The 72,089-nt window shown below is 38.6% G+C and overlaps 1 protein-coding gene across 1 annotated transcript; it reads right to left on the bottom strand.

The window, feature by feature from the left end:
• Window positions 1-45,278: 45,278 nt before the first annotated feature.
• LOC149801074 (uncharacterized) lies at window positions 45,279-68,987 on the bottom strand. The gene is made up of 5 exons (XM_089955104.1): window positions 68,820-68,987; window positions 56,868-56,956; window positions 55,154-55,344; window positions 48,404-48,527; window positions 45,279-45,463 (listed from the first exon to the last, which is right to left on the bottom strand). Exons 1-5 carry the CDS (start codon window positions 68,914-68,916, stop codon window positions 45,338-45,340), a joined length of 627 nt encoding a protein of 208 aa, XP_089811230.1. The 5' UTR covers window positions 68,917-68,987; the 3' UTR covers window positions 45,279-45,337.
• Between the last annotated feature and the right edge of the window lie 3,102 nt (window positions 68,988-72,089).

Here is a 72,089-nt window from a genome sequence, read left to right as displayed (position 1 = left end):
GAGTTGCGGCAATAATACCTTTATATCTGTTTTAAATGGATTTTCACTGAAGGATGTCTTATGTTGCGTGTTTGGGCCCTAATACATCAAATCCTCAAACAATCTAAGAAATATCCACAAACTAAATTTTAGAAGCCCTAGTAATGAATTGTTCTAATAAATTCAAGTTCGATTCCCGACGAAAAATTCAAGATGGACGGCGATGACGTATACTGTACATTTATTTGTCTTTTCATTATTTAGTTCGTGCGGATTATGTTAATTGATCCAATTTTTGGATATTATACTTATTATTAATCTTAATTTTTTCCTCATTTAAGTCACTCATCATTAAATACTGTATTTGTATCACCATCAAAAGTGTTCTCTTTGTTAGAAATAGAAACAGTGTTTCTATTATTAGGAGTCCACAAAAAGAGTCATGTCAAACTGAATTTCTGGAAAATAACAAATTCCTATTCAAACTTTCATTTGACTAAAGATTAAATATCCATGAGGTTAAAAAGAACTCTCATAAATTATATAAAATGTGCATGAAATAATGAATTTCTATTCACGGGAAATTGCATATGCTATTAAATAATGTTTTTATTTGATGTGCCTGATGTCAACATCATATTCCTGTAACAACACACTCCACTATAATAGTCTTTGCTTGTTTTCATCTTGACCATTAAAATAAGAAGAATGTGCTCAGTAAACACAATAATCGAAGAAGGTTGCACACTGGATGAGCAATACCATTTTCGTTTTCTTCAATCAAAACTGCTTTAACACCAGCATCACTTGCATCAACAGACAGTTTAAATGATTGGCCGAAATTGGTGCTTTAAGAACTGGCGCGCTTTTAATTATAGCTTTTAACTTGTTAAACGCCTCCTGACATTTTTCAGTCCAAAGGAATTTGTTTTCCTTATTCAATAATTTTTTCAGGGGTTCAGCAGTTATATAAATATTTTAACACAATTTCCGATAGTATCCAGCCATACCGACAAATCGCATTAGTTGCGTTTTATTTAGAGGCACGTGCTATCCAGATATAAACTTGATCTAAGAATCTATTGGTTTAACTTCTCCATGTCGCACGATATGTCCTAGAAAAGTTACACTAGCATGGCAAAACTCACTTTTCGGATAAATTAATTGTCAAACATGCATCTGTGCGTCCGTCAGCAAATTTCCAAATTGTTGCTACATGTTCTTTCCAGGTGTTTCTGTACATAATGACATCATCGAGGTAAGCATCAACATTGTCTAGACCAGAGGTAATCATATTTATGAGACGTTAAAAAGTAATTGGCGACACTTTCATCATCAACGGCATTGCTTTATATTGAAAAATGCTTCCTTTGCTCTTTCGGTTAGTGGAATTTGCCAAAATCCTTTCAATAGTTCAAATGTTGTGACATACTTGGCATTTCCGATCCTATCAATACAGCCATCGATTCTTGGTAATGGAAATTAATCTGTTTTTGTCACACTCTTAATCTTCCAATGATCAGTGCACATACGTAAAGTTTTATCTGGTTTCTAAAACAAGTATGCATGGTGAAATCCAGTCACTTGTACTGGGCTCTAGAAAATCATTGTCCAGCAAATACTGAATTTTTTTTTTAAGTATTCATGTTTGAGAGGGTTCATCCTGTACGGGTGTTGTTTCACCGGTTTGGAATGTACCATTTCAACGTCATGGAAAGTTTTGTTTGTTATTCTCTGACCATCTGGAAATAAGTGCGCATATTCAGATAATAACTGTTTAAATGCAAATGTTAAAGTTTCTGGTCCAGATATTTCAAAATTTCTGAATTTAGAAGCTTCGTCACTCCAGTGTCAGTAGAATCCGATGATGTTCCTTCACTTACATCTTCAATGAGTGGGACAGGTACAACTAAATTAATTGCATATTTAACATCATTATCTCGTTCAATATACTCTTTTACCATGTTTATTTAGAAAATTTGTTTTTGTTTTCGCCACCCAGGAGTATTTATGATGTAATTTAAATAATTTAGTTTCCTGTCAACTGTGCAGGGGCCATAATACTTGGCCTGAAGAGGATTTTGTGGCATGTGCAAAAGAGCCAGGACTCTATCACCAGGTTGAAAACCTCTTTCCTGCAAGTTTTTATTATATTTTGAGTTCACTTTTGATTGAATGGAGTGCAGATTTGCTCTTGAGACCTCACAAGCCTTTGACAACTTGTACTTAAAATTGTAAACATATTCAAGAAGATTGATTTCAGGAGCTTCATTGAAAGGAAGTTTCTTTTTCAACATCTTCAATGGTTCACGTATTGTGTGTCCACAACCAAGTGAAAAAGGTACTGAAGCCTAGATATTCTTGAACCGATTCCCTAACAGCAAACAACAGTAGCTGAATGTGTTTATCCCAATGTTTACCAGTATCAAAACAATATGACCGAATCATATTTTTCAAACTCTGATGAAATCTTTCTAATGCCCCTTGGCTCTTAGGGTGAATGGCAGACGATTTGAATTGTTGAATGCCTAGTTCGTACATAACTTATGGGAAAACTCCATACATGTAATTTTAGCCTTGATCAGGCTGGACAGATTTGGGAAGGTCAAATTGTGTTAAAAAACTTTATCAAAGCTTTTACTATTGTTATAGATTTAATATTCCTTAAAGGAATTGCCTCTGGAAACCTTCTTGACGCACACATAATAGTCAACAGGTATTGTAAACCCGACTTAGTCTTACGTAAGAGACCAATACAACCTACCATAATTCTACTAAATGGTTCGCCAAAGGCAGGAATAGGTTGCAGATGAGTCTTAGATATCTTCTGATTGTGTTTTTCTACATTTTGACAAGTATGACAAGATCTACTGTAATTTTAAAGCATCACTTTTGATTTTCGGTCAATAAAAGTGAATCAAGTTCTTGTGATAAGCTTTATTAATACCTAAATGACCAGCCAAAATAGTTTCATGGGCCAGACTAAGTATTACCTGTCTGTAAGGTTTCAGAACTACAATTTGATAGTTCACTGACCACTCATCACCAGCATTTTTATCTCGGGAGGTCTACATTTTGTTAAACATAATTCCATTTTTAATGAACTGGCATACAGGAACTTCAGTGGCTTCCTTTTCACTAATGGCTCTTCGAAACAAACAGGAGATCTCATGATCTCTTTCCTATTCGACAAGGTTGTGGTTAACCCACTTGTAACTGACAAGCCTTGCTTGGATCAGAAAGTCGAATCAATTGAAAAAAGAATTCCCTGATTTAATCCCATCCTGTGCAGTTATAATATCTATGACAAAGAAAGCTCTTGAGAAGGATGTTGATGACGAACGTATTCCTTTAGTTGACACGTGTATTGATCAGGCTTTTGATGAGGTCACTTTCACTCCTTGTTTGCATCAATCAAAAGGTATTGGTCACAGTGATCCTCGTTTAAATACCTATTCACTATATTCTAATCAGGTTGACAAACGACTATCACTTGAATTATCCTTGTCAGTCTCCTGGTTAGTATGTCTGTCTTGTGACATTTGCGTGTTGCTTAGTCTCGTACTATTAACACGACAATGGTTTATCGACCTGATGGGTTGGTTATTTGCATTTTATGCGATAGGGAAACTTAAATTCTATATAATGTAATAAAAGGATTTTTAGGATGCGCCCCAACATCGGTGACTTGAGAAACGATAACGTTTTTCAACAAGACCTTAGGAGGTTATATGAAGAAGGCGCGCGATAAGATTTATTTGATTTAATAGGTATTAACTCCATCATCCGGGTCCTGATAGTGTACCTTATATTTACTTTATTATTTATTTTTCATAGTTTTACTGGCATATCTGTGAACGAAGGTGACACTTTGTTACAACATTTGAATAATGAGACAGCAGATAATAGAAAAAGCAATTTCTGTAAAATACAATGACCGTGTTGTACGTCAGAATAGCCTCGTTACAAGCTAACTGCCGGAGTTTCGCTAACACTTGTCATGCCTGTTTAAGCAGAGGTGGTTCACACTTATGTTCATTCGATTCGTGACCAGCAGGGTATTGGTTATTTCCCACCATCGGATTAGCCCAGTTAGAGAACAACGGTCTTTCTTTTAGCTAGACTCTTTACAGTAGGTTCCTCTGTATGCTACCCCCAAAGTGTTGATGTGCCATGACGAGCAACCGCAGAGAGAGAGAGAGAGAGAGAGAGAGAGAGCGATTTTGACTTTTGGTTTCATTCAATGAAATGTGTGTAATAATGCCATTGTTGTATCGGTTAAATTCGTCATTCTAACTAGAGAGATACATCTACCTTAACGCTTATCATGCCTGGTCATATTTACTTGCTTCACTACCAAGATCTATTATTTCTAAAAGCAACGTTAGTTTACATGACCAGAATTAATCATAGCCTTATAATTTTAAGTCATTTACTAGATCCGTGGTCTTCCCTATAAATAAATAAATATTTACTGGCGTTTTCTGACTCGCAATGCAACCAGTCAAATGTTTAACATAAAATAATATTAATTGTTAGATTTGTCATTAAAGTCCGACACAGACTGGTTTGCTCTCTGCGAGAACATGTGGCAAATTACACACGAATAAGGCAATATCGTTTACTGATAACCTTTAAAACATAACTGACATAATATATATCTGGTTGTTGTGATTCTTTCTATATTTCGTTTTAGCGTTCAACAAAATCTATTTTGATGATCTTCAGTATTCTTTATAGTAACGGAATTATCACACGATAGTAGCAAACAGAGCTTTACAATTACATCGTAAAGGCGACAAAAGACTAAAAAAGAAATGAAATCAATGGAATTTTAAAGGAAATAGATGCATTTAAATGGTATCCACATTTCATGACTTTATATCAGATTCCAAAGTTAAATTTCTTGACAGTGTTTTAATTTCACTGTAAACTTCAGCATACAATTTATCCTTTTCATCGTTGAATCCCAACCCCAACCCCTCTCACACTGTAAGAAAATAATAACCAAAATCTTTGATAATGAATGTTAAACAAGATACAAAGGTACCAGATTCCTAACTGATTATAGAACAATTTAAAGTGAATGTAAGTAAATCAAAAGTCTTATTTTCAGAAAGAGTATAAGAATTTATAAAACAAATTGTCTATAGAATGCGAGTATTTTATTTCGGATGGCATCCTGGTTCTTATCTGGCAACTTTCAAGTTTTAGAAAGCTACAAGTAAAACAATAATAACAGTGAAAACAAAACTAGCAGAGAATTTTCTATCTTCAAATTTGCACTGCAGTTTCAGATGTTCGCGACTCTACCCTACTCCACCAGTTGCTAGTTAAGTCAATAAAAAGACAAATGAATAATGAAATATCTGGGCCTACGATTTCCGCTCACAGACAGAATATCGTCTATACAGTGTATGAAAAATACTTCAGATGCTTGTTTTCATTCATTAGAGACATATCGATACTGGAACCTAAATCAGCAAACTCTGAAACTGATTTCTTTTCCTTTTTAGAGTGTGTACCACAAATACACGTGTAACAAACTGATTCATCAATGCTCGTATATTTACAACGCTGTAGACAACTGCAACTGTTTTAAGTAAGCTCCACAAGGCAGGTCTGAAGCAAACCTAGGCAATAATCGTGTCCAGCACCGGTTTGTCATGGTGTCAAATAAGTTAGTCATGTGTCATCTCTGTCGTGGATTTCGGGTATACTGGCATCATCATATGGGAAATATTTTCCGAAATTATTACAACGCCTTGCCATGCGACTCTGCATTGCATTCATCTGGTAAATCTCTCGACTCCGTTAAAAAAAAAAAATTGACCTCAACAGTATATCAGTTTGGTGTCATCAAAACAAAATGTCTATTAATGTCTCTTAAACGAAGTGATTGACAATAGGAACAAGGCAGCGCCTATAACCTAACATGGATCCACTTCCAAATAAATTGGTTTAGACGTGCCTATTGTCAAAATTAAAAACTTCTTGACATCTACATTGATCAACATCTCAGCTGAAATGCACACATCGATCACCTATTTGCAATGGTAGTCAAAATAAAAACTGTCTTATAATTACTGTCGAGATTTCTACCTGCCCAGTCACTTGAATGTTTTTTCTGGACATATATTATCACTAATAGACTAAGGCTGTATCATATGGGGAAAAAATCTAATTATAGTCTGTCCAGAATTGAAAAACGCCAGGAACGGGTAGCCCGATTAATATTGAAACATCCTATTATGACTACTGTACTTCGAATGTTTGGTCTTCAAGTCTGCCATAGCTACTCATTAGTAAACGTATTCTCCATTTTAAGGAATAAAAACATATGGCTTTAAACGATCTTTCTTAAGATTATTTCTCGAACCTAATTAAATTAGGATCATCAAATACTGAACGTAATCTCAGATCTACGACTAACAGCGATCTCCAGATTCCGTGGTCGAAAATCAATACAATAGGTCATTCACTTAGCACATAATGTATGAAATTCCTTCCAGAGGATACTTCAATCCAATTCGTCACAACAAATCAATGTAAAAGAACCAAGTATTGGAACTATTGTGTTATCCACTTAGCAATTAGTGCCTTTTCCCTAATGGAATATTGCATTGTCGAAGAGTATAGACGCTAACTGTAGAGTAACATTTTCATGCCGAAGTAAACATATTTAGATCTGTACAAGTTCTGCCTAGTGTGTGGAGCCAAAAAATCGCTAAAGCATCGTGTACGTTTTTACCATACTATACTGACCTATCCTTCTATCCTTTGAGTTACGTGCTCCTTAGTAACTAGTATTAGTATGTGACTTGACGGCTATGAGCGCAATTTCCATCGTTTCCATCTAGCAACCTTTATTTCACTGTGCTAACCATAGCATGGTGATTTTTGGGTGTCCTACCAGCAACCCCTGATAGATTTTTAATGATAATGTCCGTTTCCCGTGAAAACGCTTATAAAAACATTATTTGTATTGCTTGCTAAAAACAAATTGCTTGTAGTTTGGAATTTAGTATCGTACAGCCGTCAAGTCACACACTACTAAAAAAAGAAAAATTACAAACGCGTTTTAACAAGAGTATAACGACTTTATTAACATATGACCTTTCAAAGATAAAATTAAAATATCATTAATATTCCTTAAATATAATATTCTTTAAAGCTAGATAATATCCCTACCAACAGCATTATTTAGAATGAGTTAAAAATCAATTTTGATTGTTCGCCATGAGCTCAATTTCAGAATTTTCCATCCTGAATTATAAGATTTGATTGAAAACACTTTTAGTTTTATAATGACGCAATGCAAATGTATTTATACCGTCAGTACAAAATCTTTTGTCATCAAAGTTAACAAGACCTTGATGTAATATTTTATCTGTTCTGATTTGATGTTTGTCAGATCTTATTGCAGTCATCTATACAATATGGTTTATTTCTTCACCGAATGAAAGCTGCCTGAATAAATCATGGGTGAAATTCTTCTTAACTACCACCTTTTTAATACCTTTAGCCTTCATCATGCTCTTTTTAGTGTTTAAGGATAGTACAGAGTACATCTTGCTAGGTAATCCAACAAATTCAATAATAGGTTCGAAACAGAATTTATCTTTCATCTTACCGATTACTTTTTTGTTTGTTGGGTCATGAAATCCTGTTTCTTTAGCAACATCTGTTAAATCTAATTCTTCTGTTACTGTAAATATCCTGAGAGACGTCATTGTTTACACAATCAGACCTATCAATTTCATAAGCGAGAGAATCAGTATCAGTAAACAACATTCTTGCACTTGGCCACTTGTTCTTTACAAACCACTTTGAGATTTTACGTACTGATGCACCGATGTAGATTGGTTTATCGAGAACGAAATTTGTTTCATGCTTATAGACCATTTCAAGGTATTTATTCATGTGTGTCATCTTGATAAATCTTTCTGAAGCAACCTGCTTATAACGACGTTTAATGCGCGTGTGAATCAGCTGATTTTTTCAGGACGAGTCGGCTAGATCATTGAGGCATTCGGATCTATCACGAACACGTAAGTGGATTTGGCGTTGACCACACCAGATAAGCCCCATACCGTGACGCAAAGGTCTGGAGACTTGGTTCTTCCTTGTAGTTTGAGATAAGTCACTTCTGTAGAGATGTCGGACAGAATCAGGACTCCATTTCCAAAGAGGTGTTACTGCCACCAGTACTTTTAGAACAAAGCAAAGTTTGGAATATAATCCCTCAGAAGAGAGTGTTTAGAATAGGCTATACCGCCCCTTTCCGAAGTAGGTTGTCTATTTCCTGCCGTAATGTGTTGCCTTTGAGTGGATCAGAATGGACGTTGGTGAATAAGGAAACTCTGGACACAGATGTAGGATTGTGAAACGTGATGCAGAGTGCCTCGTGAACTACTTGCCTAGTCCAGGTATCGTTGTGGCAAGTTTTGTCCCATTCGACAGCGCAGGAAAGAAGTTCTCCTCCTACGGGGATGACTTTAAATGGCGGTCTTGAGACGGCGACATTTTTCAGGGGATCAGGCTGTCGACGGTAGTAACGCTGAGTCGAACAAAAGACTCCACTTTGTGTGTGTGTGGGGGGGGTGTGCTTTAGTTTGCGATGGCTGTGGCTGACGCTGAGTGGATCTCTGGTAGAACTGTTTTTCCGGACGTTTGTGTCCTATGGGTGGCTCATGGATCCCTTTCCTGATTTCCCGTATATCCCTGTAACGGCGCTGTGGTGGCGGATTAGGAAAATCTGTTTCTTTGGTGGCCTATTACGAACCTCTTCAACCTGGCCGTTAAACAAAAGGTTGGACAATAAAGATTGTGCGCGCAGTCTGACTTTGTAGTCGTCATTTAGGAATGTGGAGGTCGCGAGTACATAGCCTCGTTCAGCCAATTGTAGACTGGCAGCTGAGGTAAAGAAATTGACAAGGTGTGTTGTGCTTCCCAATTTAAAACACGGGTCATTCATGATACCGACACCCAAGCATGCCTGTAGAATATGTAGTGGGAGGAAAGATGTTATGTTCCGCTTGTTAGAAAATTATCATAGAGACAAAGTTACCACCACAATAATCCTCTTTTAGACACTCCTCTGATTTGGAGTGACCCCTCGGACAGCAGAACTCTAGAATTATGAACAACAACAACAATGTTACTTAACTTTACCCACTGTCAGTTCCATGGATGTGTTTCCCAACAACACTGTGCTGTTTCACGGCCAAATTACCTCAGGCCTTCTAATCGGATCACGGAGCCCTTTTGAGAAGTGGCTTTGGTGGAAATCATTCGTACTACACAAGTCCTAAATGTCCTTTCATATCAAACATTTTTTTTTTGCGGGCGATGTTCATGACCAGCAAGTGAAAACGTGCTTGGAAACCAATGTAACATATGAGAATAAAACATAACTCACAAACTAAGCAGACCACGTATAGAATTATAATTCCTCCAGGCTATTATTTTAGTGGTCAACATTTGGTGAGCACGTTTGCTACCAGGTTCAATGCACTCTTTGGTAAGGCTTTAAAGAGTGTCAGAAAAAAATGTCACCATTAAGTACCATAAAGCGGTTCCTCGCATGATGCTGAAATATTTGGAAAGCAAAGTGGTGTCCATTTTATTTTGTCTTGAATTGTTTGACATTTTGGGTGGGGACATGGAGATAAGGATGACAATGATCAAGAAAAAAGAATCACCAGTCTTTTTCGACGACGTTATTTGTACCAAGTTATTTGGTTCCCCAGTAGAACTGAACCAAGGACTCAATTTAAATTTTGTGTGCTCCGATGTAGTGGCGTACAACGTGGTGGGACACACCTCCATGCCGTTACTGCGTGTCATTCCTTTCAATGTGGATTCTGCAACGAACGCTATAAAATGAGATCAGGGACAAAATATTCCACCACCAATGGTTAAGTCACGGTGAAACTCAATTTTCGAAAACTATTCTCTAACGACTCGTAAATCATGTATCCAGCGTACGGAGGAATTATTCGACAGCGAGGACATAGTTTAAGAGATATGTTGTTATCGGCTTTTAATTCAGCGGCTCCTGTTTTGAAACCGATGGTGACACAAGGATTGCACGCCTTAAAAGATGCTGCATTGACGCACTGCAAAGAATTTCTCCAAAATCTCATCATCGACAATAACAAGTAGAGAAGCTTTCTTGAGAGCAGGCAAAAATGTCTTGCTTCAAAGACATTTTCGGCCGATGAGAAACTACTAAAAATGCCTTGGACACTGCCGAGTCAGGCATCGCTGCTTCCATGACTCCACAGCAAGGACAATTGCAGAAAGAGACGACGAAGATACAATTCCAGAGGACTTCACACTCCTAGAGCTAAAAATGCTAACTAAAGAAGAACCGTCCGAGATTTAGACGTTTTTGATTATTAAAAAATCACACAGACAACAAGAAAGAAAGAAAGAAAGAAAGAAAGAAAGAAAGAAAGAAAGAAAGAAAAAGATACACTGAGAGTCTTCCGCCTGTTCCAAGTCGGAACTGGATATGTTAGCCATGCCACCCACCATGACGACGATGCAAGAGTCCCAATGGGTATAATTTCATCCCGTCTTCTCTTTGAATGATCTATCTCCCATCGAATTTGAAATCAAAGGAAAGCTCGAAGATTGCATCTATAACAATATCAGTTAATTGTATTTGAAAGTCAAAAGTGATCAAAATGGACAAAAACGATCAAGAAGCCAGAAACGTTGCCAAAAACACTCATCTGGATGCATGCGTGGTATGGAAACCTGACACACGTTTAATGACACAGTCCTGACAGCAGATGACCATCCTCACAATGTGGGATTTAATGATCGTCGAAAGTAAATCCTGCAAGGACGTAGTTTAGAACTGTCGGATCCTTTGCATTTGGACATGTGATTGGAAGAAAAGTATTTGCTGAACGGAATGTATTCCGCCTGAGACTGAGACTGAGACTGAATCGTAGCAGTGCCGCTTTTCGCTTGATGGTCCATGCCAACGAATACAAAACCATCATCCAAGAAGCCAGGCTCTACGTACGTCATGTGGAAGTGTTCGCGGCCGTCTTTTTAGTACGTACGCATGGAGGCGAGATAGGGGTAACCCAAAAGCATACGCTTGCATATAGGGGAGGGGTCTACTGATGAAGTACGTACGCACGGGAAACGGTGTGGTGATGGTGGTTGAAACCTCGATAATAATTTGTCTAATACGTAACCTGTTCGTTTGAATTTTAGCGAACACTAGAGAAACTGTTTAAAGTTATGCAGCTTATTTTTTTGATGCAGCCAGACATTCAACGTCGGTGAACTGTTTTATTAAACAAGTTAATACTATTATTATGGTTTCTGCGTAGATTAAAAAGACCGTTCTATATGATTGGGGGTGCGTCAAGCGTACATACGCAGGTGGGGTGTAAAAATTACTCATATGTACAGTGAGGGGGGACGGGTCACGCTTTGCCAGATTTTTGCGTACGTATTAAATTTATGGACTGTTGCCTAAAGTGGGAGGAGCCCCGAGTGGCCGTGTGGTCTAAAGTGCTCTCCGTTGCGGATAACTGCCATCTCACCTCTGTCTGCGTAGGTTCGAGTCTCGGATTCAGTTGTTGTTGTTATAGGGTTTAACACCATTTTTCAGCGCAAGATAGGCTATACATGGCGGCCAGTATTAATGGTGGAGGAAGAACCCAGGAAAACCCAGGAAAGAACCACCGACCCACGAGAAGCTACCGGCAAGTTTTCTCACATATCCACATTGGCCGAGCCCGAGACTCCAACCCACGCAGACAGAGGGGAGATGGCAGTGATCAGTGACGGATAGCGCTTTAGACCACTCGGCCACTCGGGGCCCCCTCGGATTCAATCAATGTAGGTATGCGAGAAAGCTTGCCAGTAGCTTCTCGTGGGTTGATGGTTCTTTACGGGTTTTTTCCCGGGTTCTTCTTCCACCATTAATACTTGCCGCCATATATAAGCTATCATGTGCTGAAAAATGGCATTAAATATATACAACAACAACAATAACAACAACAACCTAAAGTGGGAAAAGACATCAGTCACACAGAACGACTGCCAAGTGTCCGATACGACGCATGAAACTGAAAGCTTTCACATTCCCTCTGAACAGCGATCCATGATCGAAGATTATCTGTTTCAAAGACAATTACCCAAGCGTTTGATCATTGGCGATAATTCAGCCTTCAACGGACCTCAATCAAAAACCAATCGAGTTTAAGCATTAAAACGTGACCAATATAGAATTCGGTCGCGATGGCAAGACATTATGTACCAGACCCTTTGTACCTAAATTTGATGACAAGAATTATTTGAGATCGTACTTATCCCTGTACGAAGCCACCGGACAGTTTGGGACCAAAACCAGCCACGGCACTGCGTGCGATGATTATGCAGGAGGTTATCTTTTGTGGGCTTTTGAGTTCACTCCAGACCAAGGCAGCGACGAGGGACATTTCCACACTATAAAATCGGGCCAGATTCGTGTGGAACTTCAGTCTGCAAATCCTCTACCCCCAGATAACACGGTGAACGTCATCTTGCATTCAGAATTCGACAATATGATAGAAATTAACAGTTTGAGAGAAGTCATTCTTGACTATTAGAAACTATTGAAGCCTATAATCCCTCATTTGAATAGTGGAGAGTCTTTGAAAATGGAATGGGAGGATACCGTGGAAGTAGAACCCCAAGACAAAGACGAAGAGGACACAGTGATGAAGTCCAGATGGCCAGAACAACAACAAGAATTAGTTTCCTGTTTTGCCAAACACCTGGCAGAAACAATTACGGAATTCATCAAGGAAGATTGCTATGAATGTCAAAACAATCATCCCAGTCAAATTCAAAACGATAAATGTCTGATGCTGTGTCAAGAAGACAAATTTGATGAGTATCTGGACAAAGCTTGGAGTCTCATCCCGGAAGAAGACGTCTTGCATCAGTGGTATAAAGACCTTCGTGATCATTCCTCTCCTCCATTGATTGCTCTAGAAATCCATCACATCGAAGCTTTCTTGGCTCAAAGTGTGGAGACGAAGCGAAGAAACGGTTACTTGTCAGAGATTTCCAAGCAAAAAGTTCGGATTGAATTGATGACCTATTACCTGTGAAAAAACAAGATATATCTACCTTCATTCGGGAGGCTCGGAATCAGACCAAAACAGAAAATGCAGACCCTTCATTACCGAGCAATTCAAGTGCCAAGGGCGTAAGCAAAGCAAGTTACATAAATGCGCCCCCACACGAGGTATTCTCACATGCCACCATTATTCACTACCTAAAGGACCTCATGGTGGGAATCACAGACATCTCTCAAAATTATCATGACATTTGCATTCCATTCTACGAATTACTATCTGATTTATTGTAAAAACACCTCTAAACCAAACGCTAATCTGACCTTTATAATCTACAAAAATACATTAACTATAACATCAAGAATGGATAAAACGAGGAAAAAGAATTTAATAATCTGGAAATGGTATAGCCAGGCATTAAGTATCAATAAACAACTAAATTAATTGCATATTTAACATCGTTATCTCGTTCAATATACTCCTTTATCATGTTTATTTGGAAAAGTTTTTTTTCGCCTCCCAGGATTATTTATGATGTAATTTAAATAATTTAGTTTCCTGTCAACTGTGCAGGGACCAAAATACTTGACCTTAAGAGGGTTATGTGGCGGGGGCAAAAGAGCCAGGACTCTATCACCAGGTTGAAAACCTCTTTCCTGCAAGTTTCTATTATATTTTGAGTTCACTTTTGATTGAATAGAGTGCATATTTGCCCTTGAGGCCTCACAAGCTTTTGACAACTTGTACTTAAAATTGGAAACATAATCAAGAAGATTGATTTCAGTATCTTCATTAAAAAGAAGTTTCTTTTTCCACAACTTCAATGGTCCACGTATTGTATGTCCACAACCAAATCAAAAGTTACTGAAGCCTAGAGATTCTTGAACCGATTCCCTAACAGCAAACAACAGTAATGGAATGCGTTCATCCCAATATTTACCCGTATCAAAACAATATGACCGAATCATATTTTTCAAACTCTGATGAAATCTTTATAATGCCCCTTGGCTCTCAGGGTGATAAGCAGAAAATTTGAATTGTTGAATGCCTAATTCGTATATAACTTACAGGAAAACTCCATACATGCAATGTGAGCCTTGATCAGGCTGGACAGATTTGGGAAAGTCAAATTGATTAAAAAAATAAAAACTTTATCAAAGCTTTTACTATTGTTATAGATTTAGTATTCCCTAAAGGAATTGCCTCTGGAAACCTTCTTGACGCACACATAATGGTCAACAGGTATTGTAAACCCGACTTAGTCTTACGTAAGAGACCAATACAACCTACCATAATTCTACTAAATGGTTCGCCAAAGAAAGGAATAGGTTCCAGATCAGTCTTTGGGTATCTTCTGATTGGGTTTGTCTACCATTTGACAAGTATGACAAGATCTACAGTATTTTCAAAACATCACTTTTGATTTTCGGTCAGTAGAAGTGAATCACGATCTTGTTTTAAGTCTTATTAATCATTAAATCACCAGCCAAAATAGTTTCATGGGCCAGACTAAGTATTACCTGTCTGTAAGGTTGTGGAACTACAATTTAATAGTTGGCTGACCACTCATTACAGCATTTATCTCGGGAGGTCTCCATTTTTTTATACATAATTACATTTTTAATGAAATAACAGACAGGAACTTCAGTGGCTTCCATTTCACTAATGCCCCTTCGAAACAAACAGGAGATCTCATGATCTCTTTCCAGTTCGACAAGGTTGTGGTTAATCCACTTGTAACTGACAAGCCTTGCTTGGATCAGAAAGTCGATTCAAATGAAAATGAATTCCCTGATTTATTCCCAGCTTGTGCAGTTATCAGAGCTATGACAAAGAAAGCTCTTGAGAAGAATGTTGATCAGGAACGTATTCCTTTAGCTGATACATGTATTGATAAGGTTTTTGATGAGGTCACTTTCACCCCTTGTTTGGATCAATAAAAAGTTATTTATCACAGTCATCCTCGTTTAACTACTCATTCACTTTATTCTAATCAGGTTGACAAACGACAATCACTTGCATTGCCCTTGTCAGTCTCTTAGTCAGTACGTCTGTCCTGTGACATTTGCGTGTAGATTAGTCTCGTACTATTAACACATGTCAAGGGTTCTCTTTATCTACCTGATGGGTTGGTTATTTGCATTCTATACGATAGCGAAACTTAATTTCTATATAATGTAATAAAATGATTTTCAGGATGCGCCACCTCGGTGACTTGAGAAACGAACACGTTGTTCAACAAGACCGTAGGAAGTTATGTGAAGAAAGCGCGCGATAAGGATTTATTTAACCTCATTAACTTCATCATCCGGGTCCTGAAAGTGTGCCTTATATTGACAATATTATTTATTTTGCAACGTTTTACTGACATATCTGTGATCGAAGGTGAGACTTTGGTACAACATTTGAATAATGAGACAGCAGATAACAGAAAAAAGCAATTTCTGTAAAATATACATTGTACGTCAGAATAGTCTCGTTACAAGCTAACTGTCGTAGTTTCGCTAACTCTGGTCATGCCTTCTTAAGCAGAGGTGGTTCACACTTACATTCATTCGACTCGTGACCAGCAGGGTATTGGTTATTTCCAACATCGGATCAGCCTGGTTAGGGAACAACGGCCTTTCTTTTAGCAAGACTCTTCACAATACGTTCCTCTGTATGCTACCTTCAAAGTGTTGATGTGCCATGACGAGCACACGCAGAGGGAGAGAGAGAGAGAGACACAGAGAGAGCAATTTTGAATGTTGGTTTCATTCATTGAAATGGTTGTATGAATGCCATTGTTGTATCGGTTAAATTCGTCATTGAACCTAACGAAATACATCTACCTTAACGCTTATCATGCCTGGTCATATTTACTTGCTTCACTATATCAAGATCTCTTATTTCTAAAAGCAACTTTAGTTTGCATGACTAGAATTAATCATAGCTTTATCATTGTAAGTCATTTACTAGATGTGTGGTCTTCTTTATAAATAAATATTTACTGGAGTTTTCTGACTTGCAATCCAACCAGTCAAATTTTAAAAAAAATATACTATTAATTGTTAGGGATGTCATTAAAGTCCGACACGGATTATTTTGCTCTCAGCGAGAACATGTGGCAAATTACACACAAATAAGGCAATATCGTTTACTGATAACCGTCAAAACATAACTGACTGGTTGTTGTGATTCTTTCTTTATTCCGTTTTAGCGTTCAACAAAATCTATATTGACGTTCTTCGGGATTCTTTATAGTAATGGAATTATCGCACATTAGTAGCAAACACAGCTTTACAATTACATCGTAAAGGCGACAAAATACTTTTAAAAAAATGAAGTCAATAAAAAGTTAAAGGAAATAAATGTATTTAAATGGTATCCATATTTCATGACTTTACATCAGATTCCAAAGTTAATTTGTTTGACAGTCTTTGATTTTAATTGCGGGTCAAAAGTATAATCTTCAGCAGACTTTTTATCCTCTTCACCGTTGAAACTCAACCCCAACCCCTCTTACATTCTAAGAAGAGAATGACCGAAATCTTTGGTAATGAATGTCAAGCAAGATGCATAGTTACCTGATTCCTAACTGATTATGGAACAATTTAAAGTGAATGTAAGCGAAGCAGAAGTGTTACTTTCAGACACGATTATAATAATTTATCAGACACATTGTCTATAGAATGCGAGTATATTATTTATTCGGATGGTATCCTGGTCCTAATCAGGCAACATGACAATTTTCGGAAAGCTACAAGGTAAATAATAATAACAGTGAAAACAAAAGTAGCAGAGAATTTTCAATCTTCAAATTTGCACTGCAGTTTCAGATTTTCGCGTCTCTACCCTACTCCACCAGTTGCGAGTTAAGTCAATAAAGAGACAAATGGAAAATTAAATATCTGGGCCTAGGATTTCCGCTCAAGGACAGACTATGGTGAATGCTGATTCCGATAATATGGTGATTTCAACCATTTATTACACAGTGATCAGTGTCTAACGTCATGAACCTATCAAATGAGTCGGCACAAGTGGGCTTAAGATTCATCATGCAAATTCAAATTGAGAGTCTAAATATATATTATTGAGCCATAATCTCAGTGATCTGCCGTTTCTGGCCTGTAGGTGAAACCACTAGGTCTTGCACAATGGTGTAATTTCTAAGGCCATACATTATGATGTTTCAGTTCATGGTCACAACACGAAATTTGTTTGTGAAAGAACATTTCTTAACACTTTTTATAGTCTCGTATCTATTACTTAAGTATATGGAGTGAATCCACCTCAGCTATCATGCAGATAAATACAGGTTTAGGAATAGCCTGACACGTGTTTATTTTAAATACACTACTGAGGATATCACAGGAAAACAAATTGTTTCATTTACATTTGATTCAAGAAATTTAAACTATCTATTCATTCGAATAATACTACTTTCGCTGTGCACTATTTTTGTTTCTAGTTTCTTCTCACTCGTACATATTTGATTCTTTTTCCTTTATATTTTCATCGCTATATCACAAATGAAATCCGCAGTTTTTCATATAAATCATTAACTTTGCTAAATTTTCCATTTTTGGGATGAAAAGACGTATATATTTCAAACAACTCACCACTTCACCAACTAGCGATCTTTATAAATCAATGCATCTCCATTTATTTTGCTTGCAGCATTAAAGGCTGATCAAACGTCTATTGAGTAGTGGAGCCTGGCTTTAGAGTAGGAAGACAAAGCAACCAAGTGCGATTCGGTCAGTTCCAGAAGGGTCACTTATTCCAGTCAGTTCAATTGCATCTATTTCCAATACGATGCAGCATAACTTTTGCTCATTGTTTTGTTGGTTTTTTTTTTTCTTCAAGGTAAGGCCCAAAAATGTAAGCCATTATTGATGAATGTGAACTTGTAATCAATGCGATCGATTTTTGTAACAAACTCAAAACACATGAAGGATATATATAAACAACTAAATAGCTGTAGTTTATCCAAAAACCTTACAAGCTAAAATATAGAAACAATGAAATGGATTTCGTACATGGACATATTTCACACTGCCTGCTCGCATGATCCAAAATCTCACATCCTATAATTTCCTCGACAACGGAATAAGATTATCACTTGATATAACCAACTTACTTAGGGAAAAGGTTGTTGATAATAGTTGCGTTACAGATAATTCATAATTAGGCTGCAAATATTGTCTTATAAAAATAATGTTTGAATTCCTGTTTCGAAGAAGATACGTAGTCTTTCTATCTATTTTAGTAAGGTAGTTCTTAATAAAAGATCACTCATTTATTTTATATATATATCCAGCATGTTCTCATACGGTCATTCCTGCAAATCAATAAAAAAATGTTTACTGTTGGATTTTTCAGCAGTCATCGTATAGATGTAACTGAAAACTTGTTAAAGCGACGTTAAAAACCTAAATCACACACAAACACACACATTCACAAATGGGCGACGGGACCGACTTTCGTATGACACATGATTGAATGACGTAAATTAAGAAGGGTCAAGACTAGAACTGAAAGCCTACATCCGTAATACCTTGTCAGTTGCCGATAGTCCAACTCCTGGTTTCTTGAACTTCTAGTTTAAGGATAAATTTGTATTTTCCCTTCTAGCGGACAAACGTATTTAGCTCCACCTACATCGATTGTGCTTGAGGAGTGCATTACGGGAGAAAACTGTCAGGTTTTGAATATATATTCTGTTTGCTGTTTGTGCAGATGCCCTGGCGTTCATTTTGCCTTCAATAAGACGCGTCAAACGATGGTCATCGTTACTGTATATGTGTTCTTAGGCGCAATGACAAACGGATAGGTATGACATTTGCTCGTGCCTAAAGAAAGTCAATTTCCACGTGAACATGCAGACAGAAAATTGATTAACACTGGGAGTCAATATTTTCCACCGCTTTCTATTACCTGAGTGGATAATAAGCAATTTAATGGACGCACAGAATACACAAATTGAAAATTGTATTGTCTCTCCTATGGAAGTGTGTCAATTGTTTGAGTGGCGTAAGTAATACAAGTATTTCTAAATGACCTCTATTCAAACTTTGATTCGTTATTCAAATTATGTTTTTAAGTCGAACATGATTGAAGATATGTTTTCACCTTTAATCTCATGTTATCATATTAGACAAATCATCGTGTCAACATCAGTTTAATAGAAACTAGTTGAACGCGGCGTAATGAAACATTGTATAAATTGAAGAATCAAAAATATATTTGAAACTTTTAAGGGCGAAATTTGATTTGAATATTGTAGAAGAAAGGATATTGGATACGAGGTCATATTTCAATGCAGATGTGGGCGCATATTCCTTACTGCATGTAGAATACTTGTCAATCTCACTCTTCTCTTTCATCTCAACAATGACAACAGTTTTAATGACATCTACAATATCAACATCATCTCAAGCAAAGATAAATCAAAGCAATAACTGCAAGAAGGAGTATAATGGCCACCTTCCCCTCTCCTCAATCATCCTATCCTTATTTCTTCCTTTAGGTGATTATTGTCAACATAGAGAAGTGGTACAGCCACGAGAATGACGCGGACATGAGGTACAATTACATACAGAAATCTAAAATTCTTACATTTACTCATCTATAAAGTATTTAGGATTATATTTTTTTCTTTTAATATATGTTTGCTTCTATGTTACACCTACCATACCAGATTCACCCGATAATGAATGGTTCCAACAAATGACAACCACAACCTCCAATAGTAAAGATAACGGTCGTCTCCTAGCGGGGAAGTGGTCTTACAGAGTACATCCCAACGGATTAAACAATGCAATCAATTAAGGAGGCATTAAGCAAATGTTTAAGTGTCTAGAATTTCCATCCTGTGTGTGAAAGCTTATGGTATTTTCTACAACTAAACGGGCCAATCGTACAGTCTCCAGCTCAATACAGTACAATTTTCGATTTTGAGAACTAGAAGAATGTTACATAAAATGTATTTCCAGTTATGTAATGACGTAATTAATATAGCAGCAGAGAGACTGAGCCCACCAAGTATTCGGCCAAACAGAACCCTCTATCGAAAACACTCTTGATAGAGGATCTTGTTTCACAAAATAAACCCTCTATTCAGAAAACTGTGATAAATAACTCTTCTCTGATGACTGGAGGAGTTATTTCATGGAAAATAACTCACTATAAAAATACTTCTTGACCAGGGGGACGGTCGACGAAATACTTGGGGGCTCAGTCTCTCTGCTGCTAGCTATGTAAATATTTTAGGATTTCTAGTTAAAAATTGTGTCCAACCCAACTCGATACCGTGTCCGAGGATCATGTAAATTTATCGTCACAAATCCGTATGGTTTTCGTTGAGCATGACTAAAGAAATTTCTGAATCTATTTATGTCCATGTCACCGCCGCACCAAGTCCGATGAATATTTTGTAACGTGTGTGCGTCAACTCCGTTAAACACTGCAAGAATGTTACAGTTATCTCCGATCACTTTCGGAATTTGTGTATACCGTTGAGTTACATAAATCACATCAACGTTTTTGTGCCTGCCGCGGGAAAATATCCTGGCAGGGTTTGATTGTTTGTCCAGCATGATATCATCGTACACGACTAAATTATTAATACTCCCATCAATATCATCGATACTATGTGCTTCATTGATATCAGTTATAAATTCAATAACATCTTCTTCACTTATCGATTTTGCACTTTCGTTAAAATCTCTTAATACCTGATAACATCGCTGATCGTCCACTGATGGAGCTATCAAATATAATTTATCCCACTTCATCCACTTCATTATTTAATTAAGTAACAACTGCGTCTTACCCGACCCAGATGGGCCTATAATAATCATTCGAATTGAATTTGGTAGCACTGAGTTATGTTTGATTGGCTCTCGTCGCTTTGACGCAGAAAAGTCAGTGATCTCCATTAGATATATCATAAAATAAATATGAATTTATATTGTGTAAAATGCCAAGCACATACCCCAACTGCGGATATGACAACAATTACAACAAAAAATAATCGACAAGCGCTTGCAGGCAAGTGTGAACGATGCGGTATGGCGAAGTTTAGATTTATTAAAAAAACAACGGAGGTGATATCGCAGCCAAGTTAGGAAAATTACCAGGAACACCGTGGGCTAAATACCCAGGAGAAAAACATATACCAGGATATAATTACTGTGGTCCAGGAACCCGACTTGATATCAGACTTGATGCTCAGGATCAACCAAACCCAGGTGAGTATCCGATAAACGCTATTGATAAGGCGTGTCATGCTCATGATGTAGCTTACCGAATCAAGGATTTACAACAGCGCCATCTCGCGGATGTGAAATTAATTCACGCGTTAAATGCCATCCCTGATAAATCTTTCAAGGAGAGGTTAGCATCCTGGTTAATAAAATCCGCAATGAAATCTAAGCTTGTATTAGGCGCTGGTAATTAATTATAATGGAGTCGATTTATTATTCCCCAAGCGGATACTGGAGAGGTAACGCGGCAATTAGTAAACTCGCTGAAGCAGCAAAAGTTACAAAAGTTACTGCTAAAAATTGGTTATCCCGACAGGCAATATGGCAAATTTATTTGCCGCGTCCTAAACAAATTCACTTCGCGCATTTCGATGTTAGTGTGCCAAATGAGGTTCATCAAGCTGATATCTTATTTCTGCCACATGATACTATCCGAAGACGCACATACAAGTACGCGTTAACCATAGTTGATGTTGCCAGTAGATACAAAGATGCTGAACCGTTAACGACTAAAACAGCATCTGAGGTTGCTTCTGCGTTTGAAAGATTTATCGCCGAGAACCCGGACCACAAGGTGGTCTGCGATGGCCAAATTTATTACAAGTTGATCCTGGCAAAGAATTTCAAGGTGCAGTATCATCGTTGATGAAGCAACATAACGTCACCATCAAACGAGGACACACTGAAATTCATCGTGATCAAGCAATTGTTGAGCGGTTCAATCGAACACTTGCTGAGCGGTTATTTGGATATCAATACGCGATGGAATTTATTCAAGATACGAGATCGCGCGAATGGGTTGCAAGATTACCAAGCGTGATAACTGCGCTAAATAATGAAATTACCCGAACCACCAACATGAAACCCGCCATCGCGATCACGAAAAAAAAATATACCCGTACGACGTGATTCTTCAGCACAGCCGATACTGGGTAATGTCACAGTTAGATATTTATATGAACCAGGTGAACTTGAAGGTGGTAAACGAAGAGCAACTGATCCCATCTGGAGTGTTACCACAGACAAGATATCCACCGTGACAAGATCCACTGGCAGACCAGCAATCTATAGATTAGATTCAACTGCTCCTCAACGCGGATTCACACGTGAACAACTTCAGGTAATTCCCGAGGACACACAATTACCACCCAAATCACTGAAGTGATTTCGATCACTTAACTAGCGCTGGCGCCTCTACGTCGATTACACTCAAGACAGGTCAACATGATATTATCACGTGTATGACCGCGACTGTTATCTTTTCTATCTACGGTAAATTGTCTTGAATTTTTATTCGAATACTGCCATAGCATTATACAATTACAACTCGCACAGTGATTATTCTGCTGTTGTTTCAACGCGTTAATAAATTCAACATCGAGATCAAAATCGCGATTATTTTCTTTTTGGTCACTCTGTTTGTAACCGGCTAATTTTTTTCTTATTACATCACCATCGCTGTTGTTTTCATTATTAATTTTATCAGCGTTTGATTCATCCAAGATAATTCTTCGCAGTTGAGACATTCTTCTGACTCTGGACACAGCCAACTAAACTAAGTTTGACCATTCGATTCGATCATCAACGATCCAGACAGTTGTATCTGAAATAGTCAGTCCTTGAGATGAATGAATTGTCATTGCGTATCCTAGCGTCCACGGGGATTTATTCATTTTTAGTGCGTCTTTGACAGCATCGATGTCAACTAGCACAATATCATTCAGTACTAAATTCTGTTTCTCTGTCTTTCCTGGAATATCAACATCTATATTCTGTAACCGCGTATCAGCTGGTCTATAAAATAACGGCGTTGGCAGCATTGGAAACTTTTTTTGTTGCAAGTGAAATAGATGTTGTTGAAGTGTGTCTCTGACTATCTTTCTACTTGCCACTATCAAATCGTCTGGTTTCCACACGCGTAAAAAGTCACTTATTGAAGTTTCAGGAATCATCTCGCGCATAATTTCACATTGAATTTTATTCGGTTGTAGCCTGATTAGTGTTTTAAATTCTTTCAACGTTGCATCAAGTGCTCGGTAATCATCAGACACTTCTTCGTAATAATCAACAAAACTCCTCAGCCAATCATGAGGAGATGCGCCGACAAACGGAGGTGGTTGACCGTGATCGCCGCACATAACGACTGCAGCATTTTTCGTCAGCAGTCATTCAAGAAATGTTTTTAACGTTTCCAGCGGTACCGTACATATCTCATCCCAAATTATTATATCATTGATATATTTTGTGCCCAACGCTCAGGAGTCCACACACCGCCGCTGTATTTGAAACAGCTGTGATAAGTACAAGAACTGACTCCTCGCTGTTTCATCTCTCTGGCAAGCCTGTGTGTAGGCGGTAGCACAATTATATCCGATTTTCCACGAAATAATTCAATCGCTCGAGTTGTTTTACCAGACCCACCCGGCCCGTTTAAATAAACGGTTTTGTGTCTGGTGATTGGATCATACACAGATGGTGCGGAAGATATTTCTGGCATCTCGGATTTATAATAATCATCCTCGATTGCAACATCAGCGGATTCACAATACTCGTGTAACGTCTCGGCTTTTATTCTCCACGAACTCCATTCATCTCCGCCGCAGAATTTCATTATATCGGTCAGTGATTCTGAATATTTTTTATCGATATAAAATGAATCCGTGGCAACCCTAACTGCGGTGTCAGGAAATCGATTTACCATCGATAACAAATTTATAGAAACATAAGCCAGCATTGAAGATCTTAGATGTGTGTATTGAGGCGATTCTCCGTCGATATAACTTACAATCGTGCCCAACTTTTTCCCGTCGGACAAGAACACATCCTCTCGATTACAAAATATATTTCTTGCAACAGCGTCAGCAATTATAAAATCCAATTCAGCATCATCGATAATCAACCGCGAGTGATGCATTTTATGATCAAATGCTGCACCCTGAGTAAATTTACCGATTATTCTTCGTCCAAGATCTTTCGCTGTTTTTTCACTATTGCTGAGTTTGATCTTGAGAATTTTAGGAGCCTCACTGACGATGACATCCATCCGGGTATTTGGACACTCTCGTGCATACTCGCCGATAACTTCATCGAGAGTAATACGCTCCGGTGTTGGTAACCAAACTGAGGTCTGCGGTTGATATGATATGATTGCTTCACTGACAGTCAACGATACCAGTATTCGGCTGTCAAGCATATATCGCAATAACACTATTGGTACCCAGCGCTTTTCACTGAAGTGTCTGCCAAACCAAACATAACAAATCTGATGAAGCCCTTTAGCAAATTCAAACGAAGTCACACGAGCAAATTCTGTCAAATCAAAATCGGGTAAAACGCCGTTACGGCGACTCGTGTCATCGAGTTCGTGGGATGTCCGAATCGCTTAAAGTATTCGCTGCACTCGCCGTTTCCGAGAAAGCTTCCTGGGTAGCAGGCAATCATATCCACGGAAATCATATCCCGGTGGTTATACCGGGTATTCCATAACCCGCCGTGTCCATACTCGACACAACTTAATTGTATATCCGAGAGAAACTGACTTCGGGTTGGTCTCCACGAATTTCTTTCTCCGGCGGCGTGAGCGGCAACACTTGGAACTGTAAAACAATTAACCAATAACTGATCAGTGTTTTCTTTGGAAATGCTAGCATTTCTCACATATTGTTCTGCGAGTTTTTTCATTTGTTGTTGCAACGATTCCGTCCGGTATAATTCCCCGTTGGGTCTCACAAATTGATCATACTCGGAATCTTCGGAACTTCTAAATAACCACACTGACACAGGGTCAGTTTTACTCAGCGTGTAAATAACATCAAATATGTTTCCGGAATAAAGTTTGACAACACGATCTCGTGGAAATATTGTAACTGCATCAGTCCAGGCATGAGAGTTATGATCAATAATTTCAATCGGTGATCCTGACTTTTTATAATGCTTCGAACTATATAATATTTCTTCGGTTAGTGTTTTTACTGTTATTGAACATTTTAATTTACTTGATAGCACAGCAACATCATTTATTGATGCCCCAGTATCTTTGACTTGCTCAGCCCATGATGATATTTTTTCACGTCGCAAATCGGTTAAACCGTTTCCTCGTTTTGCGTTTTTAAAATGTTCCATTACTCGCTCAGCTACACAATTTAACGTAGTCATTGATGACGTCTTCATCGGAGCGAGTTTATCAATTTTTGTTTTTTTTACAGGATATATTCCGTAAACGACCGCAGTTACAGGATACGCTCGAGCATAATAAGGAATATCAATTCCAACGAGCATTCCTGGTCTGGAATTTCTACTTAACAAAACGGTTTTCCCGTTGGCAAGAACAGGGTCAAGTTTGTCACGGATAATCCACTCATCGGAATTTGTTTGCACAATAAATTTTATTCTGAAAACATATTTCTTAGTACGTCCATCTCTTTCATATCCATCAAACAGATAATCAGTAATTGTTTTTGCTCGGTCATCAGTCATTGTAGCATCGATGATAACCTCATCGTTGCGGGTAATTTTAAATAACGACCATACATGAGATGCGCCGTTGTCGCGAAATTCTCTTTTACCCTTGTTGATAATATTAAATAGATCAGCTAGATACCGTCGTCGTGGATCCGGGTTTAACCTGTCAAGATCGAATCTCCCAGCGCCAACTGCGGATAATCTTGAAAACTCTTCCATATTATATTTAAGACAAATATTTAAATAAGAAATATATATATATATATATATATATATATATATATATATATATATATATATATATATATATATATATATATATATATATATATATATATATACAATGAATAACTGCAAGTGGTTAAAAGTTGGATCTGTAACAGTCTATGGTAAGCCCTGCAGGAAGGAATTCTGCGGTGAACATATACAAAGCATCAAACGAGGAAGCACAGGACCTATCCATGCCTGCGATGTGGCATTGGTGTCAGAGGTAAAACACAATTATGTGCGGGATGCGGGGGGAAACGATACCGGGAACTCAAGCGATATTACAATAAAAAAAATAACGGAGATGCGTTGAAATCCGAAAGTGATTATATAACTAGGTTTTCAGACAAATTATAAATTAGACAAATATATTATATATATGATGAGCCAAGAATTTGTTCCACATCCAACCATCAAGAATTACGAAGCATCACGTGAGGGAATAGTCAGAAATAGCAGATTGAAAAAACCAGTTGGTGTTGTTAATAATGCTGGTTATCTCCAATTTAATGCTGGAGGTAAAAACTATTCTAATCACAGGTTTGTGTTCGAGTGTTTCCGCGGAGAGATCAAAAAAGATCTTGTAATTGATCACAAAGATAATAATAAACTTAATAACTCTCTTCAGAATTTTCAAGCCATTACTCCAAGTGAGAATTCTGCACGAGGTAACGCTGGTAAATTTGCAAAAATTTCCAGAGCTGTAAGATCTCTCAATAAAAATACTAATAAGCAAAATATATTTCGCTCAATGTACTCAGCTGCGAAGTATTTTGGTATTAAACCGTGTTCGGTTCATCGTGTTGCAGAAAATATTATCAAATCAACTTTTTCAAGTAAGCTTGATAGTTGGATTATATTTTCTTATGTAGATAACTCTACAGCGACTGCGTGAAAAGTCAATGATATAATTATTTCCCCGCTGTCACCAGCGCGCTATAACACTTTACAGGTAACAGCAGACGATTTTCTGCACAAGAAGTAAATAACTTCCCCTTATTTTATCCGTGACAGCGCAAGAATGATTTTATCCTTGACGCTGTCAGGAATAAACGCGTATTTATCTTTTTTTCACAGATAATATCTTTATTTTATTACACTTGTTCGGGTTTATGGTTCATCTGTATTTTTCACACGATCATATTTAAGAAAATATGTTTTAAACAAATCACGCTGAGCTATTTCTGAACTTTCGGGTATCAGTCGGTTTATATACGATATCGTCCTAATACTATATTGGGGTTTCGAAACCCAACTAAGTTGCACAACTTTCTCCGTTATCGCCCCGTTCAGGGGTGACCTTTTACCCCAAACGGGATTGATTTCGGGGGGGGGTGCAACTTGTTGGACTTAGAATATAACCCCGCATCTGTCTGTGTTGTCTATATGTTTGTACCGTCCCTATTGTAAATATTGTAAATACAACTGCTGTAAATATGCTTCTACTGCTGTAAATATACTTCTACTGTAAATATTGTAAATACTATATGTTTGTACCGTCCTAGGATAAGTTATATAATTTTAAATACAACTGCTGTAAATATTGTAAATACAACTGTAAATATGCTGTAAATATTGTAAATACTATGTGTTTGTGCCGTCTTAAGATAAGTTAGAATTAAGTTATATGTTTGTACCGTCCCTAGGATAAGTTACATGTTATGTGTTGTCCCTATATGAGCCTTGCTAGCATATCAAATGGTAAGCTAGGGGGTTCACAAATGGGAAATGTCCCGCCGTTCGCAAACACACCTTCTAGACTGTTATTTGGCAGTTTAGGAGCTCATATGGGGGTGGTGTTTCCGCTCCTGAGTTTGGTAGGTTATCATGTGATAAGCTAGAAGCTCAAGGAGATGTGATGTTTTTTTATTTTAAATATATATAAATATGAATCGAGAAAATATCAATAATGTGATTGATGCTATTAAAAAATTAGAAAAACAAGGATTTAATTTAACACTAAATGTTGAAACTATTCTGTCAGATTTTGAATCATTATACGAAGCTAAATGCGCAGGGCGTTATATTCTTCCTGCTCAATATCGATTCATAAAGATGATCCAAAATAATTTGTATAAATCACTGGCCAGCGTAGCGGAGACACAAATAAATGAATTTGTTCCACAGTCTCGTGCAATAGAAAAGATCAGGCTGGCACTGGCAGCCGAGTATGAAACAAAGAAGATAATAAATAATCGGGTCAGGAAATTAAAGCATTGTATGTCCGCTGACGCTGTCAATGATGAAATCAAGGATGACTTTGTCACGAATGACGAAGTCATTCACGAGGAAGTAAATACCTCACCTTGATTGCATTTTACTTGGAAGTGAAATCGAAAGTAAAAAAAAAAGTAATATTTTTTTTTTACTGTGTAAATTATGCAATTGTCCGATTTCGTTGGTTTTCATAGCAAAATACTCCTATGAATCCGTGACTTTGGTCTGTTTTATTAATTTTCATAGCAAAATACTCCTATGAATCCGTGACTTTGGTCTGTTTCTCTGGTTTTTACTAGCAAATACCCCTATGAAATCAGCAACTTCGACAATTTTGTTGAATTTCATATCAAAATACCCTATGAAAATCAGCGAAATTGTCAGTGATAAAAAAAATATATATAAAGTAAAATATTTTCAAAGAATTTCTGGGAAAATCCTAAGGATGGAAATATCGAAGATATTTCCACTGCAGCATTTTATCGAGATGATCCCGTGAAATGCACGAGTGAACATAATTGAGGATTTGGTCTACGTCACAATTAATCATCGTGATATTGTTTTCGCGGAATTGCTTCAGCTGAAAATCTGTCAGTAAAAAATCATCATTGCCGTACTTATCGATGATTATTTTAACATAACCCGGTAAATGGTTTCCGGTAAATAATTTTCGGATGAATTCTTCAAGCGCGCTTTTGTCATGTATGAAACATTTCACATGCTGATACATTTGCTATGTCATTCGCGTTCATTTAATATAATTTATTGCGACAGTGCTGTCATTGATGATGATGTTACCAACAGTGCCATCATCGTTGTCACTGTCACTGTCAATAAAATCACTGTCAGAGACATCCTCATCACTAACAATAAAATCACTGTCAGAGAGATCATCATCATCATCGTACTTCCGGAAATTCGAAGACTTTTTGGACATTATTATGATATGATATTATTAATTGAAAGTCTACGATTTGAAAATCGTTTCACGATGAAAGTCCTTAGGACTTGAAAATCGTTTCACGATTTCACCAGCAAATTAATACTAATAGTTCCATTTCTCAAGTCCAAAAGTCTACCCTGTTGGTCAGTGACTTTAAAATTCATCCTTGTCAGCGTTGGATTCAAACACTGCAGAAATACTGGATTGATTGGCTCTTGTACAATCAAAAATCCAGGTGGTTCTTTAGGAGTAAATGAGTATAGTATAAACCCTTGCTGGGCTTGATTTGATATTGTTGTGTCTATGTTGTAACTGCCATCAATTGCGTCACATACAAGATTGACCGCGACGACATCAGTGATATTTACGATTCCCGGAGAAATATGTCTGCCATCACCGGTTGTGGAATTATTGTGTCTGAGGATAACGGGTTCTGGTAGTGTTTTTTTCCATTGTGCAAGCATGTCACCGAAGTATTCATCGACGATATCAGTGACGTATTTTCGTAAGATGACCGGGGAAACATATCCTGGTAATTTATAATTCGGTAGTTCAGCTTCGCTCAGCGAGTACTTATTTAGAAATTTTTGTTTATCGGGGGATATACTGTTAATTACTGCCTGAACCACTTGCTGGTTAATATATTCCATATCTGAGGCAAGGTGATTTAATATCTCAATTTGTTTAACAATTTCACTGCGTGAACCTGTCACCGAGGATATATGTTCTTGGAAGTGTTGCCGTAGATACCCTCGGTGCGCTCCATGCACCACATTAATAACTTTCAAGTATTCATTAATATCGTTTAGATAAATACTAACTCCAGCACGCACCCACCCTGATTCCATTTCACGAGTAAAATTAAACACAATACCGACACCGCCTATGACAGGAAAAATCTTACCTTGTAAATTATCCCTGCGTATCTCATTAAGACGTTCTTTGTATGACGGTGTAATTCCGTGATATGACTGCGCGTCAGTGATATAATCAGACTTTTTAGGTTCCGGTGGTATCGGTGGTGTCGGTGGTTTTGATTCAGGCCATCCTAATACTGTTCTGATTGAACTGTTATAAATGTCTACGGCGTAACCCGGTGTTGAGATTTCGATGACCTTGGACAGCGTTGGCTCGTGTGCGGTTATTGATATTTTTGCTTCCTTGGTGGTGATACGCTTCATTTGACGCTGTATTTCCTTGTTGATTTCTTCTATCTGATAACTCCCAGTGGGAAGTGTGATAGTATTCAAATCTGGTGTGCCGTCAGGTTTATTCTGATATGAAAATACAAATGAGTTATCTGGCAATTGTCCGTGAAATGATGTCGACCTGATGTTGGGCCAACTGTGATATACTCGTAATTGTGCCAACGCGATTTCTTTTACTGGAATTGCAGTTGGAAAATTAATATTAAACTCTGGCTGCGTCGAAGATATTGTTATCATTGATGTTTTTACCGGAGCTGTATTCGCGGCTATCTCTTGAAGTGTCTCCGTCATTATTTATCTTCATCGTTTTCAAATTAAAATTCCTTGTGCGCTCGTAATCGTTGTATGCGCTGGACATCAGCGTGAATTCGGAATCGGATATAACTGTATCGTCAAGGCTGGATGATATCAGCGAGGACAATTTCAAGTAGGTGCTCGTGGCCGCGTTGTTTAACTTTTCATATTCGCGTAATTTTGTTAGCGTGCACGAGGATATTTTTTCGCAATTATATTAGCAACTCCTGCAATCGTCGTTGATGCTGAAATTGTGATTGTAATCGCGATTGCAGTTGTCACTGGTGTCAGCGCTGATAATAGCACCCCAGTAGATGCAACTACCGCGGATACCGAATACACTATTGTGTCTAATACAGTTATACGCCGTTTGTATTTTTTTATTTTTGTTGCGCATTTGGCAATAGTGTTTTTTAACTCTGACTGCCATTCGCGTACCTGATCATATCTATATTGCTGAGCATCTAATGTTGTCGTTGACGCTGATTTCATTTTATTAATTTACGCGGTAACCAATTGAGGCGTTTCTGCGACGAATTCCAAACACCACCAGTAAGATGTTGCGGTTAATTTCTTGTCTGCGGCTTCCAGTATAAATATTTCTTCGGTTCCGCTGTTTAATATAATAGTCATAAAACCGGAATATTTATCAGTGGAAAGTCTCCGGGGATATATTGTGAATATTTCAAACTTAGTGGCGGTAAACACAGACAACCTGTACACGCCAGTGGCTGTTGCTGTATATTTGATAGTATTATTTTGTCGGGACCATGTTGCGAATCCCGATGATACCGTGTATACGATGTTGGTGATATGCCCCGGGGTAACTCCATTGGGGACTTTAATCAAACTGGTTTTGGCAACGATCTCAGGAATTCCCGCTACGATATCCTGCTGTTCTTTTGTGATCGTGTTAATGTTATTTTCTATTATCTGAATTTGATCTGAAAAACTTTTATCTGTTCTGACTACACCTAACCGGGTATTAATCTTGTTGATATCGTTGGCGTTATTAGTAAGATTTGGTATGATTTCAGAAAGTGTCATGTCGATGACTGGAGGAACCCAAAAGAACTTATCCACGGCATCATCGGTTTTTGCGAAGTTTCTTCGAAGTCTTGTAAACGCGGTTACATGAACATCATACTCTGCCCGCAACGTGGTTAGTTTACCGTCAACGGCGCTAGTGCTTGCGTCTACATATTGTTTGTTTGCGGCATCTCCGGGACCTTCCGGATCTCTTAACACAGTTATTCTATTTCCGTTCATGCTGAGTTCTCCTGTCATTGTATCACCGGTCTTCGCTACACGTCCTTCTGCAGCTTTCCGTGCATCATCTCGCAGCATCGCAATTGATATCAACGAATCTCTGATTCTGCCGTTGTCAGTGAATACAACGATGTTATCCGTGACAGCTCCAAGGACCCTGCGAATTATGTCATTGAACTTAATGTTGCTGGTTCTTAATTTTCCGTGCCGGTCTTGAAAAATTACAACCTCATCTGGGTCTATTCCGGTTAACGTTAAAAGATTATCAATTTCATCTTTGGTCGCATACTTTGATAAATCGATATCTTTTTTTTCTTCCTTGGTTCTGCTTGATCTTCCGTAAATATCAACCATTATTAGTTATGGGGTTGTTCAAATTTGGAAATCACATCTGTGATTTCAACATGTATTCATGCACGACTTTGTGAGGAGAACTCGCTGATTTCGAGATTGCATCAAGAACATTTAATGCTTCACGACCGCATATCGGAGGATCAGTTAGTGTTTGTGTTGGCAGCGTTGAGTACCAAACCTTACCTGACCCTGTCTTTGACGAGGGGATGTTTTTTGTGTATCTGAGGAATTCAACTGGCGGTGCTAGCCCGTACGAATCGAAATAGATAATTCCACGTGGATCGATCGCGTAAGCAACCCAGTGAGTTCCTGGACCGTTTTTGTTGTCGAGATTAATAATACCGGTTTCTGGATTATTCGGTCGTGCCGGTAATTGATCTCGCATAAAGACGCCTCTGAAGTTCTTTACGCGTAATTGTTTAACAGCATCAAGTAAATCAAAATTTGACATCGGTGTAAAAACGCTAGCGTTGAAAACACTTAAAACCTTTTTGGGTACCATGATGGCGGAGTTCCTGGGAGTCTTAGCCCTGATCCGCGAGTCCCCTTTTTTTTGTATCCTCGCTCTGTGGCTTTCTTTAGTGCCATTCCAGCAGCGGTTCCAACAGCCCCTAACGCGGCGGCTTTTGCGACTGCGGGAGCATCAGCAGCTATCAGTGCTGGTATCGCGGCGAGAAGAGAAAATATACCTCCTGTTTTAACCATAACTTTGACCGCGACTGGAGAGAGAGCAAGTCGAACTCCAGTCGTTGCCTGCGCTGCTTTATTGAAATGTTTTAGTTGGGTTTTAGTTAATGACAGTTTGTTTGGACCACCCGCTAGCTGATCGTGTTTTAGTGTTATTGTTGTCCCACATGTGCTCGCGTTCTTCGATTGTAATTTCTTCACCTGACCAGGAGTCAGAGTGACATTAACATGACTGTATGACATTTTATTTAATATGAGATTGATCTAATTGTGTACACATTGCTGCTAGCAATGTTACATATTTTCTGAAAATGTTACATATTTTCCACTGGGGCATCAACGACTCTCATTCGTCCACCAGCACCTTCAGGTAGCATTGTTTTATCAGAGAGTATGACCGCGATTGCTCTGTAAGGGTTACCTGAGTTTACGTTAGCTCTGAAGTGTAAATCAACAACAGATTGTTTAGCTAAATCAAGATGCTCCAGCGAAGAGTAATAAATCGGATACATACTCGTAAAATCCAACTGTGATATTTGCAAACCAGTATCAATATTTTGATCAGGTCCCATAAATGTCATCAAACGGTGATATACACGTGCTACATTATTGGTGTCAAAATTCAATATTATATCCTCGGATGGTTCTTGATGTCCGTTTATTCGCAAGGATACTGCAGTGATACCAAGTTGATCAAATATCATATGAGAACGTTCTTGATTGTTTACTCGTAAATTAAGTTGAAACGCAACAAAGACATGTCTTGGTGCCGCAACACCTTGCTGTGATGATATATGCCACGTGAATAGCCCATCAACATAATTTTGATTAACGTCAGTGGTTGTTGTTAGCCACGACAGTATTGATTTACCACCTTGATCCATGAAAGAAATTAACCGCTGATTTTCAGCGAGTGACGGAGTCATCACCGGCATCCACAGAGCAAGTCTTTTTATATTTACTTTACCGTCAGCAACGCCAGCTGCTCGCCAGATAGCATCATTGTCATCACCTTTTCTCACAAGAACAACTGTGTGTTTGGCTCCAAAAATGGCCCTTCTGACATTTCTGCAAAATCCAAAGATGTGAGACAGTGGAATCGCACATGAAAATTCTCTATTATCACCTTTCAACATTAATTTTCGTGTTCCAAACCCTAAGTTGTATTCAGTGTTGGGAAAGGGTAAATTTTCCACATCGGCATTAGCATTTCTGGCATTGTTTTGTGGTCGCCTTACGATTGTAGGTCTTCCATCAGGAAAGTTAGAATTGTCTTTGGCGAACATCATAGTTGGGCCAGCTGATCTAGTGTAATCATCTGAATATCTTGCCAGCCCAATAATTGTCGTAGCAACATCAACATTCTCTTGAACTGACTCAATTTCTTTGCCGTCTATGAGATATCTGGCGCTGGAAAATAGTGCCATGATGCCATTATTTACAAAGCCAACTTGGACATCAGCTGCATATGGTGTATTAAGGGCAACATTTGTTACGATTTCACCTGTAACTTCAATGAATGCTTCCGCGGGCAAGAAATATCTACTTGTATCCTGCACTTGTAATTCAATTCTGCCCCGTTGATTTGGTTCTCATGCTTCATAAGAATAGTACTGATAATCGCGCACAGACTCATCCTTGAGTACTGGTGCATCCATATCGAAAGCTGGATCAGACACGCGTTTAAACATTTTATAGTAAATCATAGTCATCTAAAACGAAAACCACTTCCTGATATCATACTTGTATTTATTGGTTGATCCAGTATCTCTGATAGTTTTTTATTTGCAGCTTGATTTATTACTTTACTGACATCTGCAGGCATCTCTGTGGTGGCTGGTAATTTAACTGGTCTGCGTAATCGCGCTAATCTTTCCTTGATTGCAGTAAATGCCTTACTGGCAATATTACCGATAGCACCAGGAGCTTTATTTTTAATAACATCAATAGCTTTCATTGATAGTTGTTTTGCAATCGGCGCTGCCTTGGGTGCTAGTCTTCTGAATAAACCTTGAATAACATCACCTAGTCCATCCCCGTAAATTGCTCTATAAACAGGTAGTCGTGAATTTATTACCCTGACCACGACAGGTCCACGGTGAGCGTTATGTATGATCATTATTATTTATTTTTTTATCCAACTCGACGATTTCAGTCAATGATTTCATCGATAAGTTCTCGATACGCGTGAACATCCATGATACCACCCTGAAATAATCGCTTACAGATATCAGCTGCTTCATTAATTATTTCCGGTGAGTTATTTCCAGCTCGTCTGCCTCCGATGAGAACTTCTAACCGCGATACATCATTGAGAACACTATCAGGACAAGTCATGTGACTTTCCAAACCACTACCGGTTACACCCGGGTCAGGTGATGGTTGTCTTCGTGGTCGAGATCGCTCCTTCGCTGGTGTTGAAATACCCTTTTTCATTTCATTAACTCGCTCAACAAAATCATCATATTCGCGCCTATATTTTTTGCTGATCTGTGAAATACCTTTATACTCACGAAATACTTTAGCGTTCCACTCGTGTTCTGGAGTTTTTTGAAATTCTGGCTTGAGAAGCTGATGACGCATTTGATATCCCGCTGCAGCGACCTTAACAGGATCGGCTATAACTTCTGCATAACCCTGCTGAGCAAAATATTTAGTTTTTAATTCTGGTTTAGATAAATCCTCGACAATCTTTTTAACTCTTCGATTTCAGCACGTGTTTTGTTAGCAGACACCATTGCTTCGCTGATCTGTTTTGGTAATTCCGCGATAACTCGCTGTGATGTTGTTGTGGCTTCAGCGATCTTTTTGGTTGGTTCAACGATTGGTTTAAATAACTGTTCTGTACCCTCTCTAAATTCAACTTGTGCTTGCTGTCGTTGTTGAAGTTTTTCTCTAAAACTGTCACGGACAGGAAGAAATTTTTTAATTGCTTCTAATCGCTCTCGCGCTAATCTAACACTATATGCTTCTCCGATATTTGCCATTATTATTGATTTTATAATTTTATAATTCACAGAAATCCTTTAGGATTAAAAATATTTACATAGCTAGCAGCAGAGAGACTGAGTCCCCAAGTGTTTCGTCGACCGTCCCCCTGGTCAAGAAGTATTTTTATAGTGAGTTATTTTCCATGAAATAACTCTTCCAGTCATCAGAGAAGAGTTATTTATCATAGTTTTCTGAATAGAGGGTTTATTTTGTGAAATAAGATCCTCTATCAAGAGTGTTTTCGATAGAGGGTTCTGTTTGGCCGAATACTTGGTGGGCTCAGTCTCTCTGCTGCTAATATTGTACAGTAAAGATACCTGTGAGATAACACAGCGAGATGATTTTGACTTTATTCATTCATTTATCATCATTTCGTTATTTAGCCGTTTAAAATAAATCTCAAATAAAGAAATCTACAAATATTCCGATTACTTGCAAATTTCACGTAAATTTCCTGTATAAGACTATTATGTAGACTTGGAATCACTATATCCACATGTAAGTACCACGGAAGAACTGATGATGAATCGCGTCTGTAACTCTCCCAGACAGCTTAAATAACTGAAGTCGGACTCGCACTTCCATCATAAGATCAACAGATGCTGGATGATTTCGAAACCGTGACTTCGAGACAGTCGCTGAGTAAAGAGTATCTTCTCTTGAAGAGAAACTATTCGTGTCATCGTGCCGAATATGTGTCTCGAGGTGGTAAGATGGTTAGACTGGTCCTTCCACAAGTCTGTACAAGTCGAGTTCGACTTACTGGAAGCCGGGCTGTTAGTAATTGAACCCGTAATACTGATGTTTTGGCCCTTCTCGATTCCTAGTATATTACCTAGGACGGTCGCAGCGGAAATAGTTCATCCATGTGGGGAAGATATCATTTGGATAATCAGTTGGGACTGGTTATGGGATGTTTGTTCCATGTAACCTGTCCCTAAATGTGTTGAATGAGCGAGAGCTTGACTGTTTGTTAGCTCTGTCCTTCGATGTTCCGCAATAAGGATCAAGTCGAACCCCACAAAGGCAAGTTAGAGGGAGTTGCCCAAAATGCCGAGTTATTCTGTGGTGACATGGGTGCGGTAGCTGTTTCATAGGGTGTTAATATCCGGCGCTTCGTGGCTGAAGGGTATATTGATTTATCTCCCTTCTCAGCCACAAACTTTTCACACTGAGGTAAGGTCGGCATACAGGCCACTTGTATCTTCGTCCTAATCTGTGTGTTTTTGCGTTGTCATACTCTTAAGGCAAAATAGAGCAAAATGTATAAAACTAGCCCTACACCTGACTTTTAGAACGCAATGTCCGTGCAGAGCTAAATCTTTAAAAAAAAGTAGACCAAGAAATCGAAAACAGAGTCGAATAAAGCAATGAAGCATACGGGCAAAATGTAATGACAATACCACCTGTTAAGGGGAGAAGTTATAAACCTGAACATGTGATGTCTGAATACAGTGTCGGAACAAAGCTATACAAAATGATGGTTACTAGAAAAGGGTGATAGCAGACGATCTCAATTGCAAGGCTACCTAGGGGAAGATCTAGGGCGGCAAGCACGGGTAGAATCATTGAAGCATGACGTTCCAAGGCTAAGAATGCCGTGGTAAATGGGGAAATCCTAGGCATGAACCAGAAATGAAGGAATTATACAGATACATGATGTACACCGAACCTATCTTGTGAAGTGGCATAGGCTACCCATGTGTGTGTTTAAGATTTGTAACGTAGCTTTAACGCTTTTTCAGTTATATAGCTACGATATCTGCAGTGTTGCAGTTTATAGTGATGTCCCACCCAGTCACATTATCCTGACACCTGGCCGACCAGTCCTTACACCAATCTCTTAATGCTGAACGCCAAGCGATGAAGATGTTAGTAATATTTTTATATGTCTTTGGTATGACTCGATCAGGGATCGAACCCACCATCTCCCGCATCCGATGCGGGAGCTCTAACCACTAGGCTACAGGAGCGGAATCTTTAAATATGATGGAATGCTTATGCAGATAATCGTGACTCAAGTGTCGCCTCTAGAAACAGGCATGAACAGGGAACGGCCGAATAAACCGTGTATAGAAAATGTACTTATGTAAGCAATATAGAAATGTGCACAAGTGTATAAATTGCACACAAAAACCCTTCACATCAACGGAAACTGAGGCACCGTTATAGACATGTACAAAGTAGGTTCACCAGTATCAGCTTTCTCAAATAATACTTTTATTAAAAGGGTGCTAACAGTTTTCTGCCGACCCATGTGGTTGTCGGGCAGAGTGATCTCTCCTTACCTATAAGACTTGGCAGCAATGAGTAAGAATATACCAGTTACTACTTGAGTGGAAGGCACGCTCCCTAAGGATGTCCCAGCTAAGATGCTGCGAGGGTGAATGTGTATCATGGTGAATGTATATCATGATTGGGTAAGTATTTTCCAAGAAACATCTTACTTAATCAAAAATTGGATTTGTCTTCGCATACATCACCCAATCATATTACCTTAGGAGAATAGGTAAGAGGTGGCAGGAAAGAGATCACCTTTCCCCTGAGATACCATCTCCGATCCCATAAGTTACTGAGACAGCTTCTAAGTCCATCTCTAAGGGCGCGGAGTTAGATAGGGGAAACAAATTTTAACCGCACATGAAGCGGAAGTCGAGAAGCCGGGTCTTTAAGAAGCTGTCGAACGATATGGAAGTATGACCCGTATAGCTGCGGCGATAGATTCAGCCAGATCGAACTGGGCCTTTTGAGATGAGAGATCTCGAAGACAAAAGCAAGGGAATGTGGACACCGATCTGCAACCGACAGCCTGAATGCTGTCGGTTAGAGAGTTTCGTTCAAATGCTAGGCTGGTAGCAACTGCCCTAGCTTCATGAGCCGAGATGCGTAAAACATTCATTTAAGCTGAGGTCATTTCCGTATGCTCTGAGCAAATAATCCACTTGATACAAGATAAGATAGTTTTAGCTGATATAAAGGTTTGTGCTGATTTCAGAGGGAGAGAAAGGCGCGATCTACATCGACACCAAGGCTCTATTTAAGGTACCACTTCAAGAATCTGACTGTGTCTTGCAAGTGACCTTCAGGTGGTGTGTCAAGGAGAGACAGAGGTCTCAGAACAAAAGTTTGGTTCCCGTGCAAGGGAAACAGTTTCTGGCGTTCAACGAGGAAGTCGTCATGAGTAAGATCCATCGTACTGGAACGGTAGGTAATTGGGGTCTGTGGACAGGGCATGTGTTTCTCTAATTCTGCCTGCCGTCTCTAAGGCCAAAAGAAAGCAGGTCTTGTAAGAAAGGTGCTTCAAAGATGCGTGTGAAATTGGTTGAATGTGGGTCTTGTTCTTCCGGGTTAATACCCAAGATAAGTTCCACTTGGGAAAGAAGGTCAACGCTTTAAGCCCTGTATGCGCAAAGTTTCCGAGTAAATCGGATATGTCCTTGTTTAGTCCAATATATTTGCGCCCACGATGACGAATGGAGCCAGCTATCTTAGAGCGGTAGCCTTTGATCGTACACTGATATAATTTTCATTCTTCAGAGAGCCAGAGGAAGAAATCAGCTAAATGTGTTATTGACGCCTGGAGAGGTAAAATATGTTCGTTTGCGTAACACTGGGTGAAAATATGCAGTGTGCCTTCATACGCTTTCAAAGTGGAAGGCCGTCGTTCCTGAGCGATTCTCTTCACGAGTGGTTCCGAGAATTGTTAAGTCTGAGGGCGTGTTTGACACGATTCAGACGTGCAGGTTCGGGAGTTCTGGACAGTGATGAATCACTGTCGTCGTTTTTGTTTGAGAAAATGAGGGAATACCATAATCTGCTGTGGAATTTCTAATGCAAGATTGAGGAGATCGTTGATTCACGACTTCTCCCATCAAAGTGGTCCGATGAGGATGAGACGACATGCTGATTCCTTATCTTTCTGTATCACTTCTGGAATCAGCGGTGTTGGAAGATACCCGTATGAGCTCCGGTTGTTACAATCCAAATATTGAGCGTCTATTTCCCAATCTTTTGGATCCAAGACGGGAGAGACAACGTTTGATTTTCCACCTTGTCGCAAATAGGTCCATCGATGTTCGGTCTCACCGGGCACAGATCTGGGTGAAAACCGAGATATGAAGAGAACATTCCGTCTGAATCAGTTGATTGTGTCAGGACAACTTGTCTGCTAGAACGTTGAAGCGTTCCGGTCTATAATGAACATGTATGTGAATTTGTTGTTGAACACACCAGTTTAGAAGGCCCGATACCATGATGCAAAGGTCTGGGGATTTGGTTCCTCCTTGAGATAAGTCACTTCTTTAGAAATATCTGACAGAATCATGACTCCCTTGCCAAAGAGGTGTTACTGCCACCAGTGAAAACGTTCACAATGGCCATCATTTCAATTAGATTGATGTGCAAAAGTTTTTCGTGAGGAGACCATGCACCGCTGGAGTCCCGAAATGATAGGAGGTAGGCTCCTCAGCCCTCAATGCTGTGTCGGTACAAATTGTAATCTCGGGCGGTAGTAAGTGCAGAGGTATACCTGCCGTAAGCCAATAAAGGTTGCCCCAAACATACAGATGGTGCCCAAACTGTGAGCAGATGGGCAAAGGTTGGTCCAGTGTGCAAAATATGGATCTCCATTGAGAAAGAAGAAGCGTTTGTAATGTGTGCATAAAAAGGCAACCTAGGACAAGGAGGTCCGCTGAAGCATTGAATAAACCTAGGAGACGAAGAGATTCCCGTGCTTACAGGGTTGCCCTTAAAAGTAAAGAAGCCACCATATTGCGGACTTTCAATGCCCAATCCTGAGGGAGACGAACCACGTTTTCCTGTGTATGGAACTCCATACCTAGATGAACAAAATGTTGAGAGGGTACTAGGTCGGGTTTGTCCTCGTTCATGAGAAAACCCAAATAGGTAAGTGATATGACAAAGGTTTTCGTGTATTGATGTAAAATAGACCTCACCTGATTTGTTGTAGTCGTTTATGCAACTTGATGTTGCAGCCGTTGCAATGGTCCGGAAAGGTGCCATGACTTGATTCATGAGACGAGTGAAAACTCAGGGGAAGAGATTGAGACCGAATGATAGGGCCCTGAATTGGTATACCACGACGATGTAGGTTAACAGCAGGAACTTCCTGGAAGCCTAGTAAATAGGAACACTGAATTCAGCATCTGTTAAGTCTACACTAATGGCAAAGTCTCTATCTTGGAGAGCATTTAGAATGCACTGTTGTGTTTTCATTGAGAACCAATGACCGTGAATGAAGCAATTAAAGAGCTGTGGTCGATGAGGAGGCACAGAGTGCCGTTTGCTTTTGGAATCAAAAAAGTCTAGAATAGAATCCCTCAGAAAGAGAGTGTTTCGAACTAGTTCTACCAACCTTTTCGAAGGAGGTTGTCTATTTCCTGCTGTAATGTGTTGCCTTTGAGTGGATATGATTGGACGTTGTTGAATGACAAAACTCTGGACAGAGGTGGAGGATTGTGAAACCTGATGCAGAGTCCCTCGTGAACCAATTGCCTAGACCTGGTATCGTTTTGGCAAAGTTTGTCCCATTCGGCAGCGAATAAAAGAAGTTCTCTTCCAACGGGGATGGCAGTAAGGGGCAAACTTGAGACGGTGTCATTTTGCAGGGGAGTAGATTGTCGAGGGGAGAAACGCTGAAATGAACGAGAAGCTCCTCTCTGTTTTATTAGCTTTAGTTTGCGATATCAGCGGATCACGCTGTGTGGATCTCTTGTAGGACTGTTTTTCCGGAGCTTTGTGTCCTATGGGTGACTCATGGATTTCTTTCCTGATTTTCCGTATTATCCATCTTTTCGTTACATCGTAAGTTCCAGAATCGACGAACTTCCTTGAGAACAAGCATTATTGTCCTTAGGGGTATGAGGTAAGCTTGAAGTGTGACTAGATCTGGCGCCCACTAACCTCTTAGTACTTCCCGAATTAGAAACCGTGAACTCCAGACGATCACTGAGAATAGAGGTTCTTCCTGTGGTAGGTTGTCGGGAGATTGGTGAGGTGATGTCTGCAGAAGCCTGAAGAGTATCATGCGGGACGGGAGTCCTGAGGAGGAAAAATTGTTGGAACGGTCCCTGGGTGTGTCCACCTAGATCTGTCTCGACGCACTGGGGTAGGGGCTGTTGTATGATCGAGCCCTAATAGGAAGATGTTGCCGCCCCTGATCACTCGAACATGGCCTAGGCCGGTCGAAACGGAGAAAGAGCATGTGTGGGGGAGGGGTATCATCTGGTCAACGAAGACGGGGCAGATTACGGGATGCTTGACCCACGTAACCTGCCGTATATCTGAAAGCTGAGAGGAACGTAAAGCCTGTTGTTTAAGCTCTTTCCGTCGTTGATAAGCAAGAGAAACAGAGTCAAGTCCGATAGGAATCTCCCGTAACATTGGGTCTTGAGGAGGGGACTTCGGTGACAGGGAAGTTTCCGATTTAGTTGTTTTCTGGCGCTTAGTGGTTGAAGGCATAGAGAACGAGTTGCCTCCCTTTACCGCCCTGTACGGATGAAAGGTCAGCATGTAGACTGACGATGTCATCATCGTTTGAATTCCGTTTCTGTGTTTTGCCCATAGTTTAAATCTGTAAGTATAATAAACAGAAAAGGTAAACATAAGGGGCCTAACCCTGTCACCTTGTTAGGTTTTACTATCGGTGCGAGCTAAGTTTAGCGTTGTCCCTGTAAGTGATAACAGGCAGTCTATGTCAACGATCCGTATAAAGGGTAGAATACTTAAAAGTATACCACAATATTCCTGCACCTGTTTTGTTTGGCTATCGATACGGCGCAGAGCTGACCAAAAATAAAAAATTATCGGGAAATGTGAGTTAGCAGACGAATTGAGCCAATATCACCGTTCGGAGAGGTCAACGACGTCCTGGACAGATATGATCATGGAAGCGTGATATATAGACACTAAGGATGCCTAGGTTAAAGCATACAACGCAATAATTAATATATATATATATATATATATATATATATATATATATATATATATATATATATATATATATATATATATATATATATATATATATATATATATATATATGATGCTAATTGTCAGAAGAACTCACTCACCCACTCACTCTCCCACCTACTCAGGGTATCACTCAACCAGACCACCACAGTGATCGGCAGACAACTTTTGAGCTCCCTTTAGCTAAAAGTAGCATCTGGGAGGGATAGATTTGCGAGGTATTGTTACTACTCTAAGGTATTATGATCGGGTAATGTATTAGAAGAAGAAACTCACAAATATGTACTCGTTCGTAATTGAATTGCACATTATATTAGGAGGCTTTCTAAGTGATAGAGACTTGTGCGTGCAAGATAAGTACAGCTCCAACTGAACGTGAAGTCGCTTAGGCTCGCGTGCAAGTACCCAAGTGTGTGAAGACGACAAAAAGTTAGCAAATTGTAATGGCAGAACTTTGCAAACAGGCGGAGAGAAAAAGTTGGAATTATATATGGAGTTTTTGTGTGTGTGTGTGTGTGTGTGTGATTAGGATTTTTAAAGTAGCTTTAACAATTTTTCAGACATATCGCTACGATGTCTGCAGTATGGCAGTTTACAATGATGTCTAGCACTGGGGCATCATGCCGCAGACATGTAGCATCATGTCCCACCCTGTCACATTATCCTGACACCAAGCCGACCAGTCCTAACACTAACCTCTTAATGCTGAGCGCCAAGTCTTTGTAAGTCTTTGGTATGACTCGGCCGGGGTTCGAACCCACGACCTCCCGCTTCCGAGGCGGACGCTCTAATCACTAGGCCACCTGAGCGGTCATATATGGAGTATACTTTCCTAAGAAGTGGTAAACTCAAACTTATAATGGTATATTGTTCTACGTAGATTCTGCTTTTTGCGAGATCTTTCGGCGGAATTAACTGAGGTATTCCTAGGCTTTGCCAGAGTCTTATACCTGAGGGGAGATAACTGTGCTTGACTGATACATATTTCGGTAGACAATGTTTAGTTCCCTTTAGCTAAAAGTAGTATATGGGATGACGATTTGCGAGGTAGTAATAGTTGTCATATAGTATTATAAATGGGTAAAGTTTTTAAAGAAGAAACATTGTTTTAGGTTGCCTCGGCCTCACATCGCTGTTCTTCCCAACGCAAACACTCGCACACATTATGGGTCCACATTTTGTTAGCATATACAGTGCAACATATTTCTCTAATAAGTATAAATTCTGCCTCGATTTGGGCGAGCTCCGTCTGAAATAAAAAGCATTTCATCCCCTCCTTCGGCCCCTTCTGGAAGACGGATGCAATACATTTTAAAGCTTCGTGAGGGATTTAAACCAAACTAGGAACGACGGGCAGACTTCGTATTGGATTATGGGGAGGAGAGGTTCTGTATGGAGCAGCGCAAAAATGCCACACCCCTGCGGATCTTCACCACCAATATTTTAGTCCTGTCACCCTCCTTAACATATTTAGCTTCTTGTGTCAACACCTAATCGCCATAGAGATCCCCAATCATTAACATTGTATGCACTTACGAGTCCAGAGCAGCTCGATCCTATGTATATTGCTCTTTGGGACAAACCCATGAGGGTTCAAAGTTTGTACTAGAGGAATAAAGAATAAGCATGGTGTACTTTGCAATAATATTCTAGTTTCCTTTTCTTAGATGGGGTTGATCGCGACCATTGAACTATATATGTAAATCATTTGGTTGATATGTATCATCACGTGCAACTCTGGTCATTGCCCAGAATTAGCTTTACTGTATCAGGTCATTGTAACCTTGGCCACTTGATATCATACTATACAGACTTTTTTATATGTTCCCCTTTTTTCTGCAAAGTTTGTTGAAACAAGTGAAGCTGATAGAAAACCATTGCACGAGAAACATCTTCCTTTAGTGTGTTGACGAGTCTTTAACATTCGGCGATTCGACCGCTAAACCAGTAGGACATCGTTTCCCGCTGGGCATACTACTGCATAATTAGATGAAATAATATGTAATAAAACTCGACTATTGCACTGAAACCCATTCAGTCTCGGACAAAGAAATGGATAAACATGACCATGACATTGTAAATTCATTCGTATAGCAAAGTGTAAAAAAGTAATGAAATGTATTGTTCAACCTACTACGAATAAGTCTAAATTTTCAACTTCCGCATTATGTTTTATTGTTAAAGATCTCTATGACTGACGGGTGAATGTACGGCAATGAAAGACGAGTTACTTTGTATAAATTTGCGAAACGAAAACAATCACACAATATAACTTCAAGTTTTTAATATGCGCACATATCTGATCAATTAAAGCCACAGCTGTTAAGCCTAGTAGAAGAAGTGCGGTGTTTGCGTTTGCTCGATGATGCAGCATGCAAGACGTGCGCCTGCGTTTCCGGTTGTCAGGCTTCCTGCATCACCACCGAGACCGAGATCATCGTTTTTTGCGTGAAGCTGAAATTTCATATAGAGCATATATCACACGAATGAGCATTCATATGAAAAATGAAACCGGTTTGTAAGCCGTCGTAAAAAGCATGAGCCATTTTCAAAGAATTTCGTTAAAGAATGTATTTTAAAGTCAGAAATCTAAACAACCAGAGTGCAATCACCGATTGCATGATTCACCTCTACAAAGCTTTTAGATGTCATCATTAGCCAAGGTAAACAATTATTATGCAGAAAAATAATTTGGACACTTTCCCCCAATTGTTTTTGCAGCTTGTATGTTTACATTACACTTTTCAAAAATTTTAAGTTGTTTTAAATGAGCACGATATAGCCAGTAGTGTGCTGACATAACATTAGCGCATACTATACATGTATTCTGTGACAGGGCGTAAAAAAATCCCCCCCCCCAAAAAAAAATCGAACTTTTTTATATCATATCAATGTATCGGTACTACAATGAGATGATTACAAAACAAGTAATGTTGGTTTTGTATTTTTCTAAAAATAAATCATGGTTCCTAATATATGTTTCAAAGGTCATTGTCAGTGTCCATCTCTGGAAGACATATTTATCAGCGTGAAGGTCACAGGTTTTGGGTAACACTGGAGTGAGATTTAATAATCCAATCATAGTTCATGCACCAATAATTACATGTATTAGCTGCTAGATCTATTTGATTGTGTTGCTTTTAAAGACACTTCAAACACATAAATGGTTTTATCAAGCGGATGAAATGAAAGCTAAGAGCCTTTATCAAGGACACACAGAGGCAGACGACACTGGCTGGCCTGGGTGTGTATCGAGCCAGCCACATATGGACTGCGAGTCCGACACTCAGTTGAGCTACGGCGGCTGCCTACTACACACCAGGCCTCGTATGGAAACCATGAAACACGTTTATTTTGAATAACCATATTTACTTCTAATTCCACATGCACTGGTCAGAAACACTGCCTTCTAAGCAGATTAGGATACACACAGCATGGACGTCTTGCTTTTTTGAGGGTTTCAGATCATTTTTCAGCACATAATAGGCTGTACATGGCAGCCAGTATATCTGGTGCAGGAAGAACTCAAAGGGAATTAATGGCAAGTTTCTCATATCCAAGTTGGTCGAGCAGAGACTTACGAGAACAGGGGAGAGAACTGTGGGTAATCTGTAAAATCGAGCTCCATTGACCACCCAACCACAGGGTGTCCCGCATCGTGACATAAAAAAACGTGCTCATGAGTTAAACTACTACTTAACCTATGTAAGAAAAGCATAAGATAATAGACACTTTCGTTTTCCTTGACTGTAATGGTGCATTACTAACAGAGATGCAGCCACGTATCAAGTTACATAATTGGAATATAAGAAGCACCCGATAAATTACATTTGAACACAAATTTAAGCTAAGTCATTAAATATCATGAACAATAGGTTCCAAAACTCTCATTTCGCAATAATGATGTAGAACCTATTAAGATGTATCCTTAATATAAGTATAACATTATTTATATAGAACATATTTAGTCAAGGACTCTACACAAGCTTAACCCAAGCCCAGGAAATTTTGAAATGTAGGTCAAATTAACGTTCTTTCTGTTAGGATGTGTACTGATATAGATGTATAAAATCATTCATTTTCATACTTTTAACATGAAGATAGCTTGCGAAATGAACATAGCTTAAAAAAATATACTTAAATTTTAGTCAAAGTGAGTAAAATATGGATCACACTGATCAAAGTTTGTAATGAGGTTGTAGTCAAGATGCATCCCTTCACCAAGTTTCATGATTTCAGGTATAACGCGGTATGTATGGTGTGCAAGAAACCCGACCTAAACGCACAAAACCTTAACCAGGGATGTTTACTTCATGTACATGTATGTATAATGTGGGTACCCTTATACTCAGTCCCATAAGGTAGGTGCTGCGAAACCCACATCTTTGCCTGTACGAGGCACGAGTAGTAGAATGACTCCTTTACTAGAACTTACTTCCAAATGTGTTTAAACGTTAATATGCAACTGGATTTGATTAGCTGCTTGTCAGATGAATGTGACGTCAGGAATATGAATTCGACAGGTCGAAATACGCATCATGACTGATGAGGCGAAACAATGTGACCTGCTGGTTCATTGGGCGCGTCGATTCGGGAAAAACTTATTCTCGGGTTCTTTAAAGTTGCACAAGTAGTAAATGATTTTGTCTGGCGGGGCAGTAGTTTGTGACTAATAGCGTCTATGGCTGTAAAAATGCGTTATGACAGGTTAAGGGAATAATCTGAATGTGATACAATTTGGGTTGACAATTTTTCCAGTCAGGTTGATAAACTGTGTGGCTGGATAATTAAACTATGCTTATAAGATTATGATGACTGATTATGCAACGAGTGATAATTTAAAAATGAGTCTGACTGTATTATGAATCAGTGAAGCTTACGCAAATACCTTTTAATATAACAAATCAAAGCCAGTCAGGTAAAAGATTCCAGATGTTTCAACGGGATTCATTTCTGGTCAGAAAAGCGCCTTTTAATTTTTGAACCGATCAAGAAATTTAACAACTTTTGTGTTTGCAGGATAAATGCATTTTACTGGTTTGAATAATGAATCAAACAGCCGACACCATGAAGTCATAATCACCAATTAAATGATCGATCCCTGTTCATTGAACATTTATATTTTTAATAAGGTCCTTGAAGGTCTGACAGTTAGCGAGCACCTGAGCTATATATTGTTAATCAATTGCTTATGAAATATTGCATTATAATCTGTAGGTATGTTTTGCAAAAAAAAAAAACAAAAAAAAAAAAAACAGAACTACTATTTTTCCCTTTAGGTAGTTTCTTATGATTCAAATTGTAAATGGTATGTTAAACCTGTCATTTTATTTCACTTTAGATCCGTAGCAAATTTCAATACAAAATTTAGAATAAACGACATAAATTGCTTACCACCAGACCACGGCCAATGATACTGTTAGGTCCAACTAGATTTGCTAAATGTTCATTTCTTGACTCAGCCACATGACCCGCCTCATATTGGCGTACGTTTCCAAAGTCACCCACGTGTCGCATTCTGAAATAATTTGGTATACTATGCAAGCAAAATACGTTTCTGTGTTATTGATGGAAATATACTCAGAACATTTTAAGACAAAAATACCGACATTGCCATGCGCATGTCTGTATAAGATGACTTAGCAATTCTTCAATGTTCTACTGTACAAACAAAACACGATATATTTAAAGACTTTGTCCAAAAAATGTGTTTTATATTTTTTGAAAACAACCGTAATATGTAAATACCTACCATGAAATGTGAAGTTACTAAGTAGATGTCTCTTCATTCTCTTTCAGTTGCAAGGCATTCGATAAAGAGATAATTCAATTACCGGTTAACCGCTTGTATAATATATCGATTCATAATAAAAAATAGGGGCGCATTTTTTTCAGACAACAGTTCACCGTTAAAAGAATTGCAGTAAACCGATATATTGTGTAATAGCTTTGTTTAAGGGTTCACCACTACTTAATACAGGTTCTGCTCCAAAATAAATCGTTTAACCTCTTTCATAAAGCTATTCACCGCCATTTAAATATCGGTTGGCTAATTTGGTGTGATACCCAGAAAAAGTATTCGCCGTCATTTAAAAACATTCACCCGCTATCTTACTATACTATCAGAACGCAATGTTTCAAATAATGTCTTCAAGTATTACGTAAAGCCTTACACAACTGATACAAATCTCGATTTTCTTAACCAAAGGAAGTATAGATGTGTTCTCTACGGAGCTTTCAAACAAGAATTATTTTTTTACAAATGATAAACATAAGTAATAAATACTTACCGTGATATAAACCTTTAAAAGACCCTAAGTGTTTACGTTTATCGAAGAAAAAAAAAACGAATGCGTTGTTTACTTGTGACAAATTTTACTTTTACGACGGAACACACTGTTTTCGATTATCCGAGAAAATATGCAAATTTAAGCTTGAGATGACCATAGTGTGACAATTTGTATACTAGGAAAAAGACGTGTGTTTAGTGTTAAAACTAATCATTGATGATGAAAGCGATCAAGAGACAGAGAGAGAGAGGAATGGAACGGGGATTTTATTGAGTTTTTAAATCCAATATATACATTTCTCTCTTCTTGTGATTATTACACGCAAGGTCCCAGTCCGTACAGTAAGCGCTTATTTATTAAAGGTAAGAATTTAATACTGGTTTGGTTTTGTGGGGTAACGCTTTGTTTGGAACAAGATATATGGCGGTCAGTATATCTGTGGAAGCCACTGTCAAGATTTCTCAAATCTCAAATTTCTCAAATACCCCGTTAGTCGAGACTCGAACGCAAGCGGACACAGGTCAGAAGTACGAGTGATCGGTAAAGGCGAGCATCTTAGATCAATCTGCCACACGGGAGTACTAAGAATTTCGTACAAATATAATCTCGATTCTACGGTAATCATAATTTTTGACCAAAAGTTAACTACGTCCGAAAGCTGCTAGCTCTGACTGGTCTGAATTAACCTTTAACCGCCGATTAGCATAACCTGTTGTCTCGCATGTGCTATGGTATATACCTCTACCATCTACTGTATCAGTGACTTTCAAGCAAAGAGCTAGGGACTCTGGAGCTCTGTAATGGACTCAGAATTGTCAAATATTTATTTTCTTTATTTTAAAATGTGTTTTATGTAGTTCATATTGACATATCTTTGTCTTTAAAAATAAGTTGCAATTTTTATATGTATCGCTCGAGATGACGTCATCGGTGGCCTCGCTTGTGTTGTAGAATGCTGAAAATGTGAAAAATGCAGCTACCTGCAATGCATTAGTACAAATTAAACTATCTCCGCAGTCATTAAACTTTCCAAAAGTTTTCCTGATTAGATGAGCTGAAATGAGGGCTACGTTAATTTTGAAAGAAAATGGTTCGATTCGAATGCTGACATTACTGATTAATGGGCATTAATGCGATGTTTAATGTGATAGATAAAATCGGTATTTGTATTGTTTATTTACCGGTAATTTACAGATCCGAGAAACAAACAAATATTTAAATATATTTCAAGTATGTATCAGAAATTTATTTAGAAACGAATTTTCGTTCTTTTAAATTAATTATGTACTGGATCAGCTGCTTATTCTCAAAAGAGTTTACAAGGGAGGTAATTTTGATATTACAATTATTATGCCCTAAAACAAATTAAATGTAGTTTACTTTAGCAGACACACATTCTTTATAGATTATGGAAACTGTTCGATGGTGCAATAATTCCAGGAGGTATAGATTTGCAGACGATTTGTTATATGACGATACAGACAACCCAGGTTGGTTTATCACATATTTTTGTGTGTATGTGTGATTTGGATTTTTAACGTAGCTTTAACAAGCTTTCACTCATATAGATACGATCTCTGCAGTGTGGCAGATTATAGTTATGTCTAGCACTGGAGCATCATGCCGCAGACATGTAGCATCATGTCACACTCAGTCGCATTATCCTGACACCAGGACGACCAGTCCTGATACTAACCTCTTAATGCTGAGCGCCTAGCGAGGCAGCTGTAAGTACCATTTTTGTAAGTATTTGGGATGACTGCCGTGGTTCGAACCACGACCTCCAGCATCCGAGGCGTACACTCTGACCATTTAGGTCACCGGAGCGCTCTTAGCACATTCTGAGTTGTATCAGATTTTAAAAAGTTTGGTATATTCGGGTAGATTTGAACCTGCTGAACCTATATTTCCTACCTGCCAGCCACTTTTAGCAATATTTTTCCATAGTCTAATTAGTAACTAGGAATACCTCTCTATCATGTACGTTGGGGGGGGGGAGTTTGGGACATGCAATATATATATAAGCAATTCTTTTTAAGTTTCATAATTTAAGAAAAAAATATTCCGACAAATATGCAGCTAAAACAGTTTGGTAACTAAAAAACAAACAATAAAGAAAAAATTAACTAGAATTAATATGCGGTCAAGAAAATCGTAGAGATAAATGTATTAAAAGAGGTAATAATTTCTCCTAAACCAAAATCATTTTATAATTATATTGAATTAATAACTATATAAGGTATAGTGTAAGCTTCCTCCGCCTTTACAAGCACAAAACCACTTTGGTCATCGATTTTCGGAACATCTGGGTTTTTATTCTTTATTATCCGCTTTTACAACATCCGGCTATTACTAATGAGAATGTTGTCAACACGGCTTTTGCGTAATCATAATACATATTTTCTGTCGATTCTTGCACGCACGCCAGTCCTAAACATAAACATAAGTTAACGTTTTGAATGAAAACAAAAATAGGTGTTAGAGGTAATCAACTGAGGCAATTAACAGCACTTAAACATGAATATAAACATCATTTAACGATGTTTTGAAAATAAAAGCCAGACTTATAGATACAATCATCCAATATTACGCATAGTGTATACAAATGCATAATGCTAGATGTATCATTTTAGGTCATTATCCTGAAACTGGCTTTTTAGCCATTCTGTACATAATCCACAAATATAGATGCCTTAACAGAGGCGAAATGCCCTGGCTTTGTAATGGTTGGTTTCATTTAATAAAAGTGGTCGTGGATAAGAATTAAATACATATTCAACGAAGAGCGAGGAACTCTTATATCTGCAAGTTTTATCTATCTGACTTGGACCCAATATCGACCCTTATCAAACCTTTTCCTTTTGCAAATAATCTTAAAGTTGACGTCGCTGACGCATTTTTGAGCCAAAAAGGTTATACATGTGTCTAGCCATTCTTACGTAGACGATATAAAAACAAATCACAACTTATTTGAGGTCATTAAAGAATAAGTTTTGAATTCTCTTTTTGACAATAAATAATTTCGTCTCAGATTAATACAATAACTTTTACATTCTTCATTCGATTGGTGTGAAAACTCTGTCAGTATCCGAAAAACATTCATAGACCTTACAACAGTACAAGTAGCAAAATTGACAATGTTAGCTAGAATAGTGTTTTGTATTAAACAAGTAATTTGTATTAAACAAGTGTACAATGTACACAGTATGGGAATCACCTTTGTCACAAGTGTACTTTTTAATTCTTAGTTGAGAGGGAACGTTCATGGTCTAAATTTCAAGAGGATTGGTCTGAGATGGATAATTTTGAAGCCGGCTGTCAATATTTTTAGTCCACACCGGAATCAAGATTGGATGAAATCCTTGTTCATCTACATCATCACCACAACCACCACCGCCATAATCATATTCATCAGCAACAACTACAACAGCAAGTTAGTATAGCCCTGCATTTAAAAATTGAAGTAGAACAACCCAAAGATATTAAAATGACCGTGACCCAAGATGGTGCGACTGGGTCATTAACAAAAGAGAATGCTCCACTCATGAATTTAATGTATTATCAAGGCTTTTATCTACGTGAAGGTGGAGTTATTTCTGCTTCCGTTCAGTAGATGACACATTAAGAAATACGTGGATATATTGGAGTGAATAAGCACAGTCTATTGTGGCGATCAAAAGAGTATACTTAGCACCATGTTTGCACGCAAGTCTATCAGGACCAAGGACTGTTCTTGTCGTTGCTTTATTCGTTATTCCTATTACAGTTGCAATTTGACCGTATCGTTCTTAGAACTAGATTTTCAAAATGGCGGGGGACAGTAGTGTGGATACTGGAAATGGTAGAGATTAATATTTGTGTGTTGATGCATCTTGTTTAGAGACAAGATAGAAGAGAACATTAAGATCAACATGAACCGTTTTAATAAACCCGTAATATACACCCGATATAAGCTCTTCGTATATCAAAGGGCATAACCCCTAACTCTCATTGCCTCAAACAGGAGCATGACTCAACTGCAAGTGTGCTATAAATAAGGGAAGTATAGGATGTTACATATTCCACATTTTCCCCCAAAAGTATTGTACTATTTTATTTAATGGTCCAATCCAAGGAAATAACCAAAGTGAAGAAGTGGTAAAGAACGCGATCAGGTTATGCCATAAATATGCATTAAACTAGATAATGCTCTATTGAAATAATAACAATAATAATAATAATAATAATAATAATAATATTATTATTATTATTATTATTATTATTATTATTATTATTATACCAATAGGTCCTAGATCTATACCTATGGCTCCATCCAGGGGCATAACCCTGAGGTAACAACATTCAAATAGTGAGACAGGGAAGTGTGAAATATTATTGTTATTTGAACTAAAAAGTGAACAGAGTTGTGGAATGTTTAACTATTAGAAACGAATCCCCGAAAGATGTCCTACTTCTTGACGTAATTCGGAGGGCAATACACCTTAGTGGTAAAAGGCATTTTTTTTTTACCATACCGTGTCCCATCTTTATAGTGAATTGAACAAATGTTCATTGAAACGAAAGATATGGAATCAAACTGTAATCAAAAGGTGTCATCCTTATTGACTCAAGTGTCCCGCCCAGGGACTTGACCCAGGGGTAGGAGTAGTAAAAATATAATGTCGAAGTGTGGTCATACTATATTCTTTCATTAAAATGGTTTCTTTCGTGGCTTTTACAAGTTTTCTTTTGTTGATATTCAGCATTATATTAAATATATGATCAAATAGCTAGCATATGCATACTGCCGCCCGTATAGTTGTAGGGGCTTGACAAACGACTTAAGTATACGTGATCTTTCGACTGTTTTGAAGATCAATGAGCGTCATGGTCATGTGAGTGTGACGTCAGAGACGGGGCAGCTGAAGCAATGGTTGGTTAGCTTTATTCTGACTTTTTAATGCCCGAATTTAGTAATTTTAAGAATAAACATATGGCATCCTTTCATTCCATTATATAGTCTTATCCTTATACCATAAAACCTTCAATAGCGACCACTAACACTTCTGCCAACAAAAAATCATCTTTCACATCTTTCACTATATGTGTTCACTCAAAAGAGCCAATTATTTTAAAATGTGGTTTTAAGTAGCGTGCAGCCTCGAGAAATGGGAGATTCATATTAACATTTACTGTTATATTGTCATTGTAGTACAACCAATGTATTATTCTTTCTTCAAAAACTTCTTTCATTGGTGTTTTGTGGTTTGTGTTGGCTCATGCCTACTGGGAGGGAGAATATATTTTGTGACGTTGTGAATCCTGTGGAATCTGAAAGCTCTTGAGGAGCAAACAAAACTCCTGACAGTGTATTTGACATCTGTACAAACAACACTCTTTAGATGTTTAATTATTCAAGTTTGCAAGGATGGAGAAACGCCAACAACCAGTTTATTAGTACGATCCATTTATTATGCAAGGAACACACTTATTTTGACCGATTTTATAGAAAACAACTGGATGCTTAATGATCAGACCTTCTGGATGCTTAATGATCAGACCTTCAGCAAAGTTAACATTGCTTTAGACATTTTAAATACAATCAGCAAAAACCTTGGAAGACAACATCTAAATGAATTTGATTTCAAATATAAGTGAAATAATATAAAACGTTACAGTTATTGTTTAGCCAGATGGTTAAGTTGGCTTCGATCCTCGACCATGGTGATCAACTTGGATATACATCCGAGCATGTGCATTGTACACCTCAGCTTAAAATCAGCATCGGCGTACAACTTGCGCGTGCCCAGGTATTTATCCAACGCAAACCCAATATTAGACGAAACATGTCAGGTGACCTGTGTGCGTAACTTACTCAGGTGTATCTGTAGGAGCACCGTGTGTTGCATTAAAAGGATTGAAATGTGGACCCAGTGAATCGCATCCGTTACTCAGGTTATTCAGTGCGTGCACGTGTAAACCATGTAACTTAGTCTGGTCATTCATAGGAATTCCTTGGATTTCCGTACGTATGTTAAGCATCCCCATTCTTCGGCAATCCCTGCTCTGAAAAATATTAATTGAAACATATGAAATTAATAAACACAATTAAAATAAGTGCAAGAAGGTCAAGTTCACACTCGAAGCATGCTGTAATACATGCAAGTCTTGAAATTAACGGTCTCAACTTCATAACGACTCTTTCAGAGTATGAATGCAGCCCTTGAAGGAATTCATGAAATATAAGCAAATAAATAAAATAAATAACCAAAACCTTGACAAACTTATTCCACATATAGGAACAAAGTTATGAAATACAAGAAGAATCTTTTTTTTTTTAACTATGACTATGATCTTTATATCCGTAAGAGACTAAGAATTAATTGTCGTGATCGATAAAGAGTCATGCCAAGTATGATGATAATCCAGGGTCTGATCGGCGGGGGGGGGGGGGTGGGATCCAGGGTTTTCGGACAACCACCACCCGCAGGTCACTTGAAATTTGACCATCGGTTTATTTTTGCTCACCTTTATGGGGCATTATACACACTTTTGAGTAAACATACAGATTTTTGCTTTCGTGACGTTTCGATGAAAGTTTGTGTCCTTTTGTAATTTTGGAACACATCTCCACCCAAAAAAGCCCCAAAACAGCACTTGACCCAATTCTGCCCTGTAATGTATCGTGGGTTTTGTGAAATATATTTAAATGAAAAACAAACTTTTAAACATTAATTCCACCGCTGGCTGTAAATAACTAATATGTCTAGCATTGGATACACACACAAAACAAAGTATAAGGCATGGGCTTGGACGATACTTGGTCTGATAAATTATATTCAAGTGACGAGTGACATGAAATTAACTAATATGACTGATGACTGTGATATGGTAGGTAAACATGGATAACAGACTGACTACTACTCATATTTCACATTTTCACTTTTTTTGACAGTACAACATTTAGATGTAATGGGCTATGATGCTACGGTGGTCCAACTCCACATGAGTACGCAGGTGGGGAATTACTCATAAGCCTTATATACCAGTCCTTACGATAGTATAAGCCTTATATACATGTACTAGTCCTTGCGATATTATGAAACGTATATACTAGTCCTTGCTATCTTTAAGCCTTATATACTAGTCCTAACGATATCATAAGACCTGTATACTAGTCCTTACGATATCATAAGACCTGTATACTAGTCCTAACGATATCATAAGACCTGTATACTAGTCCTTACGATATCAAAAGACCTGTATACTAGTCCTAACGATATCATAAGACCTGTATACTAGTCCTTATGATATTACAAGCATTATATACTAGTCCCTGCGATATTGCAATATGCATGTATGTATCTCGGATTCGCTAGGATGGGCAATTTTTACATTACTAATATAAAAGTCTCGAGTCATATTTCGTCATTAAACCTTCATTCAGAAATGTTTTATGAGTAAGCATATAACTATTCTAATTACCACCAACACCACCACTAAAGCTGGTGCAGCTATAGCTACAACTACTACCAGCATGCGCACCATAACTACTACAAAATCAACGCAACTACCTCTACCATACTAACCACTTTTTGACGAAAATACACAGTTCCTTCAATTTTACTGGGAAGGTCTTTCATATTTGGATTGGTAGTTAAACGGCATTCGGCATAAACTGAAAGTAAAATGAGTCATGTGATATACATACTAAATGTCAGGAATGCACATTTAATTCATATAAGTGACAGGATTTCTCAAAGTTCTAACACAAGATAAATATAATAATCTATGATCTTAATAGTGTAGGTTGTAGGAAGACAAATATAAGGATCTGGTCTGAAAGGTGAAAGTTGTGGGAACACTAATATAATAGCATGTGGTCTGAAAGGTGAAGGTTGCAATAAGATAAATATATGTGGTCTCAGTGTTGTATCTGCGCTTGATACAGCATGTATTAACCAAACACTCCAAACTTATTTGTTCATAATGTTAAGATAAATATATGTGGTCTCAATGTTGTAGGCTCAAGGAAGGCGAATATAAACACCCGTTATCTGAAAGTGTTAGGCTCTAAGAAGACAAATATAATAACACGTCTTAATGTTGCAGGCTCTAGGAAGACAAATGTAATAATATGTGGTCTGCATGATTAAGGATGTACGGACAAACGTTAATGACAAAGGTGTGTGTGGAGGTAATTAGGGACTTAGGAAAGTGAGCAGAATTTCAGGTAATAACGGAAACTGTTCCGTGTCCTGGAATACTAATGAACTTTAAACTGTCACATATCAGACCTCTATCTACGCTTGATACAGTATTATTAACCTAACACTCCCATACCAACTTATTTGTTCATAATAGCCTATCGTATGCTGAAAAATGGCGTTAAACCAAACAACAAAAACAACCACCATCACCAACATACCGCCATTCCCTTAATCACCAATGTCAACAGGCAAACAACATGACAGATGCCCCAAAACCACTGACTACCACCAGCATCAAGGTTAAGAAAGTCAAACCGGGAAAAATGGCTCAAACCCCACCATTATCACAAGACAAGAACAAAAAGGGGCACACAGATACCTCAAAATCAAGGAACACAAACCACCACAGTGCGAAAGAACTCATCCACTCCAGTCAAACACCAGGCCCCTGCAAGGAAAATCCTATAGCAGATCCTAAAATATATGACCTTCTATGGACATATAAAGAACAGGAATGCCAACGTTTCCATATGCTGTCACGTGAAAAGAGGAGGGAGAGACCACTAAAGGAGATATTGGACCAAAGAAGGGTAAGACTCCGATGAACGCAATATCCAAATGGAAAAATACAATAAAAACACATTCCAAGACAACAACCAAAACAACAACCAAATATCCAAGAGAAATGTGACTACCAAGCAACAAAAAGTAAATAATACGAAAGAAGGGACCAAACAACCAACAAGGAAAATCTATCAACAATAACAGAATTGGTAAAAGACCTAACGATATTCATCGCCAGCAGCAGCTCCAAACACATCTACAATAGTGCCAATAGCCTAGTATAAATCAATATTAACACTTATGCAGGAGCCTTCATAATCATTAGACTCAGATATAACAACATCATAGTTAGGTGCAGCACAACAAGACAGGTAGCCAAATAGATGGAGATACATCAAATAAACCAACCCATGTCAAAGTTACAAGGCACAAGGCGCTCACAAAAAACACCGAGAGGCCCCGAGTGACCACCAATTAAGCGCTCACCGTTACGGATCACTGCCATCTCACCTCTGTCGGCGCCTGTTCGAGTCCCGGATTCAGCCAATGTGGGTATGTGAGAAAGCTTGCCAGTGGCTTCTAGTGGGTCAGTGGTTCTTTCCGAGTTTTTCCTCCATCATTGATACTGGCCGCCATGTATAGCCTATCGTGTGCTAAACAATGGCGTTAAACCCCACAAGAGCAGCATTGAGCACGCCGAGCAAAACTCAGCAGGACCAGACCATGGTCAAGGAAAAGGAGCAAATACCCGATTCAGCCAAAATAACCAAGATCAAACCGACACAGATGAATGGACAAAAGTCAAATACATCTAACATAGAGGTCATTAAACTCAGTCCAAAATACAATATTTTAAACAACAATGACCATAGAATTAATAAACCAAGAAGACATATCAAGAGATTCCAGATGAAAGTCAAATCAAGGACAACTAACCAACATAATTCTACTGGAAGTGTAAACAACCCCACCACTGCTCGTTTAATGTGATTGCTACTCGTACCCACTACTTGAATACAACGTCAAACCTCGCGTTTGCAGTCATTGCAAGTCATGGGGACACCACGCCAGCAGTTGCAAAATCAAAAAACAATGCGACAACTGCGGCGGCAGCCACAGCATCAAACGCACATAAATTGGACAAAAGTGGGATAATTGCAGCTCACCCCATCATCCCATTTCCAAGGACTGTTCATACACCAGGAGAGAAGAGGAAATTATCCAAGTAATGACAGAACAAAAATTGCCTTATGCAAAAAGCAAAAGCAACAAGCCTATTGAAACGTACCGTGCAAGAAAAGGAGGCAGTACCATAAATACCTGCTTTACCTAAGCCAAACCCTAATCCGACCACTACCTAAGCCCACCCCAGTCCAACAAACCAGCTGACAATAGGACGACCCCACTTGCCCTCACGCAATAATAAGAAACAGGTGTAACATAAATTAAAACAAGAAATTAATGTTTATGGTAACACTATCCAACCAACTAAATCTGATATATCTACCTTCATTCTGGAGGTTCGGAATCAAACCAAAACAGAAAATGCAGACCCTTCATTACCGAACAATTCAAGTACCAAGGGCGTAAGCAAAGCAGGTAACAAATGCGCCCCCACATGAGGTATTCTCACATGCCACCATTATTCACTACCTAAAGGACATCAAGGTGGGAATCACAGACATCTCTCAAAATTATCATGAAATTTGTATTCCATTCTACGATTTACTATCTGACTTGTTGTAAAAACACTTCGAAACCAAACGCTAATCCGACCTTTATAATCTACTAAAATAAATTAACTATAACATCAAGAATGGATAAAACTAGGAAAAAGAATCTAATAATCTGGAAATGAAATAGCCAGGGATTAAGTATCAATAAACCAGAGCTAATGATTAAACTTCAACAATCTAAACTCAAACCTGATTTGATAGTTATCCAAGAAACCCTCATTCACCAAAAATCAGATTATTCAACCAGTACATTCACCATGAGAGACAATGAGAAAAGGGGTTGGGGTGTTTTAGCCATCTTTGTCTGCGATACACTCCAAAATACATCATTCCAACAATACTCTGTAGCTACAAATGCCCATAACAATCCCACACCCCTTGAGTATTAATCGATACTCATCCACAGTGGGCATATTTTATTCGAAATGTTTAATATATATGACCCTGGCAAGCCACGTGCCATCTAACCTCTTTACTATGCCCAATTAATCAGCACAACGAGTGAATACGTGATATGTGGTGATTTCAACGCAGACAGCAAAAGATGGGGAGGAAAGCACCAAAACAAGTGAGGCAAATTAATCGAAGAATGGGTCCTTAACAACAATCTGGTCATATTAAATGATGGCACTAAAACCAGAATTTCACCAGAGGATGGATCACTATCGGCAGTTGATCTAACAATTTGCACACCCAAATTAGCATCTATGACGCATGGGGAAGTAGATGGAGACTCCACGTTGGGCAGCGACCATTTCCCCATTATTATTACCATTAACCTTTCCCATCTAGTTGCCACTTCCTCAAAAGTTTCCAAATGGAGACTAGACAAAGCCAACTAGCATTCATTCAATTCCTTGCACGCCGGGATAACTAGCCGACCTAGGGGAAGAGGACATCGACCAATGCAACCAAACAATTCTTGACGCGAATGGCGACAGCAAGCATATAATCAAGGAGGAAAAAAGCCCTCAATAAATTTCGCCAATTTGCTGACGACAGTGGCATATGGAAAGCGGGCAAACCACGCAACAAACAATAACTGAACTACAAAACAATTTAACTAACATCGGCAAATGGGCCGATAAATGGGGGTTCAAATTTTCAAAAGAAAAACCAAAGGGAATACTATTCTCCCCCCTTCCCCATAAAGGTACAATATAGAACCGCCAACCCTATATATCCAAGGCGAACCAATCAAATTTGAAAAGTCGCAAAATTTTTAGGCATGTACTACGACCAACATCTCACATGGAATCATCACATCACCGAATTAATCCGAAATTTAACGGAGACTTTAATCTCCTGAAAAACATCAAAGGTTTACAATGGGGTGCAGACCAAGATACTTTGGTAACACTGTACTGGGCCTTAATTAGATCCAAACTGGATTACACATGTCAGATATATGCATCTGCCAAACCATCAATTATTAAACGCCTTGACATAATCCAAGCAAATGCTCTGCGCAAATGTACAGATACACTCTAAAATACAGCTTAACGTTAAGACACGCAGCCAGACTTTCTATACACAATCCCAGTCATCACACAAGGAACATCATTAACAAATGCAACATCCCATTTAGCCTGAGACTCGTCCCCGTCCCACCATCTGGGAAAAAGATCCACATATTATGTAACGAACTACTTATTACTCGACTGCCTTCGTGCAGAATCAACACGATATCCAGACCCTACTCCACGGACAAGGAATAAACCTAATATCAACACGATATCCAGACCCTACTCCACGGACAAGGAATAAACCTAATATCAACACGATATCCAGACCCTACTCCATGGACAAGGAATAAACCTAATATCAACACGATATCCAGACCCTACTCCATGGACAAGGAATAAACCTAATATCAACACCTTAACAACAAATGTTGGATCCAAAGAAGAACATCCTTCAGAAATAAGATCAAAGATCCTGACTATATTAGACAATTTTTTTATAAGGATTTGTCAAAATATACACTGATGGGTCTAAATCAAACAACACAGAACTGCTGCTGCATTCACTATCCCGGAATTGAATAACGAAATAGGAAGCAGACTCCCGGATAACTGTTCAATATACAAAGCAGAATTTTGGGTCATATTTGAAGCAGTGAAGACATATCAACAGAAATTCCAGAAAACAATAAAAGTCACTCACTGAGTGTGCTAAAATCCTTGGAAACAGGCACCTCAAAGGGGCGTGAAAGCCTCCTAAAAGAATCCAACTTAGTATTTAACAACATGGAAGACCAAATTGCAGAAGTCATGTGGGTCCCGTCTCATATAATCATCCCAGGGAACGACAAGGCCCACATAGCAGCAAAGAACGCACTAAGCGAACCAGAACCGGCCCACATCGATTATAGCGTCCCAGAATTATACAACAGGATATCCAAACAAATTGCCTCTAAATGGCAAACCCAATTGGATACATGCCCCAAAGGACGTACGCAGAACTCGACTAAAAAAACAGTGAGATGCAAACCCAAAGCACCAAAAACCAATATCAAACACCATCAACGGATCATTAACGGAATTAATACAGGAAATCCCTATTTGCAAGTAGCATGAGGAAACATGTCTTGGGTAATTGTGGAAATGGAGCGAAATACCCCAAATGATTTGATGATGAAGACGTCAGGCACGTTTTCAGCATATGCCCGAAATATGATGAACAAAGGAAACAATTAACCACCACGTCGAAGAAAATTGGCTCGTCATATACCTGCCCTGAACTACTTTATCAAACTAATCCCAGCCCCAATCAAACAAATGATGCCATGTTGATCGTCCTCAAGGAGACTGATAAAATCAAAAAAATATAACCCAACCTGTTATGATCAGACCGGCTGGACATCTCACATATCCTATATATAGTTACATTTAGCCACTTACTTAACCCAATCACCCATCCGCTAGTTTCATGCATTGAAACAGGTGGGGAAGTGGGTGCGGAGGTAGTATACGGTTTACTGCTCGAATAGGACCATGTACCGTGTGAGACGGGCTGATGTTACACCTGCACTCATCACACTACGGTACCCTGGGTGGTTATACAAGCAATGCAGCTTAGTGACATATTCAGAAGAAGGACATAGCTAATACCCATTTATACAAACTCTGATCCTTCTAGGAGCGACTGGGTGGGAAATTAGGGCCGGGGGTAGCATACGGTTTACAGCCCAAGTAGTGGGGTGTTTCGCGTGAGGCAGGCTGATGCTACATCTGCACCTATCACCCACTTCAGCACCCTGAGTCGTCCAAATGTGTAATCAATTACGTAATGCAATAGGTGATCGGTAATTAGGTAACCATCATACTCATACTAACAACATCTATTTGTTTTATCCTACAACTTAAGGCATGATGAATTGTCTTAAAATACAAGAATTAAAATTGGTCAACAAACTTAAATATTATAAAGTGGCTTAACTCACATCCATGAGGGCCTTCAGCCAGTGTGGGTGTGTGAGAAAGCTTGCCAGTAGCTTCTCGTGGGTCGGTGGTTCTTTCCGAGGTTTTCCCGGGTTCTTCTTCCACCATTAATACTGGCTGCCATGTATAGCCTTTCGTGTGCTGAAAAATGGCGTTAAACCCCACAACAACAACCATCAGGGCCAGCTGCACAATGCGGCAACGAATGATGGTCAATAACCCAAAGCCACCAATACCAACTACAAAATGTGGCACCAAATTACATAATTAGGAAATATGTCCTTAACAAATTAGAACTATAAGGTGATTAAATATCAATCATCAGGCACCCCGCACAAGGCGGAAATACTAATTATTAGAATAGAAACCCCAAATAGTATTCGATTAAATAATTTTTCGCTTAAATAGACTAGGAGATTCATCATGTCATCGCTACCTTATCCTACAAACAGCACAAATGACTTTCCAAATTACAAATACGGCAAATCGACGACATTTACTATTCTGAAACTGGGGTACAAAAAATCAATCCAGGATATCGTTCACATCCCTTCCACTCGGTCCGACATACCTTTGCCACTGAAAGACATGTGCCATATAAGTGAGTGCGTGTGGGCCATTACCACTAACCATGAGTTCAGCGAGACATCGATGTCCCGAAATCGGACTAATCAAATAGCGCTCCCTATTGCATTAATGCGTTGGGAGAAGTGGCACCACTCCTTACCCCTCGAAAAAATCAATTATTCCCACACGGGAAATTAACTAGTCGTACTTGCCCGTAAGGGCGAACAAGACTTTAATTGAAACGACCGACCGATCAGCCAAACCATCTATTGTTGACTCATCTTCCGATGAAGATATGTTCAAGACTAGCCAAGCTGAACGAAGTTTACGTGACATTACATAACGTCAGGCAAAGCCTGAAGAAATGGAGATTGCCAGAATACTGAAGTAACCAAAGATCTGATAAAAGAGCTCTTCCGAAAGGAAATCAAGAAAGAAGAATTTACGGAGTAGTACAGACTTCAGAAGCAAAGAGCAGAGAGAACAGCAGCAGCAGCAGCAGCAACAGCAGGAACTTGACAGGATTTGTCGACTGCCTTTGTAGACACGAAAGAGTGCTCCTTCTCTTTCCGAAGATGCACGCCCCATTCATGTGGGAAAGCCTGCCGCCAGACGGGGACGCAATCTTAGACGATAAAACACTGCCATAACTCCCCGTCCACAAAAAACAGCCCTTTGCAGGGCCACCCCAATATTCTAGAAAAGACATACTAGTTTAATTGCCAATTATATGTTAGTAAGTTAAAGAAAATGGAAGTGTGTCTATAAGCATTTCGTTTCGGTAGCTTCTCAAAGTATAGTCCGTTTTTGTTTGTAGTTAGTGCTTGCAATTAAAAAGTGAGTTTCTTTTAGGTCCGCGCATTCCATGTTTTTTGGGGGTGATTGATTGATTGATTAATTGGATTATAGTGGTGTGCGCACGTTGTGCATGTACCACTGTTAATGGTCGCACAGCGACCTGATAATTGATCCTGGGGGAAGGAAAAAGAGCCTCATCCCCCAGGCGTTTGTGTGTAGCCTTATAGCCTTCAGCCGTGGATCCTTTTGGTTCCCATTGTGGTCTAATTGGAGGGCTGTTTCATGAGTGGGAATGGACCCATGCACCCATGATGCTAAAAAGAAATTATGTTTACCAGTCACTGTGGTGTCGACCAATGCAGTTGTAACGTCAGTCGAGATTGGTTGGTAACAATGACGTCAAACTGGGACACCTAATTTAGGCGGGTGGAAATCGTTCCCCATCTCCGCCCTTTGTACGAATGTCCGGACGTAGGAAGTGGAGGGGAGTTCCGGCATCATACAACCCGCCCGTACTTAGCCAAATTATGTCCAGATGTTTGTAAATGGACCCTAACAACAAATATTGTGTAAGCCACCTGTGCAATTGAGTCAAATTCAATTGAGTCTGATAATGTTCTTAACTACTAGCAATTGAAATGGTACTAGTACATAGTGTACATACTGAGATGCCCTAACAATTTTGCTTTTTTATGGGTGATCATATGAACCTTGTGAATTTTGATGTCATGGGATATTTTCCTTCACGTCCGCGCTTCACCAATATAAATCAAAAGCTTGTAGATCAAAAAATCGTTAACCGCATAATGATAGGGAAAACAAGATTCGCAGGCAGTTTTGGTAAATACTTAAGCCCAAAACCAGCCAACATAAACTTCTACAATTGTCACACTGTAGAAGACCTGCATCATGTATTCAATGATTGCACAAAACTCCAGATAGCAAGAAACAACTTTCAAAGAACTCAAAAAGAAATTGGATCCCATCATACATATCCATACTTCCTATAACCAGCTAATCCTAACAAACAATTAACAAATCTTAACATATTAAAATATCTTGAAACAACAGGGCTCAATAATAGGATTTAACAAAAAAAAAAAAAAATAGTCAGGTAACCAGTTAAGACCGGCAATTTTAACTCGTGTAAGTTACCCGAGTAATTCTGGAAAGAAAACCGTCTTACCCTAATAAAATTTAAAAACATAATGAAAACATTACCCCCCCCCCCCCATCAAATCCAAATTGACCGTTAGGTAACACAGTTAAGACGGGCGACTTTGACCCGTCTAAGTGACCTGAGTAGTTCAGCAAAGAAACCCGCCTCTCCTTTCTTCTCTTACCTACTTACTCTGAACTAACAGTTAAAAGACAGCACAGAATACACTACGTTACTCTTTTGATAATAGTATGAGTAATTCAGAATTCAAAATTACCTTCGGACACTAACCTGGATCCAGCGGATGCCTGCTGCAGACAGACAACATCCTTCCCCCTCACCTTTCCTCCCTTGCCTCGGAAGAACACAAATTTCAACGTGCAATGCCCACATACAAATGTTCGAATATAACACTTCATAAGAGAGAGCAGGTACCATTCCCACTCATACAATCAAGTAAAACAGAAATATTATACATAAATGCGTGTTAGGTCATTCCCACTTGTGTCAGCCTTCCATTCAGCTAGCATGAAACACCATGTTTCGCTAGCTGACGGCTAAATTAACAGCACTTCTTAAGGGCATAAAGTCTGAGGGATGAGGCACAGTTTCCTTCCCTCAATAGCAATTATCATCCTGCGGTACAGGAATAAACCCGAGGCACATGCACATCTGTGCGCAAGCCTCTATAATCAAATTAACTAACTAACAGTATGGCTTAGTCGTCGACTAACGAAGCAGCAAGAAGCACGAGATTGATTAATACAGTCAGCGATGGAAGCCATTTTCCCTATAAAAGCCTTGAACGCTATAAGGTGGTTAAGCCTCAATGTCGCCACAGGATGGAGCCTTCGTGCTCAAGCGAAACGTACCACACTTTTGCTGATGTGGGAAGAAGATAGCAGATACAATTGGAAAGGTGTCATTAAGAAATTGGAGAAATTCACATTTAAGAATTTTCATTAGGTCTGATTTAAAGTATTAATGCACATTTTGTGCATTTGGAATTAATTAAGATAGGACAATTTAATACTTAAATTCGAGACTAATTGCGATTGTGGCTAACACAGAATTGGTAATAGGGAATAGCCATTATATAACTAACTGGGTTGAATTTGGCAATATTAATTTTGGCATTTCAGGTACTTTCCGGCTACGTTTGGACCTCTCTTCTGAGTCCATCTCTTCCCTTCCTAATCGGACATTTAAAGACGAGTGTGTGGGCCGATTCCCACTCGTCTATAATCAGGTGCCCCGATGAGGGTGTACGCACGGAACTGGGACGACGTCATAAGACCAGTGCCCAATCCTGTGAAACGTCTTATCATGTAGTTATACCTTCCAACACAGACATTTATCTTGAGTGCTTGTTGGGTCCAATTCTGCTCTAAAAAGCCTTACATACAGGTCGATTGACCCTAAACAGCCCCACTATACTACTTACATCATAACGCATGAACGAATTTTCTGCCTGAACATCGTGCTTATTGCGAATCGAGTGTAGCTTCATAATTACGAGATTCGTTCACGGTGTTCGCCATTTTTATTGCCGAATAATAATTATATTTTTGGTGAATGGGAGGGTGATGATGTACGATGGCTGTCATCAATTCTGCAACTACAGAAAATTATAACTTTTAATGGGATGGGAATAGTGGCTATTTACCATCTTTTCTGCTACTGTAGGTAGATATACATATTATCAACACGGAATGCGAAGTATATTTACACATGACAATCACATGGTTAAATATGTTAGCACATGTTGCCCAGTCAAAGTTTGCCTTATGATGATCGCGACCGCTGTATAATTTGCTTTAAAGGTTCGTCTAAATAGTGTTATTATTCTATTTCTTTTTGAATCACGTGCTTTGCATCTTGGTTAAATTCTGACCCATCATTTGATCTCTCTCAGCAATGTACATATCACTTAGTAACACGAATAGGCTTCATAATGTGGTTGGTTGTGGTATAACCAAATACCACGTATAGAACGTAATAAATTATTACCTTTGGAAAAATAAATATTTAAATGCGAGGTGCAGTCTGTTTTGCGGAAAACAAATTCATGAGATCTAAAAAGGTTATTTTGGTATTGCTTTTACGCGCAATAAATCACGGCATTGAGACGGAATTGAGCAATTGCACTAATTATCGTGTTTTTGTATGCAGACTAAGCAGGATGCAACGAGCGTTACATTTTAGATGTTAACTGGGCCTCGCGTACACTGCTTGTGGTAAACATCACAATGCTACTGAAAGGGGGCAATCATATTGGTCTTCTTGCTGTCAGCAAAATCCCACGAGTGACAGTCACCTTATATGCATACTCGTTTTCACTTACTACATGCAATACGTGATTTTTGATTATACAACACTTACCCAGGCTATGAAGCCGATTCGAGTCACAATACCCTTTAAGATATGTATCCAACAGTATTTGTATCATTTATGCGGCATATGTTGTTGTTGTTGTTGTAGGGTTTAACGCCATTTTTTGCACAAAATAGGCTATACATAGCGTCCAGTATAAACGGTGGTGGAAGAACCCGGGAAAACCCCGGAAAGAACCACCGACCCACGATTAGCTACTTGCAAGTCTTATCACATGCCCACGCTGGCCTAGCCTGAGATTCGAACCCACTCAGACAGGGGTGAGATGGCAATGATCCATAACGGTGAGCGCAGCATAATTGGTCAACCAGGTATATACTTTAGTTAAAATTTGGATTTATTACGCAATTCTAAATTTCTCGGTGATGTACAGAATTCAAACAATTTGATTTTGTCTTTGTTATACGGGAACGTATCTGTACTCGGCTACCAGTCTGCGCGTATTTAGCAGTTGCAACGATCTATAAAATGCATATATTTATCGATTGAGACAGTGATAGTAATATAGATAGACTGATATGTAAAAGCGATTGGCATGAACAGTTATCACAGAGAGAGAGAGAGAGAGAGAGAGAGAGACAGACAGACAGACAGAGAGAGAGAGAGACAGAGAGAGAGACAGAGACAGACAGACAGAGAGTAGGGTTGTTCAACCAGCAAAATATATTACCAAATCCTTTAGGACACAATGTCAGAGGAAGTCCATCTGCTCTCCGAAACGAAATCACAACCGTAAAGAGCACAAACATAATTACTGGATACGCCATGTTCACACAATACCTGTCCACAACTTTATGCTAGACACGTAATAATAGACCATCGTTTATAATCACTGAAATTATATAAGGTTGGCATGCACTCTCATGGAAGGTGCACGACTAAAAAAACTTTTGAAAGTACTCTATCATTGATTAGTTGGTATTTCCGGACACAACATGACATGAATGACTATATAGTGCCTATTCAATAGAAGTAACGTGCTCTAATTAGTGACACACCTCCAGATCTGATTCGGACTTGCCCTAGTAAAATTTGAACATGCAGCCTTTGCATTCTAGTCACGCTACACTACCACTGAGCCACAGCGGTTGCCATTGGTAGAGGCATCAGTGTTCGTCGATGACGTGAGACAGTGACTCAATGAATCATGCTCTCGCATAATCTGAGTTTTTGTACATGTACACTAACGCATCTGAGAAAATTGTAAAAGTGGCAAAATCTATGGATGGTTCAGATTTTGAAGAGGACTATTCAAATCAAATTCTTGTTTACCATATTTTAACAAATCCTGTCTTTTGTTGGAGTTATGAATCTGATTGTATCAAAACTGACTTTTAATATAGGTGTCAATAAGTTTCGTCCATTAGACCTTTTCGTCTTGTCTTTGGCTACAAGTCCCGGAAGAATTACTCTTTAATTCATTTGGCGCTTTTTAGAAAGGGTAAAGACTTTCATTCGGTGTACGATATATTCAAGAGACAGTAGGTCGCGTATTGAGAACTGTCTACAAGTTTTTCTCACTATTCCCAGAGACTGAGGTGACAAGTAAAACGGATGCATAGATATGTACAATTATTTCAGTCTAACGCTAAGACAGCTACCGATTTGATTCTCGCGTACATCTTTCATTTTAATGACAGTATGACACAGGATTTTGTGCATGAAATACTTGTTTTTCAGTTATGAGACATGATGCGTAAATATCGCGATGTTCACTCGCGGAATTCACCTTTTTATTGCCTTATTATATATTTTTTTTATACTTTTAGTTGGTGTCTAGTGGCTACATGTCATCAGTTCTGTACGTACATCTTATCAACATACTACCAGATGTACCTTTTGATGATCTGATTATCCTTAGTGAATAATAAATTCTATACAAATTCCTTTATTAAAATTTTTTCCTGTATTTTTCTACTTTCAATTTAATCAGGATGAGATTGAAACCAACAAAAGAAGGTGTGAATTATGTATGTTTCATAATTATAACCAAGGAAGGTCGGTGTAACTAGTTATACAATTAATTATATTTTTCATCTGGTTTTTGAGAGAACAACACTGCCTTCAGTCATAGTTACACCGATTCATTATTTACGTGTTTGTTATTATACAGAAGATACATAACATCTACAATCTTTGCATGACCTAGGAACAATCAAACACGTAGGACTGTTACAGGAAAGAACGTACACGTCCAGGAACGGCCCTAGCAAACGAGGGGCCCGATTTCAATCGTTCTGGCTTGGCCTCTGGATTTACGCGCAGGGTTCCATGTGCACGACATTTGGAAATAAATTTAAAAAAAACTTGTAAGCAAGTTTTATATGGCATTAAACTGTACAATTTTGTTATCGCTTTACAATTACTTTCTCTATAATGATATATTTTTAACAGTTATTAACGCAAGGGGGCCCTGTGAGAGCGGAGCCCGATTGGGCCAAAAGGTAATACACGGATGCCAAGGTACATAGAGAGAGATAGAACGCAGATACACAACAGATTTGGCTAAAATCCAACATTTCCTCGCGGAGTTATTTTGGGAAACCAAAATTGTTGAGAGATTGAGGGACGGTCAGACAGAGAGAAGGATGGACGAGGGTCCGACGACTTGGTAGTTATGGGACCCTAATTATAAAGAGAAACTAATCAGCTTATATGAAAATGGAAGTTAACTGTGGCTGTGCAGCTTATGAGAGAGAAAGAGACATGCTGAACATCGCAAATCTAAGACAGCTTTGCTTCGAGTATTTTTACATTTAAAAGTGTCGTTTTAGAGGTTATCGAATTATGCTTTTTGACCATGTGCTGTCTCTGAATGCTGTGTGTCAAAAAGGTGGTATTAAGTCAGAAATTTATTTTGCTTTTGAGAGCTATTGCATGTTCGTTGTCGTTTTGAAAGATTAGGTAAATAGTTTTTATTTACTTCGTGCTTACTTTAAAACATAACATTCGCAGTGTTTAGAGTCTCTGAATTTAACATGCTGTTAGACATATTATTGATGGTACTTACGTGTTTTAGAAGTCCATGAACAAATATGTCTTGGACGTGCGCTTGATAGTATTTTCGCCCTTTTAGAGGAGCACTGTAATTGCGATTTTAGTATATAAGATAAGCGTCTTGTGCATGGGGATATGCGTTAAAAAGATCGTAGTAATTAATTAAATACCCTCATACATACTTCCTGGTTCACGATGTGTAAACAAATGATGTTGTTTTCTTGTTGACAATATTTCATTAACTAATTAACTAAAAATTAATTAATTCGTGGTTTCATGTTTGCATGTTGAGCAGCAGAGGTGAACCGACCTTTTGCCGAAACGTCATTTTTGGAAAAATAAAACCTCATACGAAATAAAACGAAATAAATAATGACAAACCGAAGCCTCTAATTTACCGAGAGTTTCTCTAAGTGGGTTCGTTTTTTTCTTTTCTTACTTTATCTTTGTCGTTCGTGTTTTTAAAATTTTATGTGCGTTCGTTTACTCGATGAACGTTTCATTGAGGTCCCACATCCTCTGCTACTATAAACTTGTCAGTAATTAAATCAGTCTCTCAACCTTATATTTTATCAAGACCTATACGATATCGTGATCGATGATCGTGCACATTTATTGTTATAAATCCATGTGGATCAGATCGTGTTTTTGAAAAGAAGTTTTTGAACCAAATCATATCCATGTCCCCACTACACCAAGTCTGATGAATATTTCGCAGAGTATGTGTATCGACTCTATTAAACACAACTAAAATATTGCCGTTATCTCTGATCACTTTATGTATTTTTGTATATAGCTGAGTAATATAAATCACATCGGTATTTTTATGTCTGCCTCGAGATAATATTCTTCCTGGATTTGATTGTTTGTCCAGCATTACATCGTCATATACTACCAAATTATTAATAAATCCATTGAGGTCATCTACAAGTGGGGCTTCATT

This window comes from Sinohyriopsis cumingii, chromosome 4 (assembly GCF_028554795.1).
Source record: "Sinohyriopsis cumingii isolate HCF-2022 chromosome 4, ASM2855479v2, whole genome shotgun sequence".
Lineage (NCBI taxonomy): Eukaryota > Metazoa > Mollusca > Bivalvia > Unionida > Unionidae > Sinohyriopsis > Sinohyriopsis cumingii.
This window is presented reverse-complemented; position numbering and strand designations above follow the sequence as displayed.

Bases quoted from the DNA above. Each gene is read 5' to 3' on its own strand.
- LOC149801074 (XM_089955104.1), bottom strand. From the start codon at position 68,916: ATGGCGTATCCAGTAATTATGTTTGTGCTCTTTACGGTTGTGATTTCG. The intron at 56,957-68,819 runs GTAATATATTTT...TTTTACTTTCAG, and splicing joins ATTGTGTCCTAAAGGATTTG to TTTATGCCGAATGCCGTTTA. The intron at 55,345-56,867 runs GTTAGTATGGTA...AATATTTTTCAG, and splicing joins TGTATTTTCGTCAAAAAGTG to AGCAGGGATTGCCGAAGAAT.